Below are 72,089 nucleotides of genomic sequence, written 5' to 3' on the forward strand. Positions count from 1 at the left end.
GTTCAGGAGAGTATTTAGCAAGCAGTAAATTTCTAATAGTTGAGCATTGCTGCCATTAATGAAAGGTTCTCACTGTGTGCAGAAATTATTTTCCAAAGACTTTTCAAAGTCATGAAATCAAAGCTGCACCACTCACATTGTGAAAGTAGGCTATAGGTAATCGTTTTGTTGTTGTTTTTTATGGTAGCTATTTAGAGCTAGGATTTATTTATTTATTTTTAAATATATCTTTATTGATTTCAGAGAGAGGAAAGGAGATGGAGAGAGAGAGATAGAAACATCAATGATGAGAGTCATTGATTGGCTGCAGCCTGCAACCCGGGCATATGCCCTGACCGGGAATCGAACCCCAATCTCCTGGATCCTAGGTCGATGCTCAACTGCTGAGCCATGCCCAGCTGGGCATAGAGCTAGGATTTAAAAAGAGAAGAAAACTGAAGACTTTAGGGGCAGGTAAAACGTGATTTTCCCCTCGCTAAGGAAAAGGAAAGTCAGAAGCTGAGTTTATGTCACTCAGCAATAACAATGCTTTCAGACTGTTTTAGGCAAATCATTTGAATTATCTAAAACACTGAAGACATTTGAAAGCAAAAATATCTTTATATTTGCCTTAAAGAGTTATTATGAGAACAAAATGAAGTATATGATATTCATCAAAATGAACAATGCTTTACAAGCTCGTGGCAGAAATATTATGAAAGCCATCCATTCCTGAATGATTAGACAAATAAAAGAAAAAGCTAAACAAGTGATTTCAGAAGGGAAGATACTTAAATTGGCCAGGTCCCTGATGAGATCCTGCTGGCTCTCTGTCCCTTCTCATCTGGGATGAGAAGTCCTTCTGCTCTCTTGAGCCACATGGAAGCATCACTCTGGCATTAACACTGCTCAGATTTGAGCTCAGCTAGGTGAGCCACGCTAATTGCCACAGTTGCAGGCTTTTAGCATTTTATACAAAATGATTATTGCTTTGCTTGCTTTCATAATTACATGTTTTCCAAATTGTAATTTCAGAGTTTATTGAGCGAAATTGTATATAAAAACAAACCTAGTGCATTCAACCTTCTACAAAAACTGAATATGTGAGAACAACAAAGGACTCAGAAGATTTCTGTGGACCCCTGAGGTAGTAACAAGAGCATCTAAAGCAAATGGTTTTGCCTTTCAGTAAATGACCAACCTGGCACAGTGATTATTGCTCTGATGTCCTGGAAATTTAATGACGCTTTCCAGATTTCGCATCTACTCTCAGGGCTTACTTGCGGATATACACTGGCCATGGTGGTCTCTTGTTGAAGAAACAGTGGGAGACGAGAAGAATAACAACTAAGAAATAAACCAGAAGGAATCAGGAAACAATCTGGGAATAGCTTGAGGTTACTTGAGACTATCAAGTCATTTTATTATAGCATTTCAAACTCCTGGTAGAGACTCATATTAGAACTCTAGCTTATCTTTTAAAATAAAAAAATGTATAATAGAAAATGAAATTCTATGCTGAGCCAACTCAATGCACCATCTTGATATATATGTGTGTGTGTGTGTGTGTGTGTGTGTGTGTGTGTATACATATCCTAACTAGTATATATGCTTAGCTACATGAATAATAATTTGTTAGGGAGCTGAGTATTTGCCAGCCAGTAACTCAGTGGCCCTACTATCTACTAATTTTATGCATATATTCTGAGCACATTATTCCCCTTTGACAACTGCTTATGGCATTGAAATATTTCTTGGATCTGTCATTATTTTATTCTTCTCATAAAAGTCTTTGGTGGCCAATAGAGTTAGTTAGTAATTTCTTATATTAACTACCCACTAGTGAAAAAGCAGCTGCCATTGCAGTTTGAGGCAGGCAGTATTTGTAGGTCGTTTATTACCTGTTGCTGGCTCTAGCAGATACCTGGGCTCTGTTGGTTCAGCTGGTACCACCTCCAATAATCCAAATCCTCACTGGTTCAATGTGATTCCCAAGAGATGTGACACAGGATCTGAAACAGCCAAACACCTAGTTCTTACCACAGCTGGGGCTTCTGTTCTAAACACTTACCTGTTCCCTATCCACCTAGGCTAAACAGTCTAGAATTCAAAAAGCCCTGAGACTTTACCCAGGGACAGTCAAGCATCTCTCCTTGCTTTCTTCCCCATGAGGCGTCACCTTTGGGCTTTGCTGGCCATGCAGTCTCTATTGCAACTATTCAGCTCTACCATTGCAGCACAAACTAGCCATAGACAATACATAAACAGAAGCATAGAGCTGTGTTTCAATAAAACTTTATTTAAAAAGAACAAGAAATGGGCAGGATTTGGCCTGCAGGCCATAGTATGGCAACCCCTAATCTAGAGGGAAGACACACATAATTACAAGATGACAAATTTATGGCCACAATGCAAGTATGCACAAGTCTCAATAAGCACATAAGGGAAGGGTAGCTTGTTTAGCTCTGTCATTAGTTATTCATGCCATTGGTTAGCTCTTCCTATAAGGTGGCAGAAAAAACAAGAGATTTAATGAGAGCAAAAAAATCTAAAATTAATATATAGATTTGATGAGAGTTTCATTTCTGAACTTTTTCTGCTGTATAGAATTCTTGGTTTCAGAAAGTTAAGCAGAAAAAAAATCTAGTTTATTGTCATGTCATTTCATTCATCTGACAACCTATATTCTTCAGATAGAATGAAAACAAATATAAAAGATTCCATTTGCCATGATTCCCCAAATTCAGTCTGTTCCTGTGGATCAAGGCAACAAGGTCTGAAGAACTAATTATAATAGAGCATTTTGACATATTGGAGACTTGAGTTTTGGCTATAGTAGGATCTTACTCAGGAATCAAAATATATTCAGGAAGAAATGTGGTAAATGCTACTAGACAGTATAAAAATCATGTTTGAAGATGCTTACATGAAAAACCTTTTATTTTATATAATTATCCTCACTCGAGGACATTTTTCATTGATTTTTAGAGAGAGGGGGAGAGTGAGAAAGAGGGGGAGAGAAAGTGAGAGAAAGAAAGAGAGAGAGAAAAAAACACACAGATGTGAGAGAGAAGCATCAATTGGCTGCCTCCTGCACGCACCCTGACCAGAGCCAGGGACTGAACCCACAACCTAAACATATACCCTGGTTCCCTGACTGGCGTCGAACCCATGACCCTTTGGTGTACCAGATGATGCTCCTACCAACTGAGGCCCACTGGCCAGGGCAAACCTTTTATTTTTAAAATGAGCATCCTTGGCTCATTAGAATGAGAACCTCAGAGAGAATAAGATTTGGAAAACAAATCACAATGGTGAATACACTTGCTGTTTCCGGCTCTGCATAATTATCCTGGAGAAACAGTGTGTCCCAGTGGCTGTCAGAGCTGTCTGGCGTGTGGGCATACGAGACTTTGCACAATGTTGTGAACATACATCCCAGATGCTGCGGCCTACTCTCAAGCTGCATGCACCCCCAGCCTGCCATCCCTGCGGGCACGGAGTAAAGGAACAATGATTAAGACTATCTCAACTGCAATGTTCTTTTTTATGTATCTCTACTCTCCAGATAAAACTGCAGCTTCTTCTAGAAAGATAGTCAATGCCCATGACTCAGAGATGATCTTTCCAGTCTCAGGGCAAAATTCTTCTTCTTTCTCTTTCCATCCCTCTCTCAGAGGACTGGCCAATTCATCGCTAGTTAATGCCCTCTATCAAAGTGAAGACAAGGGAAATGAAATACAATTAAGCCAGATCAGTTCCATTTTAACTACTTGCTAACCACGCTAATAAAGGTTGCTAATAATTAAGGCAGAAATTACTGCCTAAATGAACATGCTTTATGCCTCTGGACTTCATTCACCATATTAGTTCAGTAGCTCTGAGAAATATAACCATAAACTGGATCTAGACTTCACTTCTGCAGAATTCTCAGGGGGGGAAAGGAGTTTCAAGGATCGCTTGAACCTTCTTGGTAAACAGACACCCTAAAGTTCATATTGTCCATGCCTATAATATCATGCCACCTAACAGGGCTCAGAATACTGACTGCTGAGGAGTGGAAGTTCCTTACCAACTTCTAAGCAAAAAATAATAATAATAAATAAATAAAGAAGTGTAAAACCTCTTCGTATTTTTTCATCCTTCAACACCTTTCAGAAAGAGGTTAGTGGAGCTTTTTTTTAAAAAGTAAGAATTTAAATTAGCCAGTTCCTAGAAGTAAAATGGTGCATCTTTTGTCTTCTGCTGTAACTTCCTTCAGACCCACCATAACTGAAGGAAACGTTATGAGGATAATTTCTAAAGCTGGTAAAAATATTGTAGTACTGTGGACATTATGCCAACTCTGTTTAGTTAAGGGTTAAAGTGATATTTATGGTATACCATAGAGAAGGTGGTAGAGAGAAAATTAAATAGGTTATAACGTAAAAAAGTGATAAATTGGAAAACCTATCAAGCTTACCCAATTCTTTCTCCTGGGATTGCTTCCTTTCCTAAATATTATTACCGCTTAAGCTCACAATTTTGTATTCTCTGCTTTCTTTTGCTTTGCTTCCAGCACCAAATCTGACAGATAATGACATCTTTCTTGCTAACAGAAATAAAAAATTAAATTGGGAACCAGAAATATATCAACTTTGTTGATAGAAATTTTCCTACTAAATAATGATGCCAATAACTACTCATTGAATCTAAGCCCAGAAGACTGCTAGGAGTGAAGTCTTTTCCACGCTCATGCTGCAGAGCATCTTGACAGGTATTTAATTCCTTATGCTAAAACAATCCCTCATCCATGTCTTTGTGACACCAACACTGAGAATTAAATACCAGTTCCCTCCTCACTGAGGCTGTCCTCATATGTACCTGCAGAGGAGGGGCCCTTGACTTTACTCCCACAGCTGGGAGACTGGAACTAGAAACCACACCCCAGCCCAGCTGCTGTGGCTCAGTGGTTGAGCATGGTCCTAGGAACCGGGAGGTCTTGGTTTGATTCCCGGTCAGGGCACATGCCCCGGTTACCGGCTTGATCTCCAGTAGGGGGCGTGTAGGAGGCAACTGATCAATGACTCTCAACATTGATGTTTCTTTCTCTCCCTCTCCCATCCTCTCTCTGAAATCAATAAAGCTATATAAAAAAAAGAAAGAAAGGAAAAGAAATCACACTCCACCTGAAGACAATTATCACACAACAGAAGCACAGGAAACAACAGTGCTCCCTAGGCAGGAGGCACATTTCTTATTTCCAGGAGACTGGGAATTCAACTTTAGTTTTGCTGCTATTGGGAGGAATCAATAATCAAACAAAACAAAACAAAGCCAAAATAAAAGGATATAAATAAATATCCACATGAGACTCAAATTCACATTTTCATCTATCTGCTTGTAGAAAGGAGGGCTAGAGATGATAAAGAAAGAACACTTTAAGCCAAAGAATGAGATTGTAATGATTCCAAGGTCTGTGTTGGGACAGAGGGAACAGCGTGTGTAACAGACGGGAGATAACAGAGAACTAGATGACATGGAGCTTGAAAGAAATCCAGTTAAGTTGGGGCTGAGAGAAAGAAGAAGGCATGGCAAGAGATAAAATATGAAAGAAAGTGGACAAGTTCTCTACTTTAAGAGGATGAAGCTACCCTTATGGCAATGGGAAGTCACGGAGGTGTTAAGCAGGGAAGATACATGATTGAACCTACCTTTTAGAAAGCTTACTGTGCAGAAGGGACAGAGTATTGAACAGGGGCAAATCAGCAGGTGGGCAGAACCATTAACAGAATATGAAGTCATACCTTCTTTTCTCAACCTCTGGTTCCGAGAGAGAAAGATTTTGGTAGTATAGTAATACAGAAGAGTTATGCCAAGGAGGCACTAAATGCTGATAAAAAAAAAAAAAAAAAAAGTGTTTTGTTTGTACACTGAAGCTTCTGAAATACCTTAAAGTTTCTCCATCTCTGACACAGCGAGGATCTACAGCCACTCAGCCAACTGTATATGAACTGAAAGGCAATCATGAGAGAAGTGTGAAGAAACGCTCTCACACATCGCATGGGCCCTTGACCATTCTAGTTTGGCCACCATTAAGACTTTCTTCCTAATAATCTGTTCTCTCTTCCAAATTTTATATGCTTAAATGAAGAGTGACAGAGTAATCTTGAAAGAAATGGTGCAATTCAGATTAGGGTATTAGTAGGGGAAAAGGACCTGCATATATTTTATAACATTTTGAGTTAAATTTCATAGACCTTGGTGATTAACTGAATGTGTGGAGTGTGAGAGAAAGAAGTGGTAACTGTGCCATCCATATTTCTTATGTCTTCTGTGGGTTCTTCAGTAAATAAGGCAAAACAGGACATATGGGGAGTCAAATTTGTGGAAGAAGATGATGAATTTTTCCTTGACTATACTAAAATTGAAGTATCCATGAGACCCCAGAATCAAGATATCAAAGGGGCAATCCAATGTATGGGATGGTGTCCAGGTGAAAGTACAAGTTTAAAAACAATCAGATATTTGAGGAGTGTATGATAGATGTGAAATTAGAGATGGCAGAGCCATTGGAATGGCTCTGTTTACTCAGGAAAGTTGAGTTGAACAAGAAAAGAAGAGCGAGGAAGCCTACAGAAGAGTCCTGAGAAACACCAACATTTTAGGGATTCACAGAGGAGTAAGAAATATGCTAGAGACTGAAGGTAGAAGCACTGGAGAGAAGTAGTAGGAGAGCCAGGGAGCTCGGTATCCCAGAATCCAGGGAAGAAGCTTTTCAAGAAGGAAGAACCCGTCAGAATTGTGGAATGCTGCTGAGAGGCCAAATAACATGATGACTGAAGGTCCACTGAATTTGTCAAAAAAGAGGCCATTGACCCTGGCAAGAGAAATCTCAATCAGCTTGGAGGTGCAGAAGTCATATCGCAGGAGGAGGAAGAGTGAATGAGAGATACGAAGACAGCAGGTACCGGGAACTATTTTTCCAGGTGTTTGTAGGTCCTTGGGTGCCTAGTACACACGCGGGTGCGTACTGAATGCTTAACAAGTACTTATGATAATGCTGTACTGTGCTTCAACTCAGGCTATTACATGTGCATTACATGGTCTGTGTTTGTAACAAATACTAAGCGGATGAAAAACCTCAGAAGAAAAGATATATGGCCTGATCGGAACCCTGGATAAATTCATTTTAAAAATAAGCAATCACATTTCTAATGTTCTCACAGGATTTAGACATAGAGGAGGGGAAGGAGTGGGAAAGGGGGCCTGAAAACGCTTACTTCCTCCTCTCTTTAGATAAATGTTTGGCCTCCTTCTGTCTCTGTTGAGTTGAAGGTAGGGGGTAGATGACACTAAATCCCCCCGAGACCCATCCCGGTCTGGGATCTGGATGCATTGATTGAAGTCTTAGGTCAGGGCCTGAGATTTTTAACTCAAGGGCACTACATCCTGAGGGATCCCCAGTCTTGTTCTCAGGTACCATGGAAAGGAACAAGGGCCTGTGGGTTCCTCCTCTAGCAATTACAATGTTTTTTGCCTTCTGGGGAGACCATGGTTTGAAAAAGCATAAGATGAAATAACTTAAGACACACCAACTTGTGAAGGCTCACAGAATACTATGTTTTAAAGGTTTCCTCTCTGATTATCTGCAACAGAATGGAAGACTATTTATCCTGTCATCATTCACATCCCTACCGTTTTTATGGCTGCCCCTGCTGTTATAATTGGCTGCCTAAGACTCCCACTTATTATGAGAGTACAAAGAGAGACATTTATATTCAAACATACTAGACTGGAATTATGTATAATTCTGTTTTTCTATCTATACGGATCTTTTCTTCCCCATCGCCAACTTGCACTTTAGTCCGCACCCGGCCAAGCATCTTGGTGATGAATGGGGGGCCCAGTGAACCCCCCAGCTGCTTTGTTTACACTGAGACTATGAAAAGCATCTGGACCATCAGCTGAAACCTGCCCTTCTCCATCTTTTGCTGGTTGCTATGCAGGCACAGTCCCCGTGTGTTCAGAAACAAAACTAATGAGTTGTGGATTTCCTCATTTCTCTGTAAAATGTATAAGATCTTGACGCAAAACAAATTGGAATACAGTTTTAAAGAAAAAAGAAAGGTTTTTTTTTGGTTTTGTTTCTCTCTAGTTTTTCCCATCATATTCTTCTCCTGTCCTTAGACATGACATCGCCACAAAACTATCCCTTCTGTATTAGCAGAGTGTTTGACCTTTTCATAATAAAGGGCAGAGATTACACACTCAGTGATATAAAACCTTAAGGTCAGAGAAGTTAAGTGACTAGCTTAAAATCACAGAGTTGTAAGTAGCAGAATTAAAATAACAGCACAAGAAAAGCAGAAGAGGCCTGGCTGTAATTTCTCTTCCCCACAGCAAATCTCAGGATTTCAGGAAAGAAACGTTGAAAGGATCTTTCCCACAAAGATTTGTTAATTTGCAATTAACAAAAATGAAGGGAATTCTTTCAGATATTTTTAGATTATTGACCAATAATTTAAATTTATACTGATATTTATATTAGCAAAATATAGGAGGCTACAACTAATTACAGAATTGATAGGTAAATTTTTGTACTTAGATAAGATGAAATATTTACTATCACTAAAATTAGGAATACAAATTCTTTAACAATAGGAAGAATTATTTAAATCATGTTAATTGATGCAGCAATATGAAATTACAGCCGGGCCTCTTTTGCTTTTCTTGTGCTATTACTTGAATTCTGCCACTTAACAGCTCTGTGATTTTAAGCTAGTCACTTTTGATATAGTTTGGTATATGTAAGACATATAGATACCCAGAACAATACAGGGAAGAGAATGAACCAAAATATTAACAGCAGTGAAAGCTGGATGATAGTATTATGAGCCACTTTTATCATTCTTTTAACACTTTAAAAAAATATATATATATATCTTTATTGATTTCAGAGAGAGGAAAGGAGAGGGAGAGAGAGATGGAAACATCAATGATAAGAGAGTCCTCATTGATTGGCCACCTCCTGCACGCCCCCAACTGGGGATCGAGCCCGCAACCCGGGCATGTGCCCTGACCGGGAATTGAACCCTGATCGCCTGGATCCTAGGTTGATGCTCAACCGCTCAGCCATGCCCAGCTGGGCTTACACTTTTTGCATTATCTAAATTTTATGCAATAAGCAGCATAGTGTGCCACCCAGATTTGCTGTCTCCCATTAGATTTTCAGGACTGAAGCACTGATCCTCCTTACCCTGGCCCCAACTACTAGGGGACTGCGTGACCAACATCTCTCTGCTGAGTGTTTCTCCGGGACTTGCTCTAGCCTGAAGAGAGCTGCCTCGGTCAAAGTTGCCTCCTCCCCAGGGGCGGCTGACATTCAACGACTGACTGTTAGAGTGTATGAGGGTCTAGACCCTCTCTGTGATTCAACTCTGAAGGGCCATCTCAACTCCAGAGTGCTCAATGAAATTAGCCTACCTGTTCATGATGGCGTCATATTTCAAATTCTCCCTCTATTCAATTCTTTTCCCTCCATCCCAATAGGAGTTTCAACCCCAATAGCACAACTTAATACACTTTCTGCATGAAGACCTCAGCATTTGTTTTCTCCAATAGTTGGTGCCAAGAATGACTCAAAAAAACAATCTACAAAATGTAATTTTGCTGCTGAATCACCTGCTGATCAGTTGGCAATAAAAGCATGTTGTAGATGGAACACTGACAGCTCCTAGAATGAAGTAGTGGGGCAATTGTTAAACTTTCACTATAGTGAAATGAGAGGGGATAGTGGTAGAAGGGGATATACTGGTGGTTACAATATCTCAGGCTTTAAGAAACATGGAACATAATTATGAAGACTGTGTAATTGGATGGCTATTGCTGGGAGCAATCAATAGCTTTGGGTGGTGAAACTTGTTATCCACTTGCTATGAAAAGATAAGTTCCCTGCTGTTAGACTATATGCAGATTTATGGACAGTAGAAGAATGACTTTGATGGTGGGATAAAGCCCCTGAAGATAAAAGTTGGAAGATCATAAACAAAGAGTCTGAAAAATAGACATATAGATAAACCTATCAGAGTTGAAGACCTCTGATCACATGTTAAGAACCATCAGAGAGCATCCACCTTAGAAGGGGCATTTAACAAGTAGAAGGAGTATTTGATTAGCTGACATCAGTCAGCCTCTGTCATCAATCATCTAGTACAGGGACAAAGTCAATTGAATTGAGTAGCCCTAGAAGCAAGGATGGTGGTGATGCAAACTCAGAAACCAATTCTGATTTATGAGGAAATATATTCACTTTGGATAGGACTTACCTACCCCCCAAATAAAATGGCTCCAAATCAAAAGCACTCATGTTCTTCAGGGTTTCGTGTTTCTTCTAGGTTTAAACAGTTGGTTCTTTCAGCATCCATATGCATGTTTTACATCAACTGTTGATTCGTTGGAGAAACATCACGCTTTCTAATTGACTTAAAAGACATCTCTGCAATACACATCAACATTATATTTCTTAAAGTGATCCACTCCCAATTTACTCTTTCATTCATTTATTGAACATTAAACATCTACTATAGGACAGAACTTGTGCCAGGCACTGATGAAATAGCAACAGAACGCAATCCCTGCTTTAAGAAGGTCACAGTCTAGAGGGGAAGACAGACATATGAAAAGATAAGTTACAATATGGTGTGACAAATCCTTTGACAGGGTGCTATGGAAACATATTGTACTTGTCTCATCGAATCAGGTTTTTGTTCATCCCACATGTTTCAATTTAAAAGGCATTTGGGGGAGAAATGAGAAACAAGGGTGAAAGTAAACCCTAACTCCACCCTGTATTATAAAAATGCAGTTTTTTAGGCAAGAACTATTACCCTCACACTTTATATTCAGCTACAGGCATCATTCTTCCCTTTTGCAAAAAAGAACCCAAAGGGAATAGTGGACTTTAAAGCAGATGTGCTCACATTCAGTGGGCTATATCTCCAGGTCACTCTAACCTGACTGGATGTCATCACCAACTCTGATAGCTCCTACCAAGAACCAAGATTCATACCTTCATGATAAGAGCAAAATTACCTTGTGGAAACAGACTCATGCATTGTCCGGTCCAACTGTCTTTGACACTAAGCTCTGGTGATACTCTAAGGCCTCTATGCCAAAGATTGAGGAGCTATCCAAATAGTCCACAATTTTTTCAGTACTATACGGCATCTAGAAAGATGTGAGGACAAGAGAAAAAAGAAGTGATCAGTAAAAGGCCAACACTTGCCAGCCACACATGGCACATGGCCAACGTTTATACATAATTTGCTAAGACAAAGCCAGCAACCAAATGTTAGGGTAAGGACTCCAAAGGCAAGGTGTGATGAAATAGTAAAACACATGTAATATCTGAGAATATATCTGGGCTGAAAGCTACACTTCTGCCTATCTTTCTGAACTGGATATAAATGAACAGTTTAATTTGAAAAGATGTTGTTCTACCAAGTTTCTTACCAGGGTCAGCATTGTGAAATTGTTCTCTGAAGAGAGCAAAAGTGATGTATTATAGGACACAAACAGTTTAACATTCTTATTGGATATAACCTTTTTTCCCTTCTTGAGAGTAGTTGGGAACTGTGCACCATTATTGTTCAATAACTACTGAAAAGAACAGAGCAGCAATAATTCTTTTGAATTTCAGCGCTTCAAAGTAACATTTCCTCCTTCCATCATTAGAGATACTTACTTACTCATCAGCAGACTGTGTCCTCATTCTAAAATAATGCCTTGGTAAGCACAAGAGGTCCCAAAGGAGAGTATCAATGGTTATTGACTTCAAACCACTGACTCAGCAAATGACATTCATCTGTTAGGAAGTAAAGGTTGAGAGACTGGCACAAGGTCAGTGTCTCTTCAAAACTTACATATGTACCATCTGCTGTCAATTCATTTACATTTACCCCAAGAGATTGATTAGCAGTCTTTCTCATAAATTCTCAATAATAATTGGGAAGCCAAATTATTTCCCAATTTGTGTAATTTTAAGAATTCTTGATGATGCTGAATTTCAAGAGAATGTTATGTATTTTTTTTTTTTTGCAAAATAAGACTATCAGTTCCTTGAGGGCACTCATTTTGTCTTAATTCTCTCTTATTTTATAATCTAGCACAGCTCCTGGCACATAGATACTCAATAAGTATTTATCAAGTAAGGGAGTCAAAGGAATGTTCTTTTTGTTCATTATTTTTGACGTAGTTAATAATATTAGCCAACAGTTACTGAGTGCTTATGTTCCAGGCACTGTGGCCACTTAACATATATTAACTATTTTAATACTCACAGCAATCCTATGACATTTGGATTATTATTATCCCTATTTTACAGATTGGGAAACTGAAATATAGAAAGGTTAGGTAATTTGCCCAAGATACACAGCTACTATATAGTAGAGCCAGGATTCAGACTAAGCAAACTGACCCCAGCCCTCTCACATTACCATGCCACTGTACTCTTCTATCTTTCTGAATTTATAAGATATCAAAATAGAAGCAAATTCCAAATATTTTCAATAGTGGCTAGTTACTCATTAAAAAGATCCCAAGTAGGTCTAGTTTGTTCTTGTGATCTTAAAATAATTTAAAAATAGATATTGTTTATTCTGGAGCCGTCTTAAAATAAATGAAATATTAAACCAGTCAAAAATAGTTATTCTAAAGTTTAAAAAATTCCATCTGTAAGTCATTTTTTACTTGGGAAGCATGTCCCTTGGAGAAAAGGTTAACAATGGCGATTGGATATTGGGCCAGCCCATCTACAGAAACGTATTTAACTCATAAAGTATCTGAAATACAGTTTCAGAAGCACTTTGAAGCTCACTGCTATGTACAACAATCTTCTCCACTTTAAATAATTTTTGGAACAAGGGAAAACTTAAGTGTAAATAAGTAAAACATTTCTGTGGAAGGATGCATTTGGAAATCCAACTTAGTCATGCCCCAACCACATGTCTTTCTTGTCTTCTGAGCAGTGAGTATGAAAGATTCTCCTGCTCTGAGGTGAGGGTGGGCAGTGACTGAAGGGAAAGTGAGTTCTTTGTCTTTGTGGGTTAAAAATGAGAAAGCAGCCTGCTTAGTCAAGTTGATCAGTCAAGTTTTAAGACTACTGTAATAAGAATATAGAGTTGAACAGAGGCAGATTATAAATGACAGAATCTGAGCACCTGGGTCAAACTGTGCTCAGTAAATGAAATACCCTATTTTATTTATCAGTTTGTTTTGACACATTTTATTTGCAAATGAAAGGCCCCCAACTAATAAATGAGGCTCTCAGGCTGTTAAGAAACTGGATGGCAGCTGATGACCGTGTGAGTGAAGAACAGGGACAGTTTGGGGAGGGAGAGCAGTCTAATGGGTTATCACTATAATGGGTTAAGACTATAATGGGTTAGCTAGTCTTCAAGTGGCACTTAGAGGCTGTAAGAGAAGCAACAGGAAAGCTAGGAGATTTACAGTCAGTGGCACATGGGTAGGGTCTCCTTGTCATACATCCCTTGCTCTTCCCTTTTCACCTGGAGTTTCCCAGGAAAACTAGCGTTGGAAGAAAGGGAGACCAGGTTTAGTTCAGGCGTCAGTATGCCGTAGGGAGGGATTTTGCAAACACTCGGACAAAGTGTGCAGCTGCAGCAGCAAAGTAGATAAAGGCTGTTAAGAAAAGTTCCCCTTGCAGCTACAGTCTTTACAGATATTTTTATTACAGGGTCCATTGGATTTGATCATTTGTAATTCAGGGACTGAAAGAAAAAAAGGCATATGTGTAACGCTATTTAGATGGTTATGTTATTTTTAAAAAGGCGAAAAGAAAGTTTTTCACCCAAATGGCTTAAGTAGCTAAAGAAGACAGTAAGATTTCAAGATCTGGTTTTCATAGACTAATTAACCACATTTTGAATCACTGACATAGCCCAAAAGTCCTCAGAAAGCACTTGAATTTCACAGAGGAGAACCCTTACTTTCCAAAACCCAAGAAAGGGAATAAAGATCTAGGCATGGGTTTATTACAATCCAACAGAAAGTCAGCAACTGCAAGCATGGAAGGAAGGATAACAGCACAGGTTAATTAAATTTGTAGCACTAAGAACAGTTCTACAGCAATTACTTGGGAAGCATTTGTGCAATGATAACAAAGAGCCTGGAATACGTAGGTAAGTTCCTCTAAAATCTAAGCTTTAGAAACACCCAACAAAGAACAGAAATGTAAAGGAAGATGGGAAATTCTCAAGGACCTCTATAGTGACGGATCAAGACAAAATTAGTACTTAGAGACAAACAAGAAAGGAGTAATCTAAATAATTAGAAAAAGTTTCATGTTAAGATAGCTTGTGAAGGAATTTTCCAACACTGGAGAAAAAGTTTACTAGCCAAGGGCAGAGCCTATAAACATTTTTTTCTAAATGCATACAGAAGAATAGGGGAGAAAATACAATAAAAACAGTATTCTCCAGGACTGAATTTAACAGATTTACCAACTTTACTATAGGGCTTTACTTTTCTAATAAGAACGGGAACTCTGCAATTACAAATCAAATCTCCTCAATATGGAGATGTTGCAGCATTTTTAAAAGGGGACACATGGTATGTCTAAAGATGAGAAGTCCGTGTGCCTCTGTGTTTAAGTGTTAATTTGATTTGGGAAACTTTTATGCACTTAATAATTACCCCCTTTCTCCTTGTTAATTGGTTCCCTATCCCCACCAGCACCTCCCAGCAGAGCAGTAAAATAAATCTCTTTAGCACTATGTTTAGAATTGTTGACACCTCCTGTGACGTTTAACTGCCCTTCGCAATAGCAGCAGCTGGAGGAAGCTGTAACTTTGGCACTCTTTGGGTGGCGGGAAAGAACCCCTGGCTTAACAGGCACATATTACTTTATTAAAATGCAGGCATGGTTTTGGATTAAATCAAACCTAACTGCTAAACTCACTACACAAATAAATAAAATAGCAGGGAAAGGGCAAAATAACTTGCTTGTTATCTGAAAAGAGATAAAGCTGAATTCAGTGAGCTCATATAGTGCTAATTCCAAAAAATATTTTTTCACTGCCCGAAAGGCTAATAATAGAAATATTTAAAAACTAGTGGATGTGATGCCAGCAAGGTGGGAGAATAGGAGTTTTATATTGACATCTCCCCCGGGGTACCGATTTTGACTGCTACCGCTGGATGAGAGTACCTTTGTGGGAGCCTAAAAGTTCACCAGACAAGTTCCAGCACATCATTTGACCAAATAATAAAATAATCGACTCATTGAGGAAGATAAAAAGAGCAGTTTCACTTTACCTGTGTCACCCCTCCCGAAAGGTGGCATGGCTCAGTGCCAAGAGAGACCCCCTCAGCCCTCAGTGCCTCCCATGGGGGAATGAGAGAGCACAGTGAGTCAGGGCCTGGCTTCCCCGTTGTGTGGGACACTGCCTAAATGCCCTACTTCTTTATCAACCCATCCAGGATACTTAGGGGACCAGAATGGCTAAGTGGCTGGGAGAGGCTGGGATCAGGGTGGAAAAGCAAGGATTTAGAGCAACCAGAGCTTGAAACTCAACAAAGCGCCATGTATTCTACTGCTTTGCAGACTCCATCGAGAAGCTTGCCCAGTGAGCCACTGGAGATGCCTCACTTGTGGGCCCCTCAACTGGCTCATGGGTGCTCCCAGTGCTCTGAAGCACACCTTACATCCCTCCCCACCTGTGATGCTCCCATGGCCAGGTCCCTGAGTGCACTCCTGAAGACTGAGAATGTGAGCCTTTGCAGATGGCTAGTGAGCATGTGCAGAAAGCCAACCTGACTCTGCAGGATTGGCAAAATACACACAAACTGGAGCATTTCAGGGCACTGTCCTGGAAAAAACAAAAGGGGGATCTCAGCACTGAGACAGGATATCCAGGATCCAGGGAAGGAATACAATTTTAAGAATCCTCTCCCTCAACCCTCCTCAAGAAGGAACTCGAGGGGTGGAGCAAAGACCCTTGTGATTATATTGGATTCACTCAGATAGGCCAAGATAACTTCCCTAGCTCAAGGTCCTTAACTCTTGCCATGGAAGGTAACATATTTACAGGTTCCAGGGATTTGGACATGGACATAATTTGGTTTCATTATTTACTTACCACAAATAAGAATTATTACAAGAATTGAAATGCAACATTAGAAAATAATTTAATTAATGCAAAAAGAGAAACAAAGGAAATAAGAAGATGAAGCATATAGAAAATAAAAACCAAAATGGTACTTGAAAAATCCAACCATATCAATAATAACATTAAATGTGAATGAATTAAACAATCTGATCAAAACAGAGAATGTTACACTGGATTAAAAAAAAAAAAGCCATATGCTGTCTACAGCAAGCACATTTTAGATTTAAAAGTACAAATAAATCAAAAGTAAAATGATGGGAAAAGATTTATCATGAGAAGAGCAACCATAAGAGCTCAGGAGTGGCTATACGAATATCAGATAAATTAGAGTTCAAAAAAATGTTAATAGAAATAAAGAATGATATTTTATAATGATAAAAGGATCAATTCATCAGGAAGACATACAATTATAAACATATGCATACCCAAGAACAGAGCCTCAAATACTTAAAGCAAAATTAACATAATTGAAGGGAGGAATAGACAATTTAACAATAATAGTTGAAGACTTGAATAACCCATTTTCAATAACCCATAGAACAACTATTCAGAAGATCAGCAAGAATATATAAGACTTCGATAAGTCTTTAAAGCATCTTCTTAAAGACATACAGACATCTAAAGAACGATTCACCCCCAAACAGCAGAATTCACATCCTTCTTAAGTACACATGGAACATTCTCCAAGGTTGACCAAATGCTAGACAATAAAACAGGCTTCAATAAATTTAAAAGGATTGTAATCCATACAAAGTATGTGCTTCAACCAGAATAAAAAAAAATTAGAAATTAGTAAGAAAAAAATTGGGGGAATTAAAAAATATGTAGAAATTAAACAACACAAGCCTAAATAAGTAATCGGTTAAAGAAGAAATCACAAAGAAAAGCAGAGAACTTTTTGAAATGAATGAAAATGAAACACAACATACCAAACTGAGGAGATGCCACTCAAGCAATTCTCAAAGGGAAGTGATAGTTGTAAATACCTGTATTACACAAGAAGAAAGATCTCAATTAATAATCTAAACTTACATCTTAGGAACTAGAAAAAGGAGAGCAAACTAAATCCAAAGCAATGAGATGGAAGGAAATAACAAAGAACAGAGCAGAAATGAAATAGAAATGAAATAGAAAAACAATTTAGAAAAATCAATGAAATTAAAATAAGATCTTTGAAAATGTCAACAAAATTGACAAATCTTTACTTAAAATGGACCAAGAAAAAAAAGAAAAGACTCATATTACTAAGTCAGGAATGAAAGAGGGACATCAGTCCTGATTTTGCAGAGGTGAAATGGATTAGAAAGTAACACTAGGAAGAACTGTAAGTTAATAAGTTAGATGAATTTGATAAGTGAAATGAAATGGACAAATTCTTAAAAAGACAGAAACTACCAAAATTAACTCAAGATGAAATTAAAAATTTGAATAGACATATACCAAATAAAAAAAATTAAATTTGTAATTTAAAAATTTACCACAAATAAAAGCCTAGTTCCATAAGCATTCACTGGTGAATTTTAGCAAATATACAGAGGAATTAGTACCAATACTTCACAAACTTTTCCAAAAGAGAGACAAGAAGGGAGCACTTTTCAGTGTGCTATATGAGGACAAAATTACAAAAAAAAAAAAAAAAGACTAAAAGAAAATCAGACATAACTCTTATGAAAATAAATACAAAAGCCTTCAACAAAATACTCTCAAACTGAATATAGCAACATATGAAAAGGATTATACACCATCACCAAGTGGGATTTATCCCAGGAATGCAAGTTTGACTCAAAATATAAAATCAATCAGTGTAACAGAATAAAGGACAAAAACCACATGATCATCTCAATAGATGCAGAAAAAACTGACAAAATATCACACCCCTTCATTTAAAAAAACACTAAAAAACTACAAATAAAAAGGAAGGTACTCAACCTAACAAGGGGCATCTACTAAATAACAATTATCATCCTCAATCATGAGACACTGAAAGCTTCCCTCTTATAATCAGGATCAAGACAAGGATGTCCATTCTTGCCACGTCAAGCCAAAATAGTACTAGAATTTCTACCCAGGACAATTAGGCAAGAATAAGACATAAAAGTAATCCAGATGGGAAAGGAAGAAGTAAAATATCTCTATTTGTAGATGACATGATCTTGTATGTAGAAAATGATGTATCCACAAAAATATTATAACTAATAAATCCAGAAAATTGCAGAATATAAAATCAATGTAGAGACAATTGTATTTCTATACACCAGCAAGAAACAATCTGACAATGATATTACGAAAATGATTTTACTTATAATAGCATTATAAAAAATAAAATATTTAGGAATAAATTTAACAACAGAAGTCTAAGAGGTACACTAAAAATTACAAAATATAATAGAAAGAAAATTTAAAAGACCTAAATAAATGAAAAGTCATCCAATGTTCATAGATTGGAAGACAAAATTACGTGAAAATACTCTCTAAATTAATCTGTAAATTCAATGAATCTCTGCCAAATCTCAACTTTTTTTTTGCAAAAATTGACAAACTAATTCTCATATTCACATGGAATTTCAAGAGACCCAGAGTAACAAAAACAACCTTGAAAATTAAGAACAAAGTTGGAGAACTCATACTTTCTGATTTTAAAACTTACAGCAAAGCTCTATAATAAAAAAGATGATATGCCACTGGCCTGAGGACAGACATATGTATCAATGAACTAGAATTAGGAGTCCAGAAATAAATCCTTATATTTATGTTCAACTGATTTTCTACAAGGATGCCAAGACAATTCAAAGAGGCAAAAAGAATCTTTTTATAGTTAATGAAAACATTCTAAAATTGTAGGGATGGTTGAATATCTCTGTAACATCACTAAAAACCATTGAATTGTACACTTAAAATGCCAGTTAATATTTTGGTATGTAAATTGTTCCTCAATAAAGATGTTTAAAAATCAACTGAATAAGTTCAAATATAAAAATGTTCCTTTTATACTTTAAAGATAAAGTATAAAGTAACTCATGGAGAAAAGAGGGATGATTAAACACTTCAGACTTTTGACAGTGAAAATCCTGTATTCAAATGTGTGTCTCATGTCAAGATTGAGAAATTGAGAACGACTCTGGTCAAATTACTCATGCGCCAACCAATTCCAAAAAGATTTTGGTCAGTGCCAGTGTTATGTGACAGAGAAAGCCAGGAAAAAGAAAAAAAGAATCCCTCAAGTCACTGTGGGAAGCAAAAGGCAAAGATTAGAAGCTGGCATTCTTGGTTTGTTTCAGATCAGCACACATTTGGATGCATTTAATACTGAACATTTATTAAATGCAAGCAATTCACTGGGCCAGAGAGAATCCTCAGCTATTCGTGGCCTCCAGCTCCCTGATCTGAAAAATTGGAGTGAATATCAGTTCATTCTACTTGAGGCTGGCTTAACTGATGAAATTGCAAACAGATATTTGAATCACTTGACAGCATTATTCATCCATAACACGAACATAAGTGTTTTCAGTATATTTTCCCTTGAAGTTGAGTAATGTCAAAGTAAATTCCTGGCATATTCTAGAGAGATTCACCTTTTTATGAACCAAATACATTTTGTGAGTTTGTTTCGATCACCTTATCTCTAAGTCCCACCACCTCTGAGCTTTGTATAATAGTAGTAGTATCGTGTTACCACAGCTGAAATCGTGCTTTTCTGGGACGTTCTGACGGCAGAGAGTACAAAGAAATGAATTCTCAGGAATCATTCCAGGACGGCATGCTGTCAGGGCATTCTGAGGATAGCACGCATAATTGCCCATGTGCTATTTTTAAGTCACTCTCATGAGTCAGGCCATTGGCACTCGTAAGTCATTACAAGGTGCTCAGATACATATTAAAAGTGATTAACTGTCCTGGAATCAGTGACATAATATCATATCTTAAATTTTGAAGGTTGAGAGTTTCTCCCAGTGCTCTTGTCTATAGTGCTGTTTAATCACTCTCCTATCACCCTATTATTTGGAGAGATGACAGAAGAAGGAATGCAGAGGGAAATCAAGTCACTTAGATCACCGCTAGGTGCCAAGATCAATACAAGGCAAGTGACTGCCAGAGGTTCTATAGATTCACTCTGATAAAAACCTAAGTGCCTTTATTTCCACTCTAACTGCTCACTGATAAATGCTTCCCTGACACCACAGTAGGCATGCTCATATTTATTTCCTTCATAGACTTTCCTCCAATGGCTATTAAAACAAAGCTTCACTTAAAAATCAATATAAAGTTCATTATCTGAGAGATAAATTGTCAATGGTATCAAACCATCAATGAGCAGAACTGCTAATATGTCACACTCCTGTGCTCCCAGCCTCTCTGAACCTTCATTCTGAGTTTCCTTCATCCCTAGAACCTCCATTCCTCCTACTTCATCTCACTTTAAGCTGTAGGAATTTTAGACATGAGCCACGTGATGAGTCCTTTTATTTTAAGCATGTGTACATTCCCAGTTTCCCAGAAATAACTCAGAGCTCTGGATAGTGGTGAAGGAAAGAGGTAGTGAGATGCCCAAATAATGTTAAAAAGGAAAAAGCCAAAACTGTCCTGGAGAGATCTGATGATCTCTGTTGTAACTGGGAGTCTACTTACAGCGCCTTAACTAGTTAGTCTTCAAGTTAGGGATTGACTTGAGTGGTCCATTTCAGCACAACCACCTAACGTTTTACCTTGACCCATGTTTCTCTTCATTGAGCTTATACCAGGCTTTATGAGACTCTGCAAATTACCATTTTTAAACTGCTTCAAAAATTTGAAACCATCTAAAGTTGTGAGAAATAGAATATACTTGACACATTGTGGTTCTGGGCTAAAAAAAGCTTCCTTAAAGTATCTGCTTTTCTAGGATAGGTTAATTTCAACCCCTCAGGCCATTCAAGGGAGGATTAGTTTTAAGTCTAACCCCAACCTAACAGTGTGGAGTTCCCTATGCATTCTGAAGGCACCTTTTCTGACTTGAATGTATGAAGCTATTGGGGAGCCAGAGCACCCCTTACTGCTGGCATGTGTGCCTACAGGCTTGCACTGAGGACCTAGCACGATTAACTTAGTCCCAAGTGGTATTAGTTAGGTAGGTTTAAATACCTTGACCTGGGTAAAAGGAAGTAAACTTAGATATTTGTATTTCTAAGAAAGAAAACCCTACAATGTTTGCAAAGGCAGTAAATGAAAAGTATCAACTCTGAAATCATACTCCTGATTGAATCCTAGCTCCCTGACTGTGACCTTAAGCAACTGTTCCACCTCTCAGCATCTCAGTTTGTTCTGCTATAAAATTGTGTTAATAACAATACTCTTCTTCACAGAGTGATTTTGAGAATTAAATGAGACTATGTATGTAAGTGCTTATCCTCAACTCTGGCACATAATTTCTCAATAAATGCTTTTATGTATTTGTGTGAGTATGAATATTTGCTTCACTTATGTTACTTGGTGATGGTTTAAAGTATGAGATTCATGATTCAAATGAACAGATTAACAGCTCCTTAGAGGAGTCTGTGGTCTGTCTGTATCACTGGGAAATAAACCCTATTGCCATGCAGCTTGGGGCTTCCCTGACTGACCCCTGAGATCTGTCCTGTAGCCCTTGTTAGCTGGTTCCCTGCAGTCTTTCAGGGAGAAGTGTTAAGATACATTTATTCAGTTAGAATATTCAAGTTGATTGGAACAGCATGAAAATGGTGCTTCCTAGCTAAGACATGGAAACAGCCTAAGTGTCCATCGACGGACAGATGAATAAAGATGTGGGGTATGTACAAGGGTAGGTAAAAGTAGGTTTATAGTTGTGAGTATATGAAACACAGAGTTTATTCTTGTGTTATTTTTAATTATTGTATTACTTATTTGTATTACAACTGTAAACCTACTTTTGTCCACATACACACATACACACGCGCACATACACAATCACTGGACTATTATTCAACCACAAGAAGGAATGAAATTCAGTCATTTGCAACAATATGGATAAAACTTATGGGCATTTTACTAAGTAAAATAGATCAGACAGAGAAAGACAAATACTGTATGATCTCATTTATATGTAGAATCTAAAAAAACTGAACTTATAGGAGCAGAGTAGTTTGGTGGTGGCCGGGGTGAGGGGTGGGATGGTGGTGGTGGAAATAATTGAAATGTTAAAGTGACTCTACAATGGCCTCATTCCACTCCTGACAAGCTCTCTTACGATCCCTAGTTTGCTTCTGTGGCATAATATCGTAGTCAGCTTTAGACCAGGACTTTGAAAGCATTTTAGGAATTAGAATCACTGTGGGGAAAGGAACAGAGTCCTCAGCTCTAGAGGTCTCAATCCATCTGAAGAAGTCAAGGATAAAGTAAGCTAAAGGCCCACCTGTCCTTACAAAGGCCTCACCTAGCATGTGAGGGTAGGATGGTGAACCCACCTTGGAATGTAATATATAAATATGTTTTTAAATGTCTCACTTTCTTCTTGGAATTATACAGTCATCACATGGTATTTCCTGCCATTTTCGGCCTGCCTTTTATAATCAGTCTGAATTTGGGGAGATCTTTGCACTTCAATCAACCAGTAAAGCCCATATCTCGACAGTATGATCACACCAGCCCGCTCAGGAGCCATGGGGACACAATGGGAAGTTAATCAGACCAGTGGCTGGCTGTGCTTTTTCTCTTCTGAGTGAATAGCTCCTTTGGGAGCTATAAGTATGCCTAAAAGCAACTCATGTTAAATAGAGAAGTTCCTTTTAAAATGAGAATGTAGAAAGGCACGATCAGTTTCCTTCACAGTGAGTAAGAATGTCCAGCCGACATTTTATCCTGAACACTGAGAGTCAAAGCCCGAAACACACCTGTCTCTTAAGAGTAAAGCCATAGACAAATTGGTGGAAATGTTTCATTATCTTAAACCAATATTTCCCAACACTTGATCCATGGGTGTTATATTTTTATTACATAAAGAAGGCTTTCTGTGAATAACATTTGAGGAAATATTAAGTTAAATAGATTTTTTTATTGCAGGACATCTGATATGCTAAAATGTATTATGAATCTATGAGAAGGGGGTCCAGTAATGAGGGCTTCTGAAGAGCATTTGACCAAAATATTTCTCATGCATTATGACGGAATCAGTGCCTGAAGGAACATGCTTTGGGGAACTCTCATGGAGACTAAGAGAGAAAATGAGACAATAGCACCTAACCACAGTAGATCGCCCATCCTTCAACATCAAAATATTTTCTACTAAGGAACACTGACATAGACTCAACCCTCCAGCTGCTCTTTTCCTTGAGGCACTGTCTGAGTGTCTCTACTGTTTCAAAACCGTCTCCCATCTACTCTCTACTGAAATAACTTCCACAAAGACAAATTTGATGGTGTTTTAATTTCATATTAGAAATAAGGCTTAGAATAAAAACCTCCTACCTCTTATTCTATCTACTGTGTTCTTGTTACCAAATCAGAATGTTGTTTTCTGAAATAAACAATGTTTTCAGAGTTTTATTATGTGTAAGCTATGTGTTATAAACCCTGTTGATAAGGGAAACGGAGAGAAGTATTCTGAGGAAGAAAATAAAGAGTAGCACTCTGTAGAGTGGGAAGTTGGTGACCTCACATCTTTGCTGAGACTAGACTTAGGGAATATTGGCATTTCCTGGAAAAATGGGAGGGTTGTTGGAAGATCTAGTTAGAAACCATCTAATGGGTTCCTTTGAGACTCAAGAGAGACCTTAGCAATTATCTCTAATCCCAGTTTCCAGGGATGGCCTATAAAATCAGGGGCCCTTTAAATGCTTCAGGGGATTTATCGTGTTCTTTTCATGGATAAATGGAGAAAAGGTGCCTGGGATAATGGAAACTCAAGTAGCACAAAAGTTTTATCAAACCTAGAGGCAAAAAATGTTTAGCGAATGTACCAAAGACAGTAGAAACACAAAGGCCAGTTTCTCCTAAAATATAAGACAGTGAGCCTGGGCAGCTGAATGCATAGAAGGGTAGCCTGGCATGCATGCGTTCACAACAGAGTAAGGGAAATGTATTTTTCATTCCTACAACTTGGATCCCTGCTGCAAAGAGCTTGAGGCAGCTTTGTTTTTGCTTTACTCCTTAACTGTAAAAGCATGTCAAGTGGGAGACGCTAGCCAGGATCAAAATGTAGAATCAGTTCGCCTGAGCAAATGTAAAGCTTACCCTCAGTACTCAATAGCTCTTCCTATAAAGCAAGCACAGAGATATATGAGAGGGAGGAAGAGAGGGAAAAAGGAAAGAGGTGAGAAGGAGTTGGGTGAGGTTTCTTCATAGTAAGTGGTATTTAAAGTCAGTGTTGCTTACTTACAAGTTGTGAAGAAAGAAAATACCATTCTATTTATGTTCCTATTTAATTTTACTTCTGCTTTCTTTTCATTATAATAGTGTATTGTTACTTTCAAGAAAAACTTCTCATTTCTGTTTATGAAAATGCATTTCTGGGTACATGTTAAACACAGAAATCCTGACCTAAGATTTGGGAATGGAGATTATATGGGCATCTCAGCCAGGGTTCCTTGGTGTGGTCTGAGAGGGCCATTTTTACAACCATCTACTATGTCATAGTAATGTCTCTGTCTTACAGGAATCTCGGCTGAGAGAAACAGCCGAGAAAGGAATAAAATCTGGTGATGTTGACTTAATGGGCAGCCATGGAACTTAGCTCTCCATCTATCTTCACCTGCTTTAGTACAATGCTATAACAGTGAAGTGGGAGAGCTCACTGTGTCTTCTCAGACCAGGTATCACTAAGTCTGCAACCAATGTGACCTCAATCTCTTATGTCTGCAAAGAACTTTACAGTTCACAAAAATAAATGCATATACACATATACACACCCATATAAATATATATATTATAAACATTATATATGTATTTATATAATATATACATGTATATATACACTCATAAATATATATATTATAAATATTATATATGTATATACATAATATATATACATGTATATATTATGTATATACACATATGTGTGTGTATGTTTATATATATTCCACCCCTTTATTTAAGCCTCTTAAAAACTCTGTAAAGTAGTGATCTTCATTTCCTACTGTACAGACAAGAAAGGCAGGACTTGCCCAGCCGGTGTGGCTCAGAAGTTAAGCACCGACCTAGGATCCAGGAGATTGCAGTTCGATTCCTGGTCAGGGTACATCCTTGGGTTGTGGGCTTGATCTCCAGTGAGGGTCATGCAGGAGGCAGCCAATCAATGACTTTCTCATCATTGATTTGATGTTTCTCTCCCTCTCTCTCTCCCTCTCCCTTCCTCTCTCTGAAATCAATAAAGACATATTTGGGGGGAAAATTTTTAAAAAAAGAAAAGCAGGGCTCAAAGAAGTAAAGTGGTCTATCTAATGCCAGGGAGGCAGTAAGGGGTAAAGCTGGGACAAGAACTCAGATCCTATGATTTCAAGCCTGGTGCACTTTGCATTTGCATTATACAGGAGAAACTGAGGCACTGAAAGAGGTTCAATGGTATATCCAAGGACACATGGCTGGTTGGAAGCAGAATTCAAATTAAACATTATGCTGAAGTGATTGAACAATTTTAGGGAGATAGAATGATTTGTAAGGTTTGATGAATATTCCCCACTCCATGACACAGTCATCCTTTAGAAAACTGAAAGGAATGCAGGACTTGGAAGAGCAGAAAGAAAAGAAAATGCAATTGCTCACTTTTCTCTTGCCCACAGCTTCTTCATACAGCCTTGAAGAAAGTTCTCACTAAGATTCGTGACATCACACAGGTAAGGGTGAATAAACATAGTCAGAAGGTTCAAAGTGAAATTGAGCTTTCCCAAGGACAGTCTCAAACCCTATTCTTCCTCACTAGCTTGGCCTCTCCTGGCACCTCCAAGCCCAGTACAAGTAGCAGCCATCTGCAAATTGCTTTGTAGCTCATACTAGAAGGCCCAGGCAGAACACAGGTGGTAGCTGACCTTGGCCTGCACCTCCCAGGAGGTGCCAGAGCCAGTACAGCCAGTGGACAGCTTCAGACCACATTGAAGTACCATCCAACCACCTCTAAGCAACACACTCAAAGGGCAGACTTAGTGGGCACCACAGCTCTGCTAAAGTTAAGTCCTCCTCTGTGGGGTGGGCCTCTGCACAGCTGATCCTCCTTGATGGTCCCAGTCAGTCCCCACAGTCAATCAGCCTGAGGGTAAATCCCTCTCATTGAGATGCCAACAGTAATCAAGGCTCAACTACAGCAGGACCGTGTACACAGTTCACACAGGAGGGTGCACCTGGGGTGCCCAGCTTGAGTGAATGGAGAGGCTCTGTTACTAGACCATAAAGGACACTTACTACATAAGGCCACTCTACCAAGCCCAGAAGACATAGCAATTCTACCTAATACATAGAAATGAGCACAGGGAAGCAGCCAAAATGAAGTGACAAAGAAACAGGTCCCAAATGAAAGAACAAGGAAAAGAACTAAATTGAATGGAAGCAAGCAAACTAAGAGATACAGAGTTCAAAATAATGGTTATAGGATGCTCAACAACTTAACGAGAACTTCAACAGCATAAAAAAAGGGCATGAAAACCATAAAGAAGAACCAATTAGAAACGAAGGATACATGAACTGAAATGAAGAATACTTTACAGGGAATCAACAGTAGAGAAGATGAAGCCGAGACCCAAATCAGTGATTTAGAATATAAGGAAGCAGCCCATCCAGGAATGGCTCAGCGGTTGAGCATAGACCTAGGATCCAGGTGATCGGGGTTTGATTCCCGGTCAGGGCACATGCCCGGTTGCGGGCTTGATCAATGACTTTCTCATCATTGATGTTTCTATCTCTCTCTCTCCCTCTCCTTTCCTCTCTCTGAAATCAATAAAGATAAAAAAAAAAAAAAAGAATATAAGGAAGCAAAAGACACCCCATCGGAACAGCAAAAAGAAAAGAAAATGTTCCTCCTTCCCCCAAAATGAGGACAGTGTAAGGACCCTGTGGGACAATTTCAAGCTTACCAACATTCACATCATTGGGATCCTGGAAGGAGAAGAGAGAGAACAAGAAACTGAAAACCTATTTGAAAACATAATGACAGAAAACGTTCCTAACCTAGTGAAGGACATAGATATACAAGTACAGGAAGCATGGAGAGTCCCAAACAAGTTGAACCTAAAGAGGCCCACACCAAGGCACATCATAATTAAAGCACCAAAGGTTAAAGACAAAGAAAGGGTCATAAAAACAGCAAGAGAAAATCATTTAGTTACCTACAAGGGAGCTCCTATAAGACTGTCAGTTGCAAACCAAAGCTTTGCAGGCCAGAAGGGATTGGCAAGAAATATTCAAAGTGATGAAAAGCAAGGTCCTACAACCAAGATTACTCTACCCAGGGAAGTTCGTATTTAGAATCAAAGGTTATATAAAGAGCTTCCCAGACAAGAAAAAGCTAAAGGAAATCATACCATCAAACCAGTATTACCTGAAAGGTTAAAGGGTCTTCTTTAAGAAGAAGAAGAAAAAAAGATAAAAATATGAATAATAAAATGGCAATAAATATTGACAAATATATGAAACTGGTTAAAACATCATTGAACAGGATGCCCTGGATTTTCAGCAACAAAGAAGAAAATAAGGCAGCTTCTATTAATTTCAGAGATATAGGTGAGATGACATCCTGTAAGAAAACTGACAGAATTCAGAATCAGAGTCTGTGTCTGAGTTTATCATATGTTTTTCTTTTTTATATTTATCATATTCGTGCATTGATATGTTTGCCTAAAGGAATAAATGGTAGCATTTTTAACTTTAAAAAAATTGACAAATGAGAATATAATCATCACGAAACCAGATCTGCATACTCATAGTAACACCAGTTACAAATGCTTAAAAAAAAGGAATATTACAGTAGGGGTCAGAACTAATTCAATAAATACTGGGCTAAGTGCTGGAGGAAAGTACTGAATGAAGGGTGCTGGGGAGAGGATGGCCAATGTGATTAGCCATCAGTGTTTATAATTGTCACTATTCAAAGTTAGGGTCCTATCCTCCCACAGAGATTGTGAAATAGGGGCACTGTCTATCTTGATTCTGTTTCAAGGGATGGCTCCCAGGACCTTGAGAAAGACATTGCTGCATTATAGAAGATTTCCATCTCAAAGGGGAAGGGAGATAATTTACAATTGCAAGCTTTTAAAGTAAATACTCTCAGAAAAGAGAGGTCAGGGGCCTATAGGCAGGAAGAAACCTGTTAAGTCTAGCCAAGCTGAGGGGAATGTTGAGGCCCTCTTGCCAACCACGTTTCACCACTTTTTCAGTTTTCAGGCAACATAACCTATAAGCAAAAAGAATCTCAGAGCCACTACATGTTCTTATTCAGCATGAGGAGTACCTGGTATGAGTGAGTGGGAACAAAAGATTATATGATGATAGTAAAAAAAAAAACACCTTAAAGAAAGAGAAAATAATCTCCCTCTGTGGTTTCCAGTTACACCCTCTCAGCTATTATACTGAAAATAGACTCATGCTTGGTAATTATGGAAGCGATATCTTGGAAGCAGGAGGTATTTACACTAAAAGCCAAGTCAGCAAGCGATTGCACAGGAAAATTATTCCACCCCCTTGCACTGCCTTCCACCCGAGAGTCTGACATGCTGACTGCATGTCTCCTACTGCTCAGTCTGGGAATCCCGGGGACTGCAGGGGGTCAGTAGCAAGCCCACAATTCACTGCTGACCAGGAATAGGGAAGAGAAACATCAAATCAGGTAACAAACAAGGGAAGCGTTCGAGGAACCACATGCAACTAACGATGTAGGTCATCAGCAGTGCAGACTCTTATGAAAGAATTGCTGCAGTTAGTTTCCTCCAAAAAATAATCACGTAACATATTTGATATTGACATGGAGAAGCGACAGTGGTGTGGGTGATGTGCATGGAGTCCACGGACCACATCGCGGCTGCAGAGGTCTACAACGTCCACTGTGATACGTGGACTCTGAGAGGAGATGTTTCCCTCAGATGCATCACCCCTCCAGGGACAGGTGACCCCGTCCCCTCAGCTCTAGCCCTTCTTCTACAGTTGCAGGTTTTTGCAAGATTCCTGCTTTCCATTTGGAGAGAGCAAGTCTGTTCATTAGTCTTGGTGCTCTGAGCTTCTGCTTATTTAGACTAATTAGCTCTCTGCCTCTGGTGAGAAAACGGCATGAGGACCAGGATCATTCCTCTCTTCTTCCCTCTTCCCACCATCCCCACCATTTTGTTATTATTATTTTTATTATTATTATTGGTAAATGGACCTCTAATTTCTTTTCTCTCCCTTTATTTTTTGTGGAGCTCAGGAGGTTGACCTGGCTGACAATTTAGCAATTTTGATGTCCTGGAAAAGTGAGTGAGGAGAGGGGGACAGTGCTGCTCATTAAGGTGACTCAGCTTCTGTAAATTGAGGGTCTGAGATGCAGGGAGCATTTCATTATGTGAATGACCAGCAGCCCCGAAGCAGAGCTGGTGCTATTTAGAGTCCCTGTCTCCCTTGCCTCTGTGTGATTTTGTTTCCCACCTCCTCTTCCTACAACAGGCAGTGAGTGTCCGTGTCCTGTCCCCCCACCCCCTCCACTCCTCCAGCTCTGGATGAAGTCCATTAACTCCTTTGACTCATAGGTCATTCAGCAAGTTAACTATTGAGCCGCAGGGGACCCCGGATGCCTTAAACCTGGCCTCCACTGGCAGTGGGAGTGTGCAGGGTTTGCTTTAGCACACAATTAATCCTGCAATTCCAAAACGGACAGTTCTTATGCTTTAGAACTTCTAAAGATTTTAAAGAGATTGCATCAGCACCTCCCCAAATCTCCTTTGTTTCACTGACAGCTTTAAAAGATTGCCTTCCTTGGCTGCAAAATTATGGATGTCATTATTAATGATCGATGTTATTTGTCATCCCAGAGGATGATCTCTGGTGAGAATTACAAAGATGCCTTTATGAGATGGGGCCAGGAGCCCAGAATAAATCAGCGAGTGGTTTTATGGCAACCCGAGTGACAGAGCTGAAGTAATCGCGTGGAAAGGGACACCAGACTCTAAATAACACTCCCTTCCACATCGCCCCTGACCTACTGCTCATTTGTTCGCGTTGCCGCTCCCCGAGCATACCCTCAGTCTGGAGTACAGGAGAGCACTCAGGGAATCATTATCTGTTGGACAACGGCCTCCAGCCCCTGCTGTATCAGTAAGTAGCTGTGCCACTTATTCCACATCGATTAACCACTCTGAGCCTCAGTTTCCCCAACTGTAAGGTGATCTTTATTTCAGTGCAAAGTTTCTGTGTGGCTGTGGTGAGCCTTTCATTTGAAATATCTCAGTGGTTCACTAACTATACCCTCCATTGCCAGAATGAAAGCTGGCTGAGCACCACAGATGCTAAAAATCTTCAGTGTTAGAATCTATACAATAATTCTATGGAATAGAATAATTCAATGGAAAGCATCACTCCGTGACCAGTTTAAGCAACTATTCCCTGCCTCGTTAAGGAATCCTCACAAACACTAATTAACCTCATTAAGTTAGTTCGTTTTCCCAAACGTTCCCAGACACCCAGAAATCAAAGGCTAACCCCCAAGGAAGATCTTCTTGGAGGAAACTCACAAATAAACTTTCTGGGATTCAATCACACATAGCTACTCAAAGAATGGCTTCTGACATTTCTTTTTCATGAGAATGTACAACTGGGTTTGAGGAAGTGGGTCAGACTTGTCACATCCCTGTGCAGGTCTGCCCATGACATTTGTGGGGTCTGGACAAGGGTACAAATGAAGGTTCAGTTTCTGTATTGTCAGGGTTGGTGCTCTTTAGTGTCCTCGAAAGCTTGGGGCTCATAGCTGGGGCCTCTCTACCCAGACCTAAAAGCTGCTCTGTGTCTCTGGGGAACCTACCTGGTGCCTGATGGGTCACAGTAAACTTATTCCTAAGGAGATGCTTCACTTGTACATGGCATGTTAGTCTGGGTCCTCCAAGAATCAAATGTAAAATAAAATAAAACAACACAAATAGAGTCACCTTAAAATGGAGTCAGAGCTGCCATCCCAGAAGAGCTGCCTTCACACCTTATGCCTCAAACCTTTGGAATGTTAAAACAGGGTTAAATAATCTTAGGACTGGGCCTAGGTCCCAAAGAACTATTTACAAAAATAACAAGGGAGCAGATACACTACTGGACTGAGGGCTACTGGACTGAATTAGCATCACTATGATAGCTGATTTACACCAATAAAAATGTCTTTCTTCTATGAATGGAATTGTTCCCCTTCCCTTTCTCTTAAGTTCCAATGCCTTTGTCTCCTAGTAGGAACACTATTTGGGCTTCTGCCTGAATTAGTGATTCCCAAACAACTATTCTTTTTTTATCTCAAATATATGCTTGTTGCCTCTCACTTTGAAAGGCCTTTTGTTTTTAGATTAACACAAAGATAGCAAGAGAAGACTTAATGTTCAAGAAAATTATTAGAGGGAATGCTGGGGAGAGAAAATGGGGAGAAATCAGAAGAGGCCAGAACTTTCAGATATCAGTGCAGGCCTGACTCCAAGGAAGGCGCAGGGGAAGGAAGGAAGGCTGGTGGGTAGTGTCTTACACTACAGGGCATTTCTCTAAGGAATGCTGGTGAGGCCATTGCTCAAGGCAGTGTCCAGGGGACAACGGCCTCTCCCAGGAGAGCACCTGCCTGAGTATCCCTGCCTAACTCAGACGCTGGCTGGGAGCAGCCTGGGAAGCGTGGCATTGGTGTGAAGGCTGTGATGGATTTCAGAGCGCAGCACCTGAAGCTGAAGTTCAATTTTACCCCCTGCAGTCAAAATTTAGGGTGGCTTCCATAGTCTGATTTACTTGCATAAACTTTCTCTCTGCTACTAATTGCAGATGAAGTTATTTCAGTATTTTCAAGTGAGCTACTTTTGGTGAGTTGTACAAATTCTTTAAGCCTCCAAAAGTCGGCCCTGCAACCAAGTGGCAAAGTGCCCAGGTTTCCAGAAGATGGTCTATCCCTATTTAGATTACAGGGCTGCCTATTAAACGGACAAAAATCTAAAGACAGGATGCTATTGGCCACATTGGGCAGGGTTCTCCTGGCACACCTGCTTCTCTGCACTGCAGCGCCTTGGGGCTCTCCTTTGGTGAATACATGGACTCTGAGTCATAGTCCCCCCACCTCCCCACATACATTCTGTGATATGTGCCCTGTGCCCTTGTGAAAATAAGAGCCCTGATGCAGGTACTGTATGAGGTTTCTAATTGGGCCAAAACAAAGCACCCAAACTTAGTGGCTTAAAACAATACTCACTATTTCTCAGGTTCTGCAGGTAAAAGGTACAGCACAGTTGTCTGATTGGGTTTCACAAGGCCAATATCAAGGTGTCAGACAAGCTGGGCCCTTGACTACAGGCTCTGGGGAAGGAACAACTCCCAGGCTTATTTAGATGATTAGCTGAATTCGGTTCTTTGCAGTTGTAATGTTGGGTTCACATTCCCTTGCTAGCTGTCAATTGGGGTTGCTTTCAGTTCCTAGAGACCCCTTGCATTCTGAAGCACCTGGTCCCTTCATCTTCAAGCCAGCAGTTGTACATAAAATCTTCATTCCTCAAATTTCTGACTTCTCCTTCTCCTGCTGGCCAGAAAAAACTCTGCTTTTAAAGGGTTTATATGATGAGATTTGGCCCAGTCAGATAATCCAGAATAACCTTCCTATTTTAAGGTGATTAATTAGTAATATTAATCACATCTTTAAGCCTCTTTTGACAGATAACAAAACATATTTATGGATGTGATTTCTTATGCACAGTCACAGGGATTAGGGTGGGAAATCTTGGGGGGGGGGATTTTTAGAATTCTACTTACAATAGGTACCTGGACCTAAACATCCTACAAAATTATCTTTCTGTGATAAAAACCTTTAAAGCATAACTCTTAAAAAGAGATGATGATATTGGATACTTTGAGGCCTAACACAGGCCTGTCAGGGTGATGGATTGGGACTGCTCCGGGAAGCAGATGCCCCGAGGAATGGAATCCCCACCAACGCTAACTCCCCGAGACCGATGGAGAAGCATCAATAAAGCCACTCCACAGGGCACTGCTAAGCAGAGAGAAACGCAGGAGAAAGGATGTGGGGTTATACTTTCAAGATTGCAACTTTAGGGGAATTTAAAGAAGCCAGTTGACTTGCTAAATAAGAAAATCGTGACAATTCAAGAATATGGAGAAGAGCGCAGTACTAGCGTATCCCTACAGCATTAACAGACAGACACACAAAAAAGATGCAGTATCTTCAGTAGGTGGAACAGATTCAAACACAACCTACTTACATAAAAATAAAAGACATCCACTGTCATAAAATAAGTGTAGTAAAATAAATATGGATTTAAGAGTGACATAGTAGAAAATAATGTATCTAATAAAATCACAGATAAAATATAAGTGGTGCTTATTTCTATCAAATTAACAAAAGTCTTTTAAGAGAAAGAAATCAGAAATGAAGCATAATATTTTAAAATACATTTTGAAACTTTATATAGCTAACAACAACCATATGGAAAATTAATATGTAATGAGAATTTAAGGAAATAAAATATATGTATTTTATTGTAAGATATATGACAAACAGTAGCTACTAAATTTAAAAGTTTATACAGATTATAATGAAATTAGTACCGTTAGAAAATGATCAGAGAACCCAGATAAGCAGTATGCAAAGGAAGAAATACAAACTATAATTAAATGAGAAAAAACCCTATTTTGTCAGTAACCAAAGTAAAAATAAAAATAGCCTAAACACTAAAATACCATTTACTGCCTATCAAATTGATTATTAAGAATTATAGTTACCGGTATTGACAAGGGTGTGAGGAAGCAAATGCTCTTATGTGACATTTTAGGAAATGTATGTTGATTTACTCTTCCTATAAAACATTTTTGAAATAACACCTTAGATGTGTACATACACTTTCTTCCAAAAAAATTCACTTCCAGAAATGTATTGTAAGAAAATAATTGAGGATGTGCAAAAATTTATCTATAAATTCTTCAACCAAGCATTAGTCATTCTCATGAAAAATTTGGAAAAATCTAAATGTCAAGAAATAGGGGATTGGTTAATAAATTATTGTGCATTTTATAATGTAGCCATGAAAATGACCATGCTCTAGAAGAATATTAAATGGTGTGGAAATGCTGTGGTTCATTATGCACCATAATGTAAGGCAGTAAGAAAAGTAAGCAGCATGCAGGGAAAAAATATGTACACATGATACCATTTTGTTATGAAAGATACATTATATATAATAATAATAATAATAATAATAATAATGTTTCACATGGAAAACAGATTAAAAGTGTAACATGATAACACTTTGTTGTTGAGGTTTGAGATTATGGAAGATTTTTATGCTTTTGTGCATCTTTTCAAGTTTTCTGTAATGAACATATTATCAAAATTTTAAAAATTAATTTTAAAACAAATTAAAACTAAAAGCCCCAAATGGCATAAACTTGAGTGTCTCAATAAGGTTGGAAATGAAGACAAATCATTGGACAGAGAGGAAAATGTAAATTCTGTACCAGTAACATGTGCAGGTTAGCTCCTGGGCATTGGCCCAAAGGCAACGGGCATGTGAATGGTGTCCAGGAGGAAGTGAGTGACCTGCTAGCTTTCAGAACTGCCTGCTGGGCTCACTAGCCTCACTGAAATTTGTCCTGACCATTTTATGAACATCCTACTTAGTTAAGCCTAAGACGTAGACTTTGGGAGTTCCTGGGCTGAAGAAGGCAGCAGCTTGCATTCCTTCCACTTTGCCTGGCATGAAACTCTTCGCAGCCGGGTTGCTTTCCACCCACCTGCCAAGCCAATCAGCTCCTTCAGAGCTGCCGGAGCACTTTTAGAGAGAGCTCCAGCTCATCGGACACGGACAGGCCGAAAGTTTCTCGGGTCAGCTAGAAACTCTCTCGCTCAAAGTTAAGATGTCTAGCTCTTTAAAACTAAAGGTATACCATTTTATAGATACAAACATCTGGAGGAAAGGAATGCAGTTCAGGAATCAAATTCTTGCTAGCAAGGAAAACTGAAGACAATGTGAGAGCTAGTTGACTTCACCAACGCCACCTGTCTCCATTGTGACATTTTTAATTTTAGTAGCTAACTTACCTTTTGTTCTACTTACTTTCATTGACATTTATTTTTTATTCAAAGGTATTATTCAAAAGGTAAAAGGACTCTGTGAAAAGGGCATTATATAAATGTTGTGAATGCATTGATTTGACTCTTCTAAGCAGTAGGTGACATTGACAATGGTACCATAATTGAATTTCAATCACTAACACATTTCCCTCCATATTGCTTTGTATCCCTTTACAGCTGAAGAACAAATTAATATAATCATGTGCTTTAGTTCAGTATTCATTTAATTGGTGAGTTAGGGGTTTCAAAACACACCCAAGAGCATTTAGAATCTTAAGAAAAATTAACAAAGTCAAAACTACCCTGGAACCTACAGAATACTGCTCTAGCTCAGGGGTTGAAATCTATGACCCACTGGTCAAATTGGGCCCACTGCCTGCTTTTGTATAGCCCACAAGCTAAGAGGAATTTTTATATTTTTAGATAGCTGAAAGGAAAGAACATTATTGCATGACATAACAGTTTATAAAAATTCAAATTTTGGTGTCAAAATTTTATTGGAACTCAGAAAAGTTCTTATAAAATATGTGTTTTCATACTGTCTGTGGAAGCTCTCGTCCCACGGCAGCAGAGTTGAGTAGCTGTGACAGAGACATATGGTCCACAAAGCATGCATATATATGCATATGTATCTATCTATACTATAACATTTACACAGATAACTATTAAGTTCTAAATTTTTGTAAACTTCAGCAGATAGAAAGGCACATTGGAAAATATATAACAATATAGCAAAGAGTGTATACTTTGGACTCTGACAAAAACTGGAAGCAAAACCTGGCTTTAGTACTTACTAGCTGTGCAACTTAAAACATATCACTTAGCCACTCTGAGTCTGGTTTCTCAAATGTGAAATGAAAATACCTACTTCATTAAAGTCAGAGTGAGGATTATAAATAATGTAAGTCAATGGCCTGGTTCCATGACTGAAATCTACTAGACTGTTAGTGAATAATATACAGGGTGTGCCCCAGTATGTATACACACACTTTGAATAATTATACAGGCAGTGTTTATTAAAATACATTTCATAATGTATAAAATACAAAAAAGTATACATTTTGGGGGGGACACCCTATATATACAGTGCTGTGGTTTTGGTCAACCTTCCTTATGAACACACATCCTTGAGGGAGGTCTTCAGAAAGAAATTTAAATGAAAAGGGTAAGCTTTGAAGTTGGTTAGTTGCAATGACTTTCAAGCCATTTTACTACCACCATCTACCCACACGTACAGGCTTGGGGAAGTCACCTTGAAGGATACAGGAGGAACACTTTCAAGTATTTCAGAAATCTGAAGAGAAAAGCAAAGGGAAAAAAGATATACCCCATGCAAACTAGTGCCCCCAAAGTTGGCAGGATGTGGATGCAATACAATGGCGAGGATTCTGAGCTCTGGAATTTAAAAGACCAAGGTTGAGGTTCCATCTCTGTTATACTTACTAACCACGTGTCATGAAGGAGCTCACCGAAGCTCTTCTATTCCCTCATCTACAAATTGAGAGTCATACTGGTACCCACCACGGTGAAACTTTGGGGGAACGACAAAGATAATACAAAGTGCTTGAGATGGTGGCCGGCGTACAGTGAGCATCTTTCTCTTTCATTCAACATACAGTCATTGGCACACTTTATACCCCAGACACTGCGGCCAATGTTAGGAAGAAACTAGTGAACGGGACAGCTGTAGTATCTGCTCTCATGGATTTTATAACCAACAGGGAAGCGAGACAATATACTTGTAACTGAACAAGTCATAAGTAATTCTATGAAAGAAGCAAATGGTGCTGGAATTCAGAATGCGGGAGGGGCCTGCGTTAGCTAGAACATTCAGGTCAGACTCTCCAAGGTGATGACATTCTCTTTAAGGATGAGAGAACCCAGGCTCATAAAGAGAAAAAGCAAAAGAAGAGACTTGTGCGAACTTTTCCTTGAAAGGAAACTAGGTCATTGGCTGAAGTGTGGTGAGCAGGGGAGAAAGTGACAGAAGTAGTCAGAGGCACAGACAGGAGCTGGACGACACAGGATCTTTGAAACCATCGTGAGGGGGTTGATTTTGTTCTTAGTGCAAAAGAAAACATTTAAATGACTTTAAAAAGAGTAGTAACATGATCTGATTTATACTTTTTAAAGGGCTGCTAAGTGAATGGAGAAGGGCAAGAAAGGAAGCAGGGAGCCATTTGGGAAACAACTGCAGGTGTCCAGGAAAGAGATGTGTCACTGTCATCGGATGAGTTCAGAGCACAGGAGAAGCGGAGATAACTGGAGGAGCTGGGATGGGCAGGACACTGATGGATTGGGTATGAAAGTGAGGGAGTGGGAGGTGTCATCAGTCACTCCAGGTTTGAGACTCATTTTCTGAAACTTAGAAGACAGCTTTGAGGATGAAATTAAAGAGTCCATTTACACATGTTCCTGAAGTGAACCAACATTTAGAGTTTGGGTGGAGGAAGAGAAACCAGTTAAGGTGGTTGAGAGAGGGGGAAATTCAAATAAGTGTTAAAACTAAGAAGCCAAAAAAGGGAGAAGAGAGGACTTCAGAAAGAACATGGAAGTAAGTTGTGTTAAAAACTGCCATCATCATATTTATTATGAAGGAAACATTTTTATGAGGCTCAAATCCTCTTGCCTAAGCAATCATCTCTATTAAAATTAGTCGCCCCAGTTGGTCTCTAACACATCACCATACTCACTGTATTCAAAGAATTTGTCACAGTTGTTAAATATCCCATTTAATTATTTATACTCTGGCTCTTCTATTTAAATGTTAGTTCCATGAAGGCAGGAATCCTGTCTGTCTTTGCCCTCACTGCATTCGATTATAGGTAGGAGAGATATCCCACCTCTGTTTTACAGAGAAGACTGCAGAATAGTGAAAAGGAAATGACTTGGACCCAGGAACCCTAACTTCACCTACAGGTTCATATTCTTAGTAGCTGTGTAATTCTAAGCAACTTCCTAAGTTGTTCTAAACATCAATTTTTCTCATCTGCAAAATGGGGTAATAATATTATACCAACCTCAAAAGTTTATCATAAGGATAAATGAAACCATACGTATTGAGCACAGTGCAAAGCATGTAATAGTGTTACAGAGAGAGCAGGGTGTGTGCAATAGTAGTAATAGTAGCAGTAGCATTAGTAATAGTAATATTTGGATATAGCGTAGAGCAATTTCACATTCAACTGGACGAGACATTTAAGCCTTTAAATTGGTAAACTGGCCAAATCCTTCAACAACAAACACTATTCAAAATGAAAATCCCCATAGAAGAAAAATCTTCTCAAGCCTCTATCAGCTATTTGTTTCTTATCTGAACTTTACTTATCACAATGGGGCTGTCACATTACAAGAGGTTTTGCACACGACTCCCTGGAAGTCTACTTGACCCAGTTCCATGCATTAGAGAGGAGTCACAGTATCTGTCATATTATTAGGAAATCAGGCCATTTTTGGAGTAAACTCAGTATTTATACTGAGCTATCATGCAGCTCAAAATGTACTATCTCACAAATTAATGTAAAATATTTTATCTTCTTTCAAACAAGAACCTGGTACAGCACTTGAAATTCTTAAAGAAAGCTCAGGAAGAAAGTGTCCAGCTCTTGAGGCCTGACTTATACTAGAGACAGCAGGGATCACTTCATGAAACCTCTGGGCTCCGAGACCTGGGCCACAGTTCTGAAATGATGCTCATCGGCAGCTGCAAGATCTTATTGCAAAAGATGTAGATATAGGGAAAAGTGGAAAACGGGGTCAATTTAGCAATTAATCTACTATAAACTATAACCTGTCTGTGACTGTAACTTCAGTGCCAAGCCCACCCAGTGTTTAGGCCATAGGAAGTGATCAGTAAATAATTACTGAAGGAGTGATGGAATGTTGTATTTGGGCCTGAGCCCTGACCCTTCTCTTATTTCTCACTGAGATCCCTGATTACATCACAGATTTAAGCTGCTTGTTGTTCTCTTCCCTTCTTACTATCTTTGTTTGCTAGTCTTAGCTCAGCCCTGACGTCAACTAGAAAACGGCCAACATAATCAGGACAATACTGAGTCATTACATTATTACCAAAGGAAAAATCTAATGAAAATATTTCCATTCTGAGGAGGTTTGAAACATTTAAACTGCTTCCTTACTTTGGTTTTAAAAATGGAAGAGAGAATTAAACAACTTCCACAAATTGGTATTTTATAAGGATAGAGGGAAAAGATATTCAGTTACACATACAGACCAAACAAATGTTCGGTTTTTACATATATTATCTTGTTTAATCTTACAATACTTTAGGTGTTTTTTTTCCCCATTGCAAAGCTTCAGAGGTGCAAAATAATGAAAGTCAGCTGCAGAACTGGCTCCGGGTCATGCCTTTTCATCTACAGCACATGTTCTCTCAGGCCTAATAACAAGTCAGTCTTCAAGCAGCCTAAAACAGGCATGGTCATGAACCCTGAGATGAGGGTGTTAAATTGTGGATCTTTATCCTTGAGGCAAGTCAACCCAAGCCTCCTTTAGTGGACAAAGTTCCTGAGAGTTCTGCAGCAAAATTCAGAGGAAGATAGCTTTACCTGTGCATCCTCTGTAGCTGAGACAAGAGTAAGGGCAATAAAGAATGAGCCCTGATGGCCCAGTTTGGCCAACAATGAGTTATGGACAAAATTTTGTCCTGAAGAGATGCCTAGGCGCCATTCAGAAGCTAGTCATAGAGTCTTCCCTTTGGTCACAAAATAGTGTAATTTTTTCAAGACATTGATGGAATTATCTTTCCATTAAATTTATCCCCAAACAGCAACAAGTTCTGAGATCTCTATTGTAACAACCTCCAAAGTCCCATTCAAATTCTTTGTATGAATTAAAATGCTGTTTCATCAAATCTTCTTAAAGTAAAAATTGTGTCACAAGATGGCATAAATACTGAACTAAAGGTCTGATTCTAATACCAAATCCTGTATAACTCTGAGCAAAATTCTTTTTATCTCTAGGTACCATTCTCTTCCAAAACTCAAAAAACTATTATTATTCGACTGGACCTACACCCAAGTATCTATCACCTCTAGACATCTCATCAGACAAATTAGTTGATTTTCATACATAGATGTCCATGATTTAGATCCTAAAACCACAGCTCTTTGGATCAGGACCAGCCTCTGACCCAAACAACAGCCAGCTCTAGAATATATTAGCATTCATTGTTGACGTGTGGCTGTATCAATTAGTCCACAAGGGGTTTCACAATCATGAGTTTCTTCTTTATCATGTCTTCTTCATTAACCAGTTCTTGTTATTCTGGAATTAAGAGCTTTGCCTCATCAAATTAGGCTGAATTATAATAAAATGCAGAGTAACCAAATTATGCCTTTCTTTATTCCATCTTAAACTAAATCTCCTGACATCATCCTACAAAATTCTCTTTATGAAGAGACCTAGATTCCCCTGCTAGTATAATCATGGAAAAAATGAAAATTAGAATTACTCCTACCACCACTAATCTCATTGTGACAAAATTGTTTACTTTCTTTGAATGAAGCAGATCCCAACCCCAGAGCATTATTATGTAACTAATTCTGTTGAAAAGAAAATTAATCTGTTTTCCTGCTTTACATCCATAAAATGAATGAGGTTAAGCTAGAGATCTGAAACTCAATTATTCCATTCTTAGATTGTGCCGCAACATTTTCACAAGCAAATACACTGTCATTCTAATCAATAACTTTCCACTGTGAGAGGAAATTCTTCAACAGCAAATCTTTGGGCTAAAGATCAAGGTGTACCTAGTTATAATGTATGCAACAATAACCTCCACAGAACCATGAGAAAAAAGAACCATTGAACTTAAAGTTAGGTTACTTGAGATTATCCAGCCTGAAAAAACAGAAAGAAAAATAGAATAATAAAAAAATCCTCAGAGATGATCAAGTTTACAACTGAGCTCATAATAGGAATCTCAGAAGAGAAGGAGAGAAAATGGGGGTAAAAAGAATACTTAAAGAAGTAATGGGGGTAAAAAATACCTCTTCAAACTTATGAAAAACATTAATCTATGTTTTTAGAAAGCTCAACAAACTCCACACAGTATAAACTCATAAACTCAACATAATCAACATAATCAATACAAAAGACAAATAATTTTGAAAGTAACTAGAGAGAAGCTACTCATTAATAGCTGTTTTCTCATCAGAAACCATGCATGTCAGAAAGCAATGGAGTGACATATTCAAAGTGCAGAAAGAAAGGCTGTCAACCAAGAATTCTATATCCAGCAACAGTATTTTTTTCACAAATGAAGCAGAAATTAAGACTTTCCCAGATTAACAAACTGAGAGAATTCATCACTAGAAGACCTGACTTGCAAGAAACACTAAAGGGATTCCTTTAGGCTGAAAGAAAGAACAGTAGACTGTAATCTGAATTAACACGAAGAAATAAAGAGCAGCAGTAAAGGTAACTATATAGATACGTATAAAGGACAGCATAGGTGTATTTCCCCCGTACCTTATTTAAAAAACAACTGCATAAAGCAGTAATTTTAAATCTAAGCAAACAATGTATAAAGATTCAAAAGTTAATAAATGCACAGGTGGTTAGCTCAGATTTTATGCCTCCAAAGTATGTGTACAAAACAATTCATGCAGGTACATAGGTAAATATTCTTATATTTATATGTAAAAATGGATATTTTTTGCAGAAAGTGTGATGCATCATTCCTTTTATTTCCAGTCAGTTAATAGCCATTTACTGAGTTTACTCTGTGCTAGGCACTGAGGATACAGGGCAAAATAAAGTGGCTCTTGCTGCAATAACTTTGCTGAATTACCTTAGTGTGAATTACCTTGGTATGAATTACTTTAGCATGTTAACTGTGAAGAAAACAATGAAGGAAAGTCTACTCTAGACCTTTAAGTGAGCTCAACCTTCCCACACAAGAACAGCCAACATGATGTCTCATGCGTCACAGGACCTCTGTGTTCCTGATCTGTATACCTTTTAACACTTTCTTCCCCTAACTACAAACTCACTTGCTCCTGGGTTAATCCTACCTCTGGCTCTGGAAAAAAATGTCTGTCTGTTCTTGCTCTCCCCATAACTTCCAGGTGTCACTATTGACTTTAGCCCAGTCTCTCTACTGCAGCACTGTTAATATTTAGGACCAGATAATTGTGGGGACTGTCCTGTGCACTGTAAAATGCTAGGCTGCATCTCTAGCCTCTACTCACTAAATGGCAGTAGCAAACCTCTCCCATGTGACAACCAAAATGTCTTCAGACATTGCTTATGTCCCCTGGGGAACAAATAACCCCTGGTTAAGAATCACTTCTTCTTCTGATTTACTCTATGGCTCTTGCTGGCTTGGCCTGCTTAGAAAGCTGCCTTTTGTGAACCGTGCCTAACTCAATCCCCAGGAACAGTGCACACCCACTCTAGCACCAGGCTGCTTTTGAGGAGGTGGGTTCACTTCCTTAAAAACCTGTTTTCAGTGTTCTTCAAAAACATCTAATTAGCTCTATCTAGCCACTATAATCTATAGTATGTCTTTTTGTAAAGACCCCTTTCTACTCACAGAGAAAGGCCCCTGATGAATTATTTTAGTTCCTGGATCCAAACAATGTCCACACTGGGTACCTGTGAAGAGGAAGTGGGACAGGTCAGGGAGGGCTTCTGATCATTAGATGAATGACTGCGCCAGTCCCCAGTCTGTTCTCCACCTTTTTTTTTTTTTTTTATACAAGCACCAGTTATAAGGCAGCATTAAACTGAGGGAGCTGCCTCAGCTGAAAAGAACGACAGTGGGTAGGAATGACTCTCAGGCCCCGAGTTTAGCTGTTCTGGGTCTAAACCTGGAATGCAACTGAAGAGCTTTCAGTCCACCAGGAGTTGGATAACTGTGAGGAGCAGACCATAGGAAAATGACTACAAAGCAAATAGTTGTGGATGAACTATGTTGCTTAAGAACCTTCCTGTTAGGAGAAGCAGCCTATTCAAGATAACTCTGAGGAAAACATTCCATTGTTACTGCCCTGTGGAGGGCCAATTCTTGTCAAAACTGTGAAATGAACTGTACTGGAACTTTCTGTGACATATTCAGTTCACCTAGCTTGGGCTGAAAAGGGAACTGACTGGTTCACATTGTTGGGAACACCAAGGGGTGGGCCAGGGCCAGACACAGAGGAATCATCAGGTCTCTCCTTCCCTCTCTCTCCTCCTTACTTCCATGTTTGTTTCATTTTAAGGCATACTCTTTCCTCGTGATAGACATCATCGGCATCTGGTTTTCATTGTTTATACCAATTCCCAAAAAAGGACCCTGGTAGGCTCTTGCCGAGTTACATCTGTACCTCCAGACCCATCACAGTGTCAGGAGTCAGGAATGGGAGCAGTAATATCTGTTCTATCTGATTTCGGATGCCAGAAAGGGGGAAGGGCTGCTGGGAAAGTAAGACACCAGAGTGCTGCTAGACATTGAAGCAGCTTTATGGCTTCCCGCTGCAGTTCTTTTCCACCCTCCCTTTCTAGGCACTGTCTCCTTGTTGCCCTTCCATTGCCCAACACACACTCCAGCTTTCCTGGTATCCAAAAGAACCCTATTTCCTTCCATTCCATACTTTAACTGTAGCCTTCAAAGCCCACCCACCAACACAGATAAAATGAATACATTTGGTGATTGTCATAAAAATGTTTGGAGCCTCCTCTGGTGACAGGGGAGAGTGAGAGCCCATCAGAGTACATTATGTAGGCAGTTGTCTTATATCAGTGAGTATGTGCTGATTCAACCCATTCCCGGTAAGAGGTGTCATTTCATTTATTTGAATTCATGTTCTAGGTTCGGAATACTCTCTGAGGTGAGCCCTGGAAAAGTAAAGCAACAAGTCGTAGAAAGCTTCTAGGGAAGTCTGGCATTTGCCTTATCCATTCAGACAAGCCCAAGCTTAAAAATCCATTCGATTCACATCAGTAGAGTCCAGAGCCTGGAAACAGATCTTCCTAAGGTTAGGGCTGCTGAAGGTTAGATCATGGCCTTCACTCTAGGGAAAGTCCCCCAGAATCTAATCAACATTGCTGGGCCTGTTCTCAGAGTTGGACCAGGGGACCAACAACCAGTGAAAAACCATAGTGAACCCCCAAGAGACCCAAACCCATCTTCCCTCTTCAAAAAATATCACTTTCCATATCTGACTCTCATAGCTTTGATAGATTATTTTTTGTTGTGCTGTGTTTTTTAAATAGCAATGATATTAGAAGGACTGTGAAAAATCCTCTCAAAACCAGAGATCACAAAATTTGGAGCAATATAGTTGGGCTCTATAGGCTAAAATAGACTCTCCAACACATATCTTGTTTTCTTACTTTCACAAAATGGCCTTGGCACCAGCAGGGGACTAGTTAAGCACTAACACTGCAGTGATTACCAAAGACCTCTCTCCTGAGTCTTTGGGGAGGTCTGAAACAGCAGTGTCTAGTTGTCATATGAACATGAGAGGCCAAAAGAATCATCTCCTCTCTGAATTCTATATTACACTTGGCAAATACCAGAGGTTCTCAACCATTGCCACACATAGAATCACCTGGGAAGCTTTCAAAATATACCTACGCTCTGACTCCATCCTCAGAAGTACTGATTTAATTAGTCTCAAGTGGAGAACAGACATTAGAATGTATTAAAAACTTCCCAGGTAATTCTACTCTACAGCCAAAATTGAGAACCTCCGGCATATAAAAAAGTAGTATTTATTGAGCTCTTGCTATATGCTGAGTATTGTACTTAATTGTTTATAAGCATTATCTCTTTCAAGTCTCATAACAGCTCTACTTGGTAGTTACTATTATTATACCCATTTTAGAGATGAGGCAGTTGAACTTAGAAGAGTTTAGTCATTTAAATAGGCAGTAAGTTTCAGAAACAGGAATCTGCAGTTGGTCTTTATGGACCAAGAGTCCACATATTGAGCACTTATATTATGCTGTTTCCTACTATGTTCTGCCACATTCTGAACACATAGGGTTATAGTAACCAAGTCCATAACAAAAACAAAATACATGTTATCAAATTGGAATGGAGGAATAAAGTGTCAAACAGTTGATGGGGATTTGTTTAATCTCAAACAAATGAAGATTTTGCTGCCTTACCAGCTGTGATGTCACTTCCTTGACCTCATAAACACTATATAGTTTCTTCTTTGGGGAATAAAATGATGATGACAATGACAACAATGACATGACAATAATGTAGGAATAGTAGTGCCCTTACTCTTTCTTTTAGGCACTCAGAAAAATTCAGTAAAGGAAGATAAACATGCTCACACACATACACACACAACACAGGATTTAAAAGAATCTTAAAATTATCTGCCCCAACCTTCTAATTTTATATACAAGGAAAATGGGACTCAGAAAAGTAAAATGGTTTGCTCAGTTTCACACTAGTCTCCTGACTCTTTGGGCCAGTTTCCCATGTCCAGTGATGGAGAGCTCCTCAGGAAGACAGGTCAGTACCAGAAGATGCACAACATGCTACAATAACATTCCTCCAACCTGTGTCCATGACATTACCAACTGAGCCATACTCGTGTGCTTGTTTGACAGTCACAAAACAGTTTGCAGATTGATGGCCTTCTGGGGATAGTCTCAGAGCTATGTCCTCCATTATCTGTACCTAAAACAATATCTTTTTTGTTTTTCCCCCAGAATGGCACCTAAACCATAAGTGAAGCCACTAAAGCCATTTTGGGTTTTGCTTTCTTTGTGTTTTCTGCACAGGTTCTAGACTGTCAGGTCAGAATTACTCAGGGTGCTTATTCAAAATACATATATGTGGGCCATGAACCAGAGATACCAGAATTTCTGGATGCAAGGCCCGTTTTGAAAACTAATCAGGAAATTCTTCTGCACGTGAACATTTAAGAACCACTGATTTTAGGCCCCAGACTTTCCTGCTACAGGTTCTTCCAACAAGAACCAGAATAAAGTCAGCAACTTCGAGACCAAAATAGCTTTTTCTACTTTCGCAGTTCTGATTCTTAACTTAGGAGGAGAGCCATGACATTGCACTAGGAAATCCCTGCTGCTCTCAAGATGCATCATAAGCCAAGCTGGAAGCCTAGACAAAGAGTTATGATTTCCCTCACCTTTTGATTTTACCTGTGGGAACCAACGGAGCATTGAAACTTGTGCACTCTGTGTCCCTAGAGCACCTCAGTTCACTGATGCCTTATCTGCTGCCAAGAGAATCATCTGAAGAGATAAATGGCAGACACTACAGCTCAGCTCCTGCCCTGCTCTGCAGTGATTCCCCCAATGTGTGTCTTCCCAAACAGGACACTCTGATACTCCTGCAGTCACTTGCCATGCTTATACTTTTTATTGTGCCTCTGGGGAGTCAGCCTTTTGACTTATGCTAGCAATAGAAGTACACAAAGAACCCTCTGAAGAACACAGAAAGCCCTTACTTCTTCTTGTAACGTTTAACCAAAAAAGCAAAAATTCAAGAATATCACGTGCTTGCTCCTTGAAAGAAGGCAACCCCTCCATCTATTAAAAGGCATCTATTTCTTTTTATTCTAAGACTGATTCCCCAAGGTATAGATGTGACTTTATAGTAGCCTCATAGCACCAGCTCTGCCTGATGAAGATGTGAAGTGTCCCAACAATTTGATGTAATGCATCTGTGATGCCGGTAGAGGCTCGAGAACAAAGAAGGACAGAAAGGAACTGCCCTCTAACCACCAGTACTAAAAGTCCCCATCTAGCTATTTAAACTAAACTGAACCATGTAGTATTGTCATGGACCATTATATATTACCTGAGCAAAATCTTCAGTGAATCTCTTCAAACAGAATCAAATCCATCTATAAAAGGTACATTTACTAAAAAAGAAGACAGAAATATGCTTATTCTCCAATCTCCTGAATAAGCAAAACCTGAAGCTAAATCTGATTTGCATCCCTAGTCTAAATGCAATCCAACATGTTCATATTTTTATAGTATAGTATAGTATAGTACCAAATTATATTACAATGAGAACTTACTTCAGATGAATTATTAAACTAGAATATGACCATAATTATAGCTTTCAGTTCTAGAGGGAGATGTGGAAACAAAGATGGGAAATCTCAACAAAAGTGTGGCCCTGTGGAGCAGGTCCAGAGGCATGCCCCTGTGTTATGAAACGGGATTTGAATGCTGCTGAGTCGCATTACTCAAGTGCTTAAGGCTAGGTCCAAGTGCCGAAGGACGGATGCACTTCCTCCCTCAGTCAGGAAGTCCACCTAGGATTGAACTCACATGTGGATTTGTCCACAGAATTAGCTGTGAGGATCTGGGGAAGGCAAAGGTATAGAATAAGAAAGAAGTGGATGGTAACAAGGGACCCAACCTAGAGGATGCGATTCTATGTAGCACGCTGGTGGGATCAGTCAGGTGAAGAAAGTTTCCCATTTCATCCCAATTGGAAAATAATTTTGTTCCTTAATCACAGGACTTGTTATTTTACTCTGAGCTCACTGTCTGCAATCAAGGTGTCTCAGAACCGAAGGAGCGGTGGAATTCTGTGGCTAGGCTGAGACACCTGCCACTGGCACCAGCACAAGGATTTTTAGTGCTTGGCCTGAAGGGCTGCCCATTAAACAGTTGACTATTGAAGCCAGAACCATCCAGCTGGAAAGCTTCCTCTCCTTCCAGTTCTCTTAAACATAGAGACACCTGGGATCCCCAATAATGCTGACAGTCAAAGATCCTGTCCTTAAAAAGTAATGGCTATTAACCACAAAAGCGATCTCATTCACTTTTATTCTAGAAATATTTGAACACTTATTAACACAATAATACTTAACACTTACATGTGACTCCCACAGTATTGGAACTCAGCAGCTGTTGTTTAAATTTTAATGTAAGACAATGCTGCAAAAAAAGCTAAATTAAACTCTATTTTTGTCCCAAATGTGTGTACAATCTATTACGAATAATATTTTACAATACAAATGGATGAAATAAAGAGGAGCCCAATCTAGGGAATCTGAGTTTGTAAAAGGCAGATAAAGCATAAATATGTGTTTCTAACTATCTAGTGCTCAGTTCTCAGAGTGCTGTTTTTTCTGCTTTATGTGGGAGGACCAGAAAGCTTTGCAGGTGCAGAGAAACATTTTCTATCTGAATTCAACCTTTGGCTGTTATTTCTTCTCTGTCTTTTGAATATTATTGAGGATATGTAAGAGGCAAGGGAGAGAGAGGAGAGGTGAATAATCAATGAGTCTTTCAATATATTTTTAAGTAGTTATTTTTGTTTTGAAGCATGTACTTTTCCATACATTTTTCAGATTCTTCACAATAATCCTGTGAGACAAGTATACTTCTTATCTCCATTTATAACGTAAGCTTAGATATGCTATGTAATTGGCCCATCACTAGTTAGAAAGTAGTATTGTTGGTACTTCAGTCCAACTCTGCCTGTCTCCAAAAGAGTACTCCTAAATATTATCAGATATCATCTCCTGCTGTAACTAGCTACCTATCAAGTACTTTGTATTGATGTGGTGTTAGGAGTGGGGTAGGAGTGGAGAGTAATTCCAATTTGAATCAAAAATGATAGAATTCAGATATTTCCCAGCATGTCTGTAAAACCGATGGGATGGGCAAACTAGACATATATTTTCATCAGGTAACAGAAAGCTAATTTGCTTTGATTGTTGACCTTTGGGACATTTTGAAAAGCCTCTAGATAAATTCACATACCCACAAAATGTTTGTACAAATTTGCAAGACTCATATAGCCACTTGCAGTCCCTTGAGGCCCAGTCAGGGCCCATGGACTTAGATTAAGAACATCATTGCTAAGGCGAGAAGGAACCAGTCACAGCAAGCTTGACCCATTAACCGGGTCTCAAGCATAGTGTGGTGTCTCCTGCTCACTTTTGCCTGCTGCCCCAGCTGTCATCCACTCTAATCCTGTGGTAGTGGGAGAGTTGAGGGTGAGAATAGGGGAAAGATTAAACCCTTATGAGGAATTAGAATTCAATGCAGGCTGCTTTTGTGTAATGGAGAAAGCTGCACACATACAAAAGAGAGTGCCAAATCCTACCTTATTTAGTCCTAAACCCCATGCAGCTTTGGTACTTTGGGTGACAGGCTTGAGAAGTGGCAATGGGGTCTGTCATCAACGAGTAATTAATATGACCTGCCGGGTACTTCCAAGAAAAACTTCATGTGGAGAAAGAGACAGGAGCCTTCACAATAATATTTGTTCCAAAACACATACATGCCAGATATCATTTTAATTGATTGGTGAATTAATTATTTTATTGTTTAGAAAACTTTAAAGGATGATTGAAAAGTAAAGATGGCTTGACTTAGCAGTGAAAAAAGAGGTTCATTTCAGGTGAGAAGAGATGTGAAAAGATGGAGTCTCTAGTTTGATGGAAGAGCAAGAGCGCTACTTTAAATATGAAGTGACTTTTCTGTCTTCTATTAAGTCCTTTTATTTTCTTTGTAGTGGCCCCACTGAATTCTACTGAAGCAATACAGAATGTATTGCTCAAGAGATTGCTTCTCCAAGACCATGAGCATACTGTGTTAGAGCCCCCTATTGTTTATTGTAATTCAAATAATTGTTGAAATAAAATGTTAGTTGCTTTGCCAGCCATAAGAGTCCCTTTAGAGACTGTGACAGAAATAATAATTAAAGAGAATCCCCACTGGACATCATTGATCTTTCACTCGGGATTGAAATCTTTCTGTAGGAATTCAGAACCAACATAAAGTGTTAACATGTGCATATGAAGTGTCAGTATGCTATGAGTATTTAATTTCAAATGCTGATTGCAAAGAAATTAGACTGTAGTATTTTTTAAAGCATTAGTGCTCACTAATTTGTATTTACTTTGTTATGAATTGCTTAATATTAAAATGAAAATAACATATGGCTTCATATGTAGTTTCTTATTTATAGTCATATATAAATTATATGCAAAGTTTTGTTTATTTTTTATGTTTTTCTGTGGTTTGGGGGGTGTTTCTGATGTTTTCATGGGTTCATATAATAAGCTGGAAACTGCACATGTTGCCATGAAAGTCATTTTCAGCAGAAGAGTTTACAATGTAAATCAATAGTTGTGATAAAACACACCATGGCAGCACAAGGGTGGATTTTTGTTGTTCCCTGTTGTTGCTGTTTATTGGTCTTATGGGATTTTGTTTTTGTTGTTATCAGTTTAGTTTCTTTGCTTTTAGACACAAGGTTTAATCTAATTCCAATCGAATGAAATTTTTAGACATACCTTGCTCCTTCATCTGATACATTAAATAATTTGAACTGTTATTTTGCAGTAGAGATTTTAAAAAAAAATCTATTTTAAGACCACAATAATTAATTTATTCATCAACAATATCTTTGGGTACCTATCACATTCCAGGCACTGTTTTGTGCATTTGGGGCACATTGGCTGACCAAAAAGGCCACTGATCTCATGAGCTTATATTCTACACACAATCTAATAAATGAAAAGCAAACAATGTGGTCGTGTGTAAAAAGGTGATTTGCACTATGGGAAAATGGAGCATAGAAAGCAGACACAAGACTGGGGGTGAGGCTGTAAAAGGAGGCCTCATTTATGACATTTAAGGAAAGATTAAAGGAGTCAAAGAGGTTACCTTTGTTGCTTTTAAGTCGACTTAGTGAATTGACCTAAGATAGATGAGTAAGCCTTATTGCTGAAATACAGAAGTCCTTGGGGATATGCTTGTCAGTTTTCCACCTTCTGGGCATTCTTTCTCTTTATTTTCTACTCTGGTCACTTTTCTTAAAAGAGAAGACAGAATCAAGACAGGAGCCAAGTAGGTATCAGTCACACTGAGTACCAAAGTCACCTCCTAGTCATTCTTCCCCTTGTAGGCCGCCCTTCTGGCTGTGATGAATTGAACGGTGTTCAGAATATGATTCTTTGAGCAATATCAGCAAGACACAACCATGATGGGAGCCCAAAATGACCACCGCTGCAGCTCATGTCTGTTCAGTGAGGTGTTAGCAAGTGGTTCATGCCATTAGAGCAGTAAATGCAGGAGGGAAAATGTGTACATTAATCCACACATAGGGGGTGCTTCGTTGGAAGGGAAAGGAACCAACTGATTCTCTTGGTGGGTGCTCTCAGTTACTTAATGACACCAAATTGTTGTAAGAAGAAATCCTGATTAATTTTAAGACAAAGACTATAGAAGGGAAGAATACATAAAAAAAAAAAGTCACAGTCTCTTTGTTCTCTTTGCTAGCCTGCCTAGAATTTTAACTACCAACTGAACCAATTTGACTTCTTTGCTTTTTTAAAATCTTTTTTCAAGCCCAATTCTTCCTCGTGAGTTGAATGCAGTTTATCCAATAGAAATGCCAATTTTGAGTTGTAACACGGAAAAAGATGTTTTCATTAATCAGAGTACCTTGGCTCCAACTCGCACCATCTTCCCTTTGGGAGCCAAAGAAACTTTGCTCAAGATAAAAGAAATTAGGGTCCCTGCTGTGAGCTGAAGAGCATCCCCAGTGAGGAAAAAGTGAATGTATATTTGTCTGCAAAGATGTCTCTTTATAAAAGCCTCATGCTAACATTTTAGAAACAGTTATAGCATCTGAAGAAAGAATGAGAACTATGTTTGACTTTACCCACTAAAGAAAGAGATAATTTAGTAATTTTTAACTTAATAACTAAATCTCTGTTTGACTGTAAAGGAAAATTAACTGTATTAAAAATAGATGATTTATTCCAAACTTTAGATGAAAGGTTTAATAACATAAGCCAATGTAAAAAGGAAATCAGACCCCTTAGTTTGTGGCAGCATTGCATTTTTGTTTTGTTTTGTTTTTTGCTTTTATTGTGGTTGATTTAGAATTTCCTTAACGCTGTTCCTGTGGCTTGATAGTCACTTGATAAAGGCAGCCTGAATATTAAGATTTAAAAATTCCTGAATTTGCACTATAGTTCTTTCAAAACGATGTATTAAGCATACAAAAAGAAGACAATGGAATGGAGATCAAGAACTCAGGTAAGGAAAATAAGAATTGAGAAAAAAATAGGAATTCAAAGATCCTAGCCATGGTGGTTAATGGTATTTATATGACTGAACTTCTAACCATGGACTTCCCGAGAGCCAGAGAAAAGGCGAAGCATGGTCAGTTTAAACTCATGGTGAGAAGTGTGGTGGGAAACTCACTATTTAATTACGTGAGACAAAGATTTTCCACTTATAAGTTCTAGACTGAATTTTCCATTTGGGATTGTATATTAGAAATCCTATTTGATCAATGGACATTATGCTTAGTTTTACAGCAAACTCTTGGTCATTTTCTGAGATGGTACTTCGTTAAATGTATAATGCAACTGAGTGAAGGTGGCTCTATGAGACAAGCTTATAGAGCAGGTTCTTGATACCTAATTTGTTTTAGTGACAGTTTTAAATTACTAAAAGTAGCGACTGTATTTTATTTTTCCTAGATGGAACTTTTCACAGCCAGGCTTTTGTTAAGAGATAGATGGTAGAAAATTAGATTATACTCTCCAACCAAAGACTGAAAAGCAAATTTCTATACTGATTGTGTATTGAAGAAAGCTCCACATATGCTTTGGAAACCAAATGAGCAGGTAAACAGACTGATCTTTTCTTATAAAAGTTGATGAACAATCTGTTCTCCTTTGTATTAACTGATGACCCATCTATGCCCAGAGGTGAGCATTTGTTAAAAAGCCAGTAATTTTTAAAGAAAAGATTTGAGATGTGATGCAACATTTAAATAAGCCACAAATCTGATACCCTTATATGGCATAAAATAATTTTGGCTTAACAGTACTTTTTCTTTTTGAGAAAATAAAATGATGCCAGTGATTACAGCTTCCATTTCTACATGATATTGAATGCTTTAATCATAACAACAACAGTAATGATAGCATTATTTAGCATAAGCTTATTTATGTGGGAAGCATTGTTTCCAGTGATTTACACATAATAACTCATGTAATTTTCACAAAAATAGGTAAATTAGATATTATTATCCTCATTATACAGATGAGAATACTGAGGCATGAATCTCAAGGTTGCACAGCTAATAACGGTTGGAGACCAGGTTGTCTAATTTCAAAGGCTGTGCCCTTAACCACTATACTAAAAAGAAACAAGTATAAGAACAAAAATGGGAGTAACAAACTCATTGCTAGATAATCATGTGATTGTCTACACTGGAAATTCAACAGGATACTCCATCCTGAAGGCTTATGTGATAAAGGATCAACAAAGGAAAATAAATACGGTTCTCATACCTCTATAGGAAACAACTGGAAAAAAAAAAACCTGTAATGGAAATAAAGATCCCATTCACAAACTCTTCAAGTTCTTCAGAATGGCAAAAATGGTCCAGGTTAGGACAAGACATTCTACACATCTCTCCGCTGGTCTAGATTTCCAAATTGGGATAAAGAGTCAATTTTTCACATTTGCTTACTCACTGACATCATCTATAAAATCTGAGCACCCAACATTTATTAGTTTCTTTAACTGCCACACACTAAAAACAGGTACAAAAGAGGGGGGTTGTTATTGCTTTCCAAGGGAGATGGACTTTTATCCAAAGTGTAAAAGTAAGGTGCCCAGATAGGCTTTAGAGATAGAGGACCCATCACAGAGTCTCTCGTACCAACAAAACCCGCGTCTGAAATAAGACTGGGCGATCTTATCATCTGCTCTTAGTCCTAGTTGTTGGGAGGGCTTCAGGTTATCTCTTCTGGTTTTTGTATGTGAAATGTTCCTAAATAATTGCTTCCACCCAGTTTCTTTGTGGTTCCCCCATTCTCTTTTCACATACCCTCAATCAGCTTTGCCTCTTTTGTCATTTTAATATTAAAGAGTATACAAAGGTATTTACCAAACTGCTCCTCAAAATACCAAACATTCCCATGTTAAAAGCCTTTGCTTTAGCTATTCGTGCTGCTTGGAACCATCCCTTACACCACCTGCATCTGCTGGTAACTTCTAAACATTTATACTTCAGATTACTGCTGACTACCGATCCATAGTAACTACCCAGTCCCCATTCTATTTTAATGCTCTGAATAGTCATTATAACAGATGTGTTCTTTGATTTTTTTGTTTATTTTGAGGTCCTATTGTGAGAACATAAACTGAGAGCAGAGACCTTGTCCGTCTGCCTCACTCGCTCATCCCTATATCAAAAGTACCTACAACAGTATCTGATCTAAATTGGATGCTAGGTAAATATCTGTTAGATGAAAAATTTATATATATATATATATATATATATATATATGTGTGTGTGTGTGTGTGTGTGTATATATATATACACACATATATATATGTATGTATACACACACACACACACACATATATTATTGCAGATAGAATCCACAATGTGGTCTGCTTAAATAATATATCCTTATAATTGTATGATAGGATGCTATTTTGACTTCAGTCTGGTCTTGTGGTTAGCAAGGATTGGGAAACAGTTGTGAAACAACAATATATATGCTATAAGAAAACTGGCATTTTGGGATAATAATATCTAATTTACATATTTTTGTGAAAATTACATGAGTTATTATGTGTAAATCACTGGAAGCAGTGCTTCAGGACAGAACAATTTTCTTCCGGTCTGCATGTAACTTTAAGAAACACTGTCAACTTGATTACTGGAGAGTGTCCCTTGAAATGAAAATAGCCTCACAGCACAAAATTCTGCCCTTGCAGCTAAAATGGCATGGATGTTCCCTTACCAGCAGCTGATGCCAGACAACCTTTCACTCCATCAGATAGGAGCCAGCTGGGGGAAGCTGTGACTGCTGTCAAAAACTATATATAGTGTAAAAGATAAAAGGATTAGGTGTTCTGTGGGAAAAGAGAGAGGGGATTCAACTGTATTCCTGAAATATCTGGAAGGCTTTTTAGGCTTTTGGGGACTGGATAGGGAAGTAATTAGTTGGAGATGCATAGTTCCAAAGCAGCCAAAAAGAGGGCGGAGAGCAATTGAAAATCCTTTATGAAAATCCTTTATACCTCTCAAGGCTTCCCAGGTGTCCTGCCAGTGCAGGGTGATCATATCAATATTTATAGCACAGGGTGCCCATGTTCCCCAGCCGGGGCGATTAATACTCGATATCAACACCTGTGACAAGACACATTTTATTTTTACCAACAAACAAAGAGGTTTCTACTTTCTCTGTCCGCTGACTACCTAAGCCTTTATTTTGCACAATAAACCACCCAGAGCTGGAGCTGACAGATAGATGCTGAGCTGCAGTCAATTCTTTCAATAGGTCTCTTCAACTGGCAGGTGGCCTGTCTGTAGCCTGTGTCAAATATAAGGAATTCTACTTTTGGTGGAAAATGCGCCGGCATGATGGGGAGGGGGCGGGGAAAATTTGCCTGCCATGGTTGTCATAGCATGTATTTAAGCACTGAGCCGTATATAATGGGGGGAAAGGCAGGGTTTCTGTTAAGAAACTTTCAAATAAATCTAATACATATTACACAGCAGAAATGCAGGAAAATGTATCTTTCAACAGTGTTACCGTTTTAAGATGCTGAGGTGCTATATAAGTGTCAATTTCTAGGGTTATGATGAGATGGCGAAATGGACCCCTGTGGATCTCATTTTTAATAAAAAGGGCTTTTGTAACTTCTCCATAAAAAATAAAATAAAAATAGAAAACACGGACTAATTCTTAGATAAGAGAGAAGCATGGTCTTATATTTTGTATTGTGAGAAGGTATTTACTAAAGAAAAGGGAGGTGACTCTGGGTGTTGCTGAAGTTTTCTTGGTAAAAGAGAGTGAGCTGAACAGAAGATGTTGCTACAGCCCTCCTGTTCATGCCAGCTCAGCCCACCCGAGCCCCTGTCCACTGCTTCCAGAAATGAAGATGCTTGAGCTCTCCCCGACCCACTGGATTCTATGCAACATATCCCTGGTCTCTACTAACTTTTATCACTGATGATAATAAAGAAATAGATCCACTGGAGTTGTGAATATCATTAAAATATTCACGGAGTTAATGGGGACAGCAACTTGCTAACACATATACCAGTCATACAGTGAGATCTTGTCCCTGGTTTTCAGGCAAATGAACTCTTTAGTGAGATGGAAAAACACTATCTGCCATGTGATATCTGAAACTTGATTTCAGAATGCTGCTGCTGCTGCTAGCGAGTATATCTATTAAGAGCATAATATGTTCTTTCTACACTTTATGCTATATCACTGAATTATCATAATCATTCCATTAGGTACATTTTTTCACTGCCTGTTTTAGAGATGAACAAACAAATTCCTAGATTAAGCAATTTGTCCAAGATCCCACAAACAGTAAGTGGTGTTTCAGGGAATCGAATTAGGTTTTTCTGATTTGGAAGCCTTTTGATCTTTGATAGAGCAAATTATTAGCCCAAAGACCAAGCTTATGCTATCCAACAATTTATTCTAAGCATCTGCTATTTTCTCGGCATGATTTTCTGTTCTCTGGGAGATATAATTTCCTGGAAATGTTTGACTTTGCCCTCAGACGTTTACAGTCTTAAGAGACAAGGCAAATAAACATGAGTAAAACAATTAGACAAAAATTCAAAGGGAAGTAATTAAGTGCTGATAAAATTAAAGCCAAGTGCCAGCCTGGTATCACAGGTAGAGCCCTAGATTTGATATAGAAAACATAGACATAGCTCTGTCACTTATTTCTATGTATCTTTAGGCAAATTACTTAACTTTTATCTCCTCAGAGTATAATACTATCTGTGGTGGGAACTTGTCTCTTATCTCTGCTGGACTTGAACCTGAGTCCCATGAAATCTGTGTAGACAAATGGAAAGGTATTCCACTCCAAATGCAAGAGCACTCACAGTACTGTCTGGGATCCCCTCTGAGAGATGATAACATTAAAGACATACCCGGGGAAAAGTGTGAGTCGCAAACAGCCTTCATAGCAGGAGGGTTCTAGTCCTTCCTAACTGGAACAGCAGTAAAGGCCGTGGTGCCAGGAAAGCAGAGGCAGAGCAACCAGGGAGGAGCAGCAGGGCCAGGGGAGCTGGTGACAGGGAGTGGTGCCCAGCAGAGGAGGGGAGGGGGTCAGCAGGCCCATCCAAATCCTGTACAAGGCTGGGGGCAAGAGAATAAATGGAGTCAACACAACATATATCTAAATATTTTAAAGCTGTAAGTAGAGCTACTAGACTGCCAAATAAAATCCTACCTTATGTGATCCTCAGCTTGTTAGCCCTGGGAGCTATTGAAATCCATGGCTGGTGGCATTCGTTCATGACCTTTTCCTTCCCAACCAGGCTCTATCCAGACTCTCAGTAGCCTCACAGATGCAACGTGGACACCCCAGACTAAGTGCCTAAGTTCCCTCAATAATCTACATGAACAGCTCCACTTGGCTACTCCTCAGGCCTAGGGGTGTGCTTTGTAACTGTGATCTACTCTCAAAATGACAGAATTGGGTATGTAAGAGCTGGCAGGGAATGCTTCTTCTATAGCAGACAGAATCCTGCAGGGAAGATAAGTTACAACAACAAAAAGGAAGAAGCTAGCTCCTTGCAGCAATCCTTCCAGAACTACAAGGAAGGCAAGAAGTCATCAAAGGTAAACATTATATCACAGGTTGCTGTAACTTTGGCAGTTGGTATAAATACATATGTATATTTAATTCTCACCTGAGGATATGTTTTTATTGATTTTTAGAGAGAGAGAGGAAAGGAGAGAGAGAGAGAAAGAGAGAAATTAAGAGAGAGGAGAGAGAAACATCAATGTGAGAGAGAAACAGATCAATTGCCTCCTGTACTTGCCTAGACGGGCGATTGAACCTGCAACCTAGGTATGCGTCCTGACCAAGAGTTGAACCAGCAACCTTTAGGTATATGGGACGGCACTCCAACCAACTGAGCCACCCAGCCAGGGCGCCATAAATATTTTTGAAGAAACAACTCCTACAAAGTCCTCCTACCTAGTCCAAAATTACAATTGCATCTTCAGCACCTAACTTCAGACTTGATACATAACAACAAATAAGCATTTGTTAAATAAATGCATACGCAGCAAAGCTATGTGCTGGAGCCAAAAGCCATTTGAATCCAGAATTCTTTTGATCAAATCAGAATAAATTAGTGAAAGAAATAATACATGAATGAAGTATTTTTCAAAGGAAAATTGGGGTACTGTCATTATCACTATTATATTGTAAGAAACTAAATAAGCAAGCTCAAGAATCAAAATACTTATGGTTTAAGACAGAAATATAAAAATAAAATAAAATAAAATAAATAGAAATTGTCCTAGTTGTACATGGAATCCTGGGTAAGTTTTCTGAGAAATGGATTTTTCAGATCAGTGTCCCTGGCAAGCTCAGGCAAGGCCTAAGGAACTGCACACATAAGGTCTCTATAGAGTTTCCAGCATGGCCGTAATTCAAAAACAATAGCGTAAACTTTATTTAAATTATGTAAATTTATAAATGTTATGGTCAGCCATATTTATTAAAGGACTAGTTTTTCTTATCCATAGTGGAATGAAAGCTTTATGGGATTTGGTAAGTTTAAGCAATTCTTTCTTTTATCACATTAAAAAAAAAAAGATAAAATGGAACCAGGTTTATATTTTTTATATTAAAAAAGAATCCTAGGTTATCTCTCTCAGGAACCTGTTCTACCTTATCCTGGAAAGAATTTATGTAAGAAGGGCCTGGGAAAATGTGGGACAGGGAACTTAGATATTTTTTAAAAGTTACCCTCTCCACTAAGCAGTTCTCCTTGGCAGCCTCCGAGTGTAGAAGCAGATATCCTTTACTGTTATCAGTTTAAGATTAAATTTACTGAGATCCCTACTTACTGGATTTCAAATGATACACTTAAAAAATTTAGGAATTCTTTCACATCCCAAAATGACTTCTCTCCCTCAGAAACAGTCTTTGTCATTGAGACTGACTCTGAGAAGCCGTGATGAAGGATGGGCATTAGCAGACGCTCTCAGCAAAAAGAGCAAATGGGAATAATTCCCTGGCCCTCTTCTTCGGGTTCAGCATAAGCCACCCATCTTTTAGTCTTATGAGACTTCCCCTACGTAGATACTGCTGGAAGCCCTGGCCGCTGCATCCTGAATAGTGTCTGCCAACCCCGCTCTGCAGGGCTAGGCTCCTTGGTGCCCCTCGCCTACTGCATGTCTAGCTTTACTTTGTACTTTCTATTTCTTATCAAAGTGTAACCGAATTGGCGATGGATGCAGGTTGACCCAAAACTTTTCTATTTGTCTTCTCCCAGTACCTACAAAATCACAGTTTAAAAACATTATTTCTCTCAGTTACCACTAGATGGAGGTACAAATTCTGAAGTACTTAGTAAATGTTCCCTGCTTGCATTTCCTGAAGGGTAATGGTACCAAGTAACACATACTATTGGGTTTTTACATGCCTGTAAATCCTACTGCCCTGGATAATGCTGAATCCATGTACTGTTTAACTCACATTGGGCGGGAGTATTTTATATATATGTATATACAGAGAGAGAGAGAAGTGTAAACATGCATTTTTATATTGTTTAATACAAGCATACATTATAGGTTGAAAGGTTATCAATAATGAAATAAATACTTCTCTGACTTTGCCATAGTCAGACGAAATTCATTGTACATTATTTTATTTGGAAGGCCTTCAATATTTGACAAAATGTAATAACAGTTGAAATTGAAACTGAAGTAGGGATGCATCTAGGCAAAAGTAGATGATGCTTATATTCAGAGCAAGAAGTCCCCTCTCTGCTGCTCTCTGTGCTTATTACAGGGTCCTCATGCCTTCTTGCCCCCCACTCCCTGTAGATATCTACTTTTAAAATCCATCTGACAGTCTTCCTCACATTGAAATCGAAATGATAACTATGTGCTGCGTGTTACCTCACTCTGTCACCACGACTCAACCCTGATGTTGTCAAGTGAATGCAGCCAGAGGCCATATATAAATAAATGAGTGTGACCGTGTTTCAATAAAATTTTATTTGTGGTCAAAAACATTAAATTTCATTTCATTTTCATGGGCCTTGAAATAGTCTTCTTTATTTTTTCCAACCACTTAAAAATGTAAAGACCATTCTTACCTTACAGGCCACACAAGAACAGACAGTAAGTTATAATTTGCTGACCCTTGATTTTGAGCATTTTACAGATTATAGTAATTAGAACATAATGTTTCTTATCCCTAGATAGAAGGCACAAAAGAATGTAGGTCTTCAAGCAATCCACGATAAATTATACTTTAGAACTATGTCTTAAAGGAAAGGTAAGCAAAAAGATCACATAGACCTGGGTTTGAGTCCCAGCTGCTAGCTTTATCTCCACAGACAATGTCACCTTGGGCCAATTATCTCTCCTTCCTAAGCTTCACTTTCTTCACCTTTTAAATAGGTTCACATCCTCACTCTAGAGTATTACTATGAAAATGAGAAAAGGTAGTAAAACTACTCAGCACAATGTCTGGCACCTGGAAGATGGTTCTTAAAAATGAGCCTGTTTTCCTTTGGTTAAAAAAAAGGTAACAGCTGTACTTTCCAATTCCTGGTTGTAATACTGGTTTTCAAAATCCTGATATTCACTTATAACTGCAGTTCGTAACACTGGCTGCATGTTGGAATCTCCTGGGAAGATGTTTAAACTTTTGATGATAGAGTCACACAACTCAAGCCAATTGAAGCAGTATCCCTGAGGGGATGGGCCACCCAAGCCTCGATATTTTTAAAGCTTCTCAATGTGCAGCCATGATGGAAAAACACAACCTTTTGCGTTGCTATTTTTAAAAACTAAAGCATTGGTACTTCTGTTGTGGTCATGAAAAGCTTGAAACATTGGTCAGCAACTTGGCTATTTTTATCTCTGTCTCTAATAGCCCCCTCTTCCCCTTCCTGCCCAGCCCCCTTTCCTGACATCATCAATGCAAGCCATTCCAACTGTTTTGTACTTACCCCCTGCAATATCTGTTATCCAACTCCTCACCCCATAGCAGCCCCCACAAAAGGCCTGGGAAGGAGCTGGCTGGAGAGTTCACTGCACAGGCAGATGCCTCACCATCACTTCTGCGGAGATGGCAAGCAAAGCAATCAAAACTGCTAAAACCAGACTGTCGCCAGAGCAGGCAGGTTACCCAGAGGTGACAGTAATGACAACTCCACCCGGAGGAGCTAAATGACAGGAAGATATTGGAGGCCAACTGGACCGACCACAGCTCTGAGTGATCTCATCTGTGCCAGGATAGAGAGGAATGGAGTCCAAACAAAGAGGAGAGCTCAGGGATGTCACTTAGTGTCTAGTAATTTGTATTTAAATGATATGTTTAACTCTTATTTTTTTATAACTTGAATTAAATACATTTTGTTCAAATGTTACAATTTGGAAAGCATTAAGTAATGAGATTTGATAATTTGTTAAATAAATCATGCTCACTTTTTTCATAAAATGCCAATATTGCAATACCACTCAAAAAGCAAAAAAAAAAGGCAGTCCTGTCATTTGCCCCTGCATTGTCATCACTGCTTCCATCCCCTCCTGATGTGTGTGCTGCTTTACAGGGTGAGGCACCAGGACCTAGAAGCTCCACAAACTCGAACTCGCTTCTCAATGAGCACTAATGCTCCACCCAAACTGGCCCAGGTAGACCTGGCCTCCCTCACGTGCTGAGCCCTCACATACAGTCACCAGGGCTAACAGTGCCCTCTCTTCAATGGACTATGGGCAGCTAGGTGAGGCCAGGACTCAGATAATAAAGCATATTTGATTGACACCAGATCAATAAACCTTGAATTCAGTGGCTCTGAAGGCAAGATGAAGAAATGGATTCTGTTAAATGTAAAGTCAGTAGCGGCAGAGCATTGCCATGAAATGAAAGTTAATATTATCTCAGAACCCTGACAGCCATCTGACACATGTCATGATTTTTAATATTAAATAAAATCTGGGCACTCTTCACGGGCTTAAGGGAAGCCACTTTTTCCCCCCTTCATAATTATTTCTTCTAAGACAAATGCATTGACTACAGAGCAACCACTTGTTTCTCTCTTCCTTCTACTTCTCCCTGTCCTTATCTTTCAGAGATCAATACTTTCCCTATTTCCCAAGTTGTTTTTCCACATTTCTAAAAGAATTGGCAAGACTTGTGTTTTTTTAAATAATCCATGAATTTAAAAATTCATAGTTGAGCATGTCTCTAGTCACAGTAAGCCAAATAACAAATTTGAAATGAATATGCAATGTCCTTTCGATTACTTGGAAGCTGAGAGTTGTTGTGCGAAGGCAACATTTGGTTGAGTGGGAATTCTGGGCCTGCCACTGAGAGCAAGGCTTGCTACAAACATGTACACAACAAATGAAGATGCATTTGCTCACACACAACCTCTACGGGGGTCCCACAGCTCTGCTGTTCTTATTACATTTCCTTGAGGATAAAAAAAATTACTTTAAAAGCTATAAATAAATCTTCATCTTGCAAAAATTGCTTGACTTCTGCTCCCCATATTCCACCAAAAAAATAAAAATAAAATAGTGCATTCCTGGGACTATAAAAACCTTTGTATTATATTACTAAATATATTGAATTATTAAGAGAAGTCACTTAGAAAAAAGTTCAAGCATTTGTCGTCTCACTATCTTTGAGTGGCTATCAAGCTTGATATATGTCTTCTGATCTGGAATCTGCCAGCGTGGGCAAACCCCCACAGAACTTCAAAAACAACTATTTCAAGCAACCACAAAAATATGGCAAATTCATGAAAAATATTTTTCTGAAACCAAGTAAAAGACTAAGTTCTGTTCCCCTCTTTAGGCCCCAGGTGAAGAGACCCATCAAAACGGAAGAAAATAACTTCCTTACTTTGCCCTGTACCCTCAACAAGAGGTCACTGAGAAACATACAGTAAGTGCCCAGATTTTTAATGTGTACACTTCCACCCACCTCAGTGCCTCTGGGATTGTCTCAGAGAACACACCGGCCAATTGTCACAGCTGTGGGCTCCTTGGCCTCGTACCATCATGGAATGTGCTGTCTCACAGGGACATGAGTGCATTGTGGAGGCCCTACGAGTGAACTGGTAGGTCTGCCAGGCTCCCCAGCTTACCATAGTACGACCAGAATCTGAGACTCAGAGCTCACAGGCCTGTCCCCCATTAGGGGTTGGGAAGAGACAAGTCCCCAAGATAGCAATAGCTGTGGATGGAATGAAAGCTAATGGATGATAAAGATACTGCCTCATATGTGAGAAAAACAGCTAATTTCATGGCTACCCAAAGGGAGACTTAAAGGACTGCACATTTCAGTGTGTTCGGTAACCAACAGTGAAAGAAAACCCACACCAAACTCATTTCCTACCACCTTATTAGAGAAAAAGAAAGAAAAGCTGAAGTCTGTACATTTTTATTGGAATATCAGAGTAGAAAGAAAATTGCTTTTTTGTATCTTCTCCTAGCCAATTTTATCAGAAACTTCGTACCTGGTCTAGGAAAGTAGCCCCTTCAAATTCTGATGGCACCGTAATGTCACACTAGGAAAGATCACAGAGCAGGGACAAGGCCCACCTTCTCACCTAGAAAACCATCTTTCCACACAGGTCTATCGATATAGGGATCAATGTGTATATTTCTACAGGAGTAGATGGTGATTAAAAATGTATAGGCTCCATGTGGATAAAATAAAGAGCAAACACTGAGGTTTCAAGTTACCTGCCCAGGGCTGTCTTATCAAAGTTGGGTTTGACTCAAGGCTGCCTGGTGCTTAATGCTCCTTCTCTCCCTCTCTACAAGGTGCTTCTCCACGCCATACCTGCGCATCTCCACCCTGCAGTGAGAGCAAGTAAAAAAGTACTGGGGGGAAAATAGTATTTTTCTAAAGAGAAGGGAAAAGTGCGATGTTTCATTTTGTGTTGGACCAGAAACTAAATTATGTTAACCTGCAGAACGCAGAATTATCTTTGTACTGAACTATTTAGACAGCTTCAAATCTATCTTCCGGTCCACAGAGTTCAAGGTCATCCAAATAGCAAGTAACATTGAAGGAAAACGTCACACTGTTTTCTGACAGTGTATTATCAAATTACATTAGAAGCTGGCAATTCTTTAAATGTTCATGAAAATTTTAGACACAAATAAAAATAAACTCCTAGTACAAATATAAATGAGGAAATTGTAACAAAAATCATAACATACTTACAACTTAAAGACTTACGCAAAATTGAAAGTATTATATAACAAAATGGCTAAAGTCTTAATCAGAGGTAAGGTAAAATCTTAAATGCACTCATTATGTAATTAAATTAAATTAAAGTGAGTTAGACATTCAACTCAGAGAGCTAGACAAATAATTAACAGAATAAACCCAGAGAGAAAAGAAAATGCTAAATTTTTACATAAAAACAGAAATCAGTGAAAACATAGAAAAACACTAAAGAAATTAATAAAACCAAAAGTTTTAATATTTATAAAATATAGGTATTTCTAGTAAAATGAAAAAGGTATATAAATAACTAATATATGGTTCAAAAACTTGAACTTATCTACAAAGTAAAGATTAAAAATGAGAATACTGTGAACAACTTATATCAGTAACTCTGACTAATTAAATGAAATGGACAATTAAAATATATAAGCACTTGTTAAATTGACTTTGGAAGAATTTTAAATAATAAAGATGAATCAATAATCATTAAAGAAATTTAATAAGTTTCAAAATTCCATATCCCCAGGTCATTACTCATGGATCATCCACAACCACTCATCCAACCTTTCACACACACACAGACATATGCACACATAACCTTCCCAAAAGGCATAGGTCACAAAATTTTAAGGAGACATTTCCCAAACCTCAACCTCTAAGAAATAGATCGTTTATATAATGAGAAGACTACAAGACAAAGGAAAGGCATCCAACTCACTCTATAATGAATATATAATCCACAATCAGAATTGTGCAAAGATATGCAATTAAACACACTGAAATAGCAGCGAATTTTCTAATTGGGAGCTAATCAAATTCATCATAGTAAAAAAATACCCCTGAACATATAGTGCCAATCCCATAAATGCAAAAATGATTGGCCCATTCAGGATAAAAACTGTTAGCAAACAAGAGATAGTAAAGAACTTCCTTAATTTGGTGGAAGAAATCTCAATGTTCACATTTAATGGCAAACATGACAAAATACTGTAATTTATCCAAGCTAAAAGATTAACCTAATATGGGTATCTTATATTTTCTGCATTTTTTATTTATGCTTAAAATTTTATTTTTAAAATTATAATTAAATATAATTTTTAGAGGAAGGGAAAAAAGAAAGGCAGAAAGGGAGAAAAGGAGGGAGGGAGGGGGGACTTTACTATTTATTTATTATACCCTGGCTGAAGAATCCTATTAACATTAACAAAAATTTGGATAAATGCACAGATCCTAGAAGAAGGTGAGTAAAAAGTAAGATTTTATCAAACTGTCTATCTAGCACTGATTAAGGAGGCAGGAGGCTTGAAATCTGGCACACTTAAACGCCTGTCACCTGAGATGTTCATTATAAAAGGATGGGAATCGTTTTCATCAGATTTTGTCGTCATGATTGTTTTCATCAAATGAATGAAAAAGCTCTTAAGACACATTACCTCTGATGACACTCTCCGCAACCAATTTCTATTAAGTTAGCCTCCCAAATACCTTGATGTGTAACAGAGATTGTCCTAGAAAGCAAACATAAATATCTATTCTACGAGAAATAATACTGACTGCATTTTGTCAGTCCTTTGATTGGGCTAGCTTACATGTTAGTTCCCTCTAACTTTGTTTAGCTTCTATCATTCTCCCTAAAAATGACCAAACTGTGTGCCCTGGAAGAAAAAAAATAATTCTGGAACAGCAAAGCTGAAAACAAGATTCTCTTTCGTGCTCAAATGCTGTGAGGTTCTTCCAAGAGGCTGGCTTGCTCCTAGTTTCAATCTTTTTTCACTTCTTAATACCAGTAAGGCCTAGTCGAGAGAAAGCTACCAAGCTCTGTTTAAATGTGATCCTTAACTTGGGATGTGCTTGGATGTGGCAGAACTGGTTCCGTGCATGTTAAGCCAGTGCCCCCTACACAGTCAGGACATAATTGCTTCCTGGTTGGAAGAACTTGTCCACCTCCCATGATTTTTATTTTTGTTTTATTAATTTTTCTTCTAAAACACGCATAAATTTGAGAAGAAAAGGCATGAAGCCATAGTCCCTAATGTTGCTGATTCACCCAGCAATACGAGAAGTATTACACTCCTGGTTTTATGCTTTTCTCGATTTGGGGTTCTCATAGCAATTGTTGATCAATGTGAACTGCCCTCAGTTTACATTAGTTAGTAATGCCTTAGAAGCTCTTGGACTGTGCTGGAGAGAACTCATTTTGAGGGTTGGAACTCCCAGAAGAATACGCAGGCTTTCTGCAGGGAATAACTCTAGCCCATAATTTCCCTTTTTCTATTTTTTGGAGGGTATGGCAGACGTTGGCTATAAAACTCCAAATGGCTTTCTGAAAAAAATGCTACTAATAAAGAAAGCCATTCCCTTGCTTACTCCATTGAAACCATCAGTACTGGTTCACCATCTCGCTTATCTCCAGAGTAATTTCTTCCTCAGAAAGCAATAAGGCCCTAATGCTCAAATACGTAAACCAGCCGTGCGGGAATGAATGGTCCCCAGAAGTCCTTTCTGCGCCTGGGAGAAGAAGGCACCAAACGCTGCTCTGTGGCCTCGAGGTGAGTTCCTCGGGATAGAGCCACCTCAGGGGCATTTGCAGGAGAAACAGCCCAAGTTCAGGCACAGAATGGCACCGATACCTCAGGAACACAGGATGTGTTTGCAAGTTTTCCATATAACCGTTATTTATTTCTCTGTGAGTGCTTGGAGTAGGAATAAGAAAAGAGTAGAGTTTCTGTTATATTTACTGCTGCTGTTCCATCCACCAGTTCTCAAGGTATGTCAGTGTCATTTGTCTCCCTTGAGGAATCAGTATTTATAAACTCCTGCCCCTTCACTCTCCTCAACCCCTGAAGTCTCTCAACAGAATCTGTTATGTGAATCAAGTATTTTTCTGCCAGCATATCATGTATATGAAGATCTGTACCATACATACAGTACTTGCAGTTGGGGGCCATACTCCTTTTGATACACCGGGCTTTACTTTAATAAGGGCTATGCATTATGTAAACAAAGGTGCAGTGACTAATTCTATTAAACAAAGAATTGTATTCATTGTGTAAAGAATAGAGTGTATTGAATTCAATTAACATAGAAGGTAAAATTAAGAGTTAGGTGTCAAACAGGGTTTAAGTGAAGAGCTCACAGAACACAGATCTGCAATATTTTATTTTAAAATAAGATTTTTTTCATTTTATTTTTTAATTACAGTTTACATTCAATATTATTTTGTATTAGTTTCAGGTGTATGACATAGTGTTTAGACAATCATATGCCTCACAAAGTGGTCCCCCTGATATTTCAAGTACCCACCTGGCACCACTACATAGTTATTACAATATTATTGACTATATTCCCTATAGATCTTCTGTATCTTGTGGGAAAGATCTGAGGGAAAAAGAAACTAACACTAAATGGCAGGATAACAAAATTACAAGTGTTTGCGATTAAATTCCTGTCTATGAAAGTTGTCATAAAGTTTCAACCTAGTCCAGGCATGGTCCATAGTAGAGAAAAAGCCATGTTTATAGACTGATGAAGATTGGAACGATCACTTGTATAACTGAGTAGCAGTTGCTGGAACAAAATTTCCCACCCAGTACTAAGTCCCCACTATGGCTGTTAGGTGGTCAGTTTTGATTCAGCAGTCCTTAGTAGGTATATGCTGAGAACCATGATAAAATATGAAAGCAAATCAGAATCTTACAAAATTTAGAGAGACTTTGTCCTGCCTGTATGGCTCAATGGTTAAGCATCGACCTATGAACCAAGAGGTCACAGTTCGATTCCCGGTCAAGGCACATGCCCGGGTTGCGGGCTCGATCCCCAGTTGGGGGGGGGGAGGGGTGCAGGAGGCAGCCGAGCAATGACTCTCTCATCATTGATGTTTCTATCTCTCCCTCTCCCTTCCTCTCTCTGAAATCAATAAAGATATATATATATTTAAAAATACTATAAATAGTACCAATACAGTAATAGGATAATACCAAAGATAGTACCAATAAAAAGAGTAGTAACAATAATGATAGCTTCAGTGTTGCCTATTTGTAATAACTATACAATACAGAAAGTAATGTTGAAATAAATCCCGTAAGAAAACACTAAATCTTTAAGAAGTTTATAACCTGCCCTGAGGCCTAAGCGTATTCCATTTTTTCTTCCTTTCCTTCTTACACTGGTAGGAAAATAGCATGTGTTAGGGCTGAGCTGAAAAAATTCTCCAGTCCTGAAGCAAGTATTTAACTTGAACAGTACATACTGGAAAGGCCAGAAAAATTCAGAGAATAAAAGCAAGATGAGTAATGAGTATTAATTAGTGTCATTGCTATTTTTCCTGAAAACAGCTCATGCTGAGGAAGCAATGGTATGGTGTATGCTGAATGTATGCCAACAGCTTTCTTGAATTTCACCAGCTTATACTTTTTTTAAAAATTGAACATCATTTTATTTTATTCAAGAAGATTGATCAGGGAAAACAGCTTTGCTTAATGAGATAATATTGGGTTGGATTGTTGGCTTCTGTGTGACTGTCTGCATTTGGAAGGGACTGTTCCCACTTGGCTCTGTTTTCTGACATGAAATGAGCTTGAAGATTAATCAGCCATGTGGTAAGTGCACCCCCAATATCATATGTTGTCTTGTTGTTACTGTCAACAGGAGTCTCTCTCTCTCTTTTTGTAATCTACTCACATCATTTGCCTTACATTAATATTGGAACTTCATATCATTACAGAGCCAGAAAATTGCAGCAATTGATTATAAAACAAGGTTCACTATGTCTGCAAAATTTCCTATTGGCCAGTTTAGTACTTGTCTGTGCAATGCTGTCACAGCAAATGCACTGGACAACCTTTCACATCCAAAATTATATATTGCTCTCCCTGGGGCAAAATCCAAAAACAGCTTGAAATTCACGAATGTGCCTCAGGCCAATAGCAAATTTTCAGGTTATTTTCCTCCAAATTTAACATTAAATTATATGTACATCATTAGATCTTCTTGGAGTTAAAAAATGCATATGCTATTAAGACACTGTCAGGATGTTTTTCTTCTAATTTTTATTGCTATTATTATTAATATTATTATTACTATTTAATTTAAAAGTCATTGCCTTTGATTTTCACAAAAAGCAAATAATCCCACCAAATCCAGTCTGTTTTGTGAATTATTCAAGAACTATTCTTAGAGCTGCTGCATACAGCCATTTTCCCTGCCTCCCTTAATGCATTTATAAGGAGCTTCATCTTAAGTAGAGTGTGACTTTATTCTCAATCTCATCGTCTCTGACAATTTTTAGTCTCAGAAAGACCATTGAGACATGTGAATTGAGGTATACATTGCTTGGAGTACCAAGCAAGACTGCTGTAGTCTCATGGTTGCTGCTTAAGATTGTGTGAAATTTAATGTTAATCCCCAATCCCATGTCTCTTCCTCTTGTCTGGTTAAAGAGAATTTTAGCTAAATCATCCATTTAAATAGTTTTATGTTTTTCCATGGAAATGCACAAAGTTTGCAAAAACACATCTGAAGCATCAACTGTACTCTTGTGGTTTTTAGGTGCTTAGGTAAAAATGTGCAGTCTGAAGAAATGTATAGTCTACTCTCAATTCTCAGTTTAAGTGGGGTTAGGAAGGTAGACTGCTTGACTTGCAAATCATCTAAGAAAGATTATTTTAAACTCAGTCGTTTGGAATTCTGGATGTGGTGCCTGCCACCAAACAAGGCCACTTCAAATACAGCCTGAATTTAAGGCTGGAGAGAGGGATCTGAGGTCATTACCAAGGTCCTGGAAGTCCTGGGAGGTATGGATATTCTGGTAGGAGAATGGAAATTTAAAGGGCATGTGGACCTTAGGAAAATGATCCCATGGATTCATATACGCAGACTTATGGGACAGTGGATCCAATGCACCAATGAGAGCTGGAGAGTGGCCCTGGCAGAAGGAATGTAGGGGGCCGGGCATCTAGGGGTATAGTGGGGGCTCCATATTCACCAGTTGGATGTCCTTGTGAGAGTTGATGAGCTATATGTGTTAGCCAACAGAAAATGTAAATTACAGATTTTTTTTACTGTTACCCATCAGAACATTGTTTTCTACCATTAGAGGCACTTAAGTTGCACATTGAATCATATTTTGATATTAGCCTAAACAAGGTACATCTTAAAATCTAAACTGATACCAATTTTCACTCTCCTTGAGTCACCTCTAATTTTGAATTTCCCTTGTGTATTCTTTCTCATGGTGCAATAATATTGCCACAAACTCACACAGCATTCTGTTCTTTTAAAGCACTTCACACCTACTGTCTACTATGTTCCTGGCTTTATAGCAACTTCTGAGGATATAAAGATAAATAAAATGCTGTGTTTGTCCTCAAAGTCCTCATTAAATGTTAGTGTGTCAGATACTGGAGTGGGAAGAAACAATTGTAATTCAGTGTGAAATGTGATAATAACTGAATATACAACTTAGTAATAATAATAATTGTAGTTATATGTATGGAGTCCTTACTGTATGTATAATAAGCACTCACTCTTCTGTCTTATTTTTTTATTGTACCCTAATAATACTCAGTGCTGAAGGCATTCTTACTATTTTAAATATGATGCCTCAGTTGAGGCACAGGGAAAGAAAATAAGTTATCTAAGGTAACATAGCTACTAAAAGATGATGTCAGGATTCGATCCCAGGTGGTCTGACTCCAGAGCACCAAGTAAGAGGCCTCAATACAGAAGAGGGAGTAATTTCCATCTCTTCCCAGAGGCGTGATTCATCTCCTGCCTGGGGAGGGCTTTGAAAAACTGAATGAAAGTTAGCAAGGTCAAGGGGAATGAGACCAAGGGGCTGGAGGGAAATGGTTCAGAAAGAGGGAACAACCTGAGAAAAAGCACAGAAACGGGAGAGATTCTTGAAACTATAAATTGTTCAAAAATTCTCAATCTGAGAGTATGAGGGAATAAATAGTGAAAGATGCAGCTGGAGGGAGGAGCTACTGACTGAAGCTACAGATCCTTGCATGACATTCTGAGCTCAGATTTAAGCCTGAAGGCTACAAGGAGACAAGGAGGTTTGTGTGGGGAGGAATTCAGTGCTCGCGTTTGCATTTTGGAAAAATTGTCATGGTTGCAATGAAGAGAATAAATGCGAGTGCGGGAAGATCCAAGACAGGAAGGTAGCGAGGGGCCTGTTGTGCTCTCCAGCCCGTGAGCCTGCAGAGAGTGGTCTCAGTGTCGATAGAGGGGAGGAGACAGATGCAAGAGGAATCTCCGAGGAGATCCACAGATTTGGGTAGTAATTTGAGAGTGAGAAAGCTGGAGCAGATGAGTCTGACTTCACGATGCTCTTGGGGGACTGCGTGGACTGTGGTACATTGCAAATAATTAACTGTGGGTGAAATCACTCTCAATGAAGACATAGAAATTGGAGGTTTCTTTAGAAAATGGAACAAAAATAATGAACTGTTTTAAGTTCTTTTGAAAGTCAAATCAAATGCAACTTTGCTGACATAGTGATA

This window comes from Miniopterus schreibersii (assembly GCF_964146895.1).
Source record: "Miniopterus schreibersii genome assembly, chromosome: 13".
Classification (NCBI taxonomy): Eukaryota; Metazoa; Chordata; class Mammalia; order Chiroptera; family Miniopteridae; genus Miniopterus; species Miniopterus schreibersii.